Consider the following 72,089-nt stretch of genomic DNA (forward strand, 5'->3'; position numbering starts at 1 on the left):
GAGCGTCGCTGATGAGTCTTATGTAGACGAAACGCGTGTCTTGCGTATTAAATTAGACTCCTGGTACCTTTGATAACTATTTAAGAAGTATATAAAACAGAATATTAAAGAAATACATGTAACTACGGATTAAGCAATAGTTATCAAAAGTACCAGGATTATAATTTAGTACGCCAGACGCGCGTTTCGTCTACATAAGACTCATCAGTGACGCTCATATCAAAATAGCTATAAATCAATTATTGTCCATTGTTAAGATAATCTGCTGAAAACTGTCTTTGACACGTAGATACTAAGTCTATTACCGGATTAGTAGAAACATACATTTTGAACCACAAGATAATTGTGTGGGAATATTTGAGCTAATAATGACAAACTAAAAGGTATAATAATTAAAGTCAGAAAGATGTTAGTCCAAATAATTTTAACATGCTTTTCGTCCGGTCATACTTACCATAACGTTAATAATTAGTAATTAAACTATCTATCTATCATAACTTTAGCAGTTAATTCGTTAATTTGGACAACTTTTGTTGATTACAATTGAAAATGGTGTGATCTCATTAATGTTTGTGTTTAACTTAAGTCCTTTAAAGTTAGCGCATCGCCAAAAATATAGAAATAACCCATACATCTACAGATATTTTCCGATAAAATCCAAGGCTATATTTAATCTAGGTCAACAATTCTGGTTTAGTTGCTACCTTTATCAAATCTGTGTCAAAATATTGACCAAGGTAAACAATGATGTGCCACTAAACAATCAAATTAATCAACAACATGCAGAAAAGCAGGTACACCAAACGACCTTGACCATGCATGGAGGAGAAAATATAAATGATTTACATAATGCATTTAAGGTTGGCCTGATATCTTTTTTCCAAAGCATGATCATCTTAACACCAAATTGTATTTTGAGTACAGACAAAGAACAGTTTTAAAATTTGGTTGTACCTAGATATTTAAACTAAAATTAATGTGATTCAAAATATGAAACATTCCTGGTTGTATTGATATGTGCTTCACGGATTATATTTTTTAATATCATTTAAAAAATAACGCAACATAACACAACAGCTTGTGAAATATTTCCCTTAACAACAAACTAAAGCAATGAATTAAATTTGAAAGAAAATTCGAATTATTGTTCTACTTTCACTGTAACACGGTATTCCAATGTTGTATGTTAATCTTTATCAGGTTTAATATCATGGAATCAATTTGATGCGAGCATTCTTTCACATGTGTCGGCCATCATTGCAATAAATGTTCTCTGAACATTAAAGGAACGCAATAATGTTCATACCCTGAACATAAATATCTTGATTCATTGCGTAATATATCATTTTTTTCCTGTTTCCTGTTTTGTTTTATCTAAGATAATCATCTCCTGTTATCTCTTTTATTATTATATGGCAAGTTATTGTAGGAAAAGAAATATGTGATATGGTACAAAACGAGCTCACAGGCATACATGGCATACTTGCAAATAAATAAATAATACAAAATTTGGTGACTATGTTGAACGAATATACCCCATCGAACTAGAGATAAAGGATACTACAGATACAGTTAAGTCTGCATCATATCTTGACTTAAATCTAGAAATTGATAATGAGGGTCGATTGAAAACAAAACATGTCGACAAAAGAGATGATTTCAGCTTTCCAATTATCAACTTTCCGTTTCTATGTAGCAACATTCCAGCAGCGCCTGCATATATATGGAGTATATATTCCCGGGCTTGTATTTCCTATCATGATTTCCTTGATAGAGGATTGCTGCTCACAAGGCAGCTATTAAACCAAGAGTTCCAAATGGTGAAGTTTAAATCATACCTTCGTAAATTTTACGGACGCCATCACGAGTTGGTTGACCGTTATAGAATAACCGTTTCACAGATGATATCGGACATGTTCCTTGTCAGTCGAAAACCCGGTTGAAATAGAACAAAAGAATCGAAGCTCTTTGTTAGAGAAGGCAATAAATGTGTACTGTAATGTTTACTCTAGTGACAAAAAATTTAAAAGTTGATAGAAACAAACAAAATTACAATTTTCTTCTCAATAACGAAGTGTTATATTTTAAAAACACCATTTGCATAAGCTTTCAATTTATCTAGTACATAGTTAAGCAGAACAATTAGATATCAGGTCGACGACATGGGTATCTTTCAAGTTGGATGTAGAAAATGCATATCCTCCGATTTCTTTTAAAAAATTACCACGGACGGAAAACATATCAATCTATTAGTTCAGTAATTTTCGTGTCTGTCCTTCTATTATGTGACTCAAGAAAAAATTACCAAAAATAGGTAACAACAGTATCGAAAAGAGAAAATCGAGTGCACCTTTTTATGTTAGGGCGTGTTTGAGTTGAATATTTTGTCTTGATATCGTACAAAGCAAGAATATTTCAGACACCGTCTCGCTTCAGATTCAATCATTTTTATATATCAAAGCTACAGGTTGACTTTATAACTTAAAAAAATCACAGTACTAAAAGATGAAATATATGGGTCAAGTGAAATACCTATCTAATGAATCACAAAAACAGAGTAGGTGTGTTCGAATAGCTATTATTTTACTAAAAGCACTTGACGACAGTCTTTCAAGTTGGATGATGAAAATGTATATCTTCGAAAAATTATAATTTTTTGTGTGTGACAACTAGGGTTTATAGTCTTCAACCACTAAAAAAATCTAGTCTGCCCTTCCACGAAATATTAAATTCGAATTTTTTTTAAATGTTTATGAATTTTCGAAAATTCCACCTGACAACCGATCAGACAATAGTTTTAAGTTGAATCAATACAGACAAGAACATTAACTGGTGCGAACAGAGAAATATGCATCTTGAAACGCAATGGTGACAGAAAAGCTTATAAAAGATTAAATTTCCCCAGTTGTACCCTCAACTGCTTCAATTTCCATATTCTGAAAAAGACAGTTTTGGTAGAACAAATGTTCTTGACTCGATTGTTGCTTGCATGATTTTAACTGTATAAGGTGAAATGGTATGTGACATAAATTATCCACAGTCATTAAAACATGAAATGTAAGGTGTGGTCGAACTTTTTTGTTTGCATTGGTACGTGAAGTAGAGCACCCTTGATACAAAAAAAAAATTATCCGTAATGAACAGCTCGATACCAGAGGAGGATTTAGGGGGACAGGGGGTCGCCCCCTTTTTGGGAAAACATTTGGTTACTTTTATATGGAATCACTGGAGCGGGCCCCCTCTTAGGTAGTCATTGGACCCCTACTTATAAAAATTTCTAGATCCGCGAGTGGATACTACCACAGAGGTCAAACAATGCACATTTGGGTAATTGTACACAACATGCATGCTACAATTCATGTTTGATGATCTTAGACCCGTTGGACCTCTATGTGGGCTATTTCGGTAACTTGGTAAAAATCCCCAAACTGGATACAAGGTTAGATTCAGCATGTCAAAGAACCCCAAATATTCATAAGGTCTTTTGTCTATAAAAATAAAAATGCATGCATGGGATACATTTGTTATTGAAGGCATGACTGTAACAATAGGATGAAGATAAAAAAAATATCTTATTCTGGGGTCTCAATGGGGGGGGGGGGGGGTCTGATCCCTGATCCCGCTTACTGCTTTATCAGATTCCCGTATCCCGCTTATACTATGCAGTTCTCATTTTTTTGTAAATTTTCCGTGTCCCGCTATACTTTATTTCTCGTTTTCACGACACAATCATTTGACTATCACGTGTCACGCTTACAAAAAAATCGGCAATTCCGCGTCACGCTTATACCTCAAGGCGACCCACTATTCTACTCTTTTCTGACTCATATTAAGCCCATTATAAATATATTAAAAAAGGGTGTTTTTTATTCCTTTTTATCCCGTCTCGTTTCGGGTTGAGCCACAGATAGATAAGATGTCATATGTGACAATGAGACAACTCTCAAAACGAGTCACAATTTATAAAAGTATACCTTTATACGTCAAAATACGGTCTTCAACATGGAGTCTTGGCTCACACCGAACAGCAAGTTATAAAGGGCCCCAGTGTAAAACCTTTTAAACGTGAAAACCAACGATTCAATCTTTATTAAGATGTACGTAATTAGTGGTGAAGTGTCATGGTTCAAATGGATAAAAAAAAAACAAGGATATGGAAATGGATAAAAAAAACAAGGATAAAGATCCTTATACGATTCATAAGAAATTTTAAAAATGGAATACATTTGAAATAAATGTTATTTCTATTGAATTTATTTAGAGTGTTTTAAAACCAAACTTTCCTCCGTAAGTTAAATTTGATCAAATCCGTCTCTTACTTTATCTATTGTTTGAGCAAGTCGGCTAAATTAAGGCTTTACAGCTAATTTCCTACTGCATGTAAAGCAAAACTTTGGTTGACTTGATTGCTTAGTTTGTATAATTGTTTATACAAACTTTGTAAATAAGATTGACATCTTTAAACAATATGTATCGGCATAGTTTAACTTGCATTTATATAATTATTATATTTGAATTAAAATGGGTGTTATCATAATGATTGTACAAAAAAACAAAGCAAGCACGCTAACTTAAGTCTTGCTTTACATGCTTAAAAAAATACGCTGTAATAGATAAAAAAAAATATATCATATAGTGAAAATGCGCCGCATATACAATACTAATGAATCGCTCTACAGTGAAAATGAAAGAACAGTATCATTATTCGACAGTAAACATGACTCGCATAAAGAAAGCATCATAGTGGAATTCAGTTCAATATGAAGAAACTGAATTACAAAACCTATTCTACGTTATACAACTTTAATAATTGTGTTGAAATGAATATTTTTTTCTGTAACAAAATCTTACCTGTTAGTTATAAAACACCTGCACGATCTGTTCGTATAATGTCCTAAATATTCACCTATTTTGGTATATATTTCACAGCTATTTGGATTTAGGCGCGAAAAAACCACGTTCGCATCTCTTACTTTGTTTTATTAGTATTATGTGTTTCTTAACATATACTTTTTAACTAATTTTCTTCATTTTCTTCAAAAATAAAAAAAAAAGTCGTCTGTTTATTTATCATTCTACATCAAAAATTTCTGGCATATACAGTGAAAATGATATTTTAGGATCCGCACTTTACATACACTGAATAAACTGTAAACAGAACTTTACATTATTTTTTCTAACCTAGAAATAATTCATATCATGCAAAAGATAATTTATTCCATGAAGAGCAAAGTAATTTATGACAATGGTTTATACAATTTACACAATAATGTTGACAAACATATATATATAAATATGAATATAATCATCTCCATTTTAATCTCATGTACGAGATATACTTTATAAGTGCCTGTGCTTTATAATCTGATTCAAACCAGGATTGCACAATGCAATGTTATTTGTCGTTTTATTTCTTGATTCATTGCTTAATTTATCAGTCATTGATCGTCATTCCTGTTTCCTGTTTATTTTTGTTGCTTTTAATAAAATGTTTATAATATCGGATCTATTATTCTATAGTAATCTCTAAATATACCTTGAGGATTATTGATTTAATAGAATGACGTTAAATTTATAAATAGCTCGGACCGGTTACTAATAACAAAAACTTGCTGACGTAGTCAAAATAGAAATAGCTTAGGCCAAAAGAATTGTTTTTTGAAATTAATAACAATTGCATGTGTATACATTGCGTTTGAAAGTGTTAGCTGGTGTTTACAGAATGTATATTACAATCGTTATATACATTGACAGGTTTCTCAACGAAAAGAAATGTATTATATACGAATGTAGACAACTATTTCCCAGATTCAGATTCAATATCACCACGTACAACATGTACAATTACATATATTTACACAATAAAATGATTTATTATATATTTCCCCAACAACGTGTTTTATTACAAGTAATCTACAATGGTTGCAAACATCGTTTGAGTGACAATGTCATTGTACAAATAGTTTTATTCTGAAACCTTTAGAAAAAATCGTTTAATCGAATTTTTTCCATTCAAATGCATACAATGTCATATATAATAAACATGTCTGTTAAAATAAATCAAAAAATCAATTCGATTTGTCGTACTAATGACAAATACAAGTTAAATTTATTTACGTAATGCTCACTTCTCATTAAAATTACAGGTAGACGACTATAGTTAAAAAGCACAAATGTCCGGTTAATTTAATACAGGTGAATCAAAATTAAAAGCGCAAATGTCCATAGTATTTGAAGCGCAAAATTTATATCCTATCGTTTTACAGGTAAAAAAAACGTAAACGTCCTGTGCCCATTTGAAATGTGTGTATTAAATGTATAGACTTTAGCCTACCTAGATAAATATCTATTTCACATTTTCACTTAGAGGCCAGCGGCGGATCCAGAACTTTCATAAGGGGGCCCTGCTGACTGACCTAAAAGGGGGTGTGGGGCTCTCTCGTTATGCTTCAGTGGATCCCTATATAATCAACCAAATTTCCCAACCAAAGGGGGACCCCATCCCCCCTGCCTGGATCCGCCTAACCAAAGAAATTACCTTTAGCTACACACTCAATGAAATCGGTTGTACAAGACATTAATTTCGAAATCAAATTTCTTCACTAGTTCAGATTTTAATTTCAGCAGTTACAGCGGATAATTGTAATTTGGTTAAACTATTTAAAGAATAGTTGTGTCCTATTTGACTCAGCAAATTTTTCGTTACCTTTCTACTTTGTTGCTTAACTTGTATGGTAAGATCTTAATAATCCGAAAGATTATGAGAAGGTATAAAAAAAAATGTCCTGATTATTAACGTCAGTGTTGTTAAATCCTTGAGTACTGGATACTTAGGGTCGGCACTCGTCAGTCGCTTACTTCGAAAACAAACTACGATGACATGTAGTTTGAGATAACCATACTGGCTCGGGACTATTTTTATCTAGTCTCGGGCCGGTCCGATTTCGGCTGATTTCGGACATACTGAAGCAAGCGTACACAAGTTCTATTGGCTAGAGGGGTTGTTTTGTCCTTACAAAGCGGCCGCGCAGCCACACATGGGAATGTATGCTAGCAGAGTAAGGATAGACACCCCGACGGCCCCCAGATGACCAGTTATAGGAGTGATGTTTTATTTAGTATCACTTCATTATTGTGTGTCTGGGGGAAACTATTGACAACATTTCCCGTAGAAATCTAGGAATAATGTTTACGGTAAGTATTGTGAAAGGTAAGATAATTTTATAAACATTAAGCTAATTTAAAAACAACAAATTAATTTCATACCATTGTTGTTTAGTATTGCTCTTTTACCCCTCCTTTTTATTATGAGAGACCTGGAATTATTATAGAACTCATACTATTAGTATAGAACAGACCTATTTGTACTTGAAATAATAACAATAAGCACCTACATATCGTTCCAACAACTTTTTTGCTATTTTTTGGCAATACAAATGCACGTATTATTTATTTCTGTATTATAACCGAGACATGTTTATATATGTCTCCGATTATAATCAATAATATATTGCGTAATTAATAAATCTTGTAATAACTAAGGGTTACTAAGTCTGATTCGATAGGACATGTATGAGTTTGTGTTTACAAACATGTGAACTATAAGGCCAAGTAAGGGTTGCTAAGCCTAACGCGATAGGACATGAGTTTTAGTCTGTGTTTTATACAAACAGCATATGTCCAGGTTATAATTAGGTTGTTTGTTTAATATATACTTAGTACAACTTGTTATTTTTAAGAGCATTTTTTTCTCGCCTAGTATTTAACCGCAAATAGTCCTGTATTACCAATTGATTAAGTAACAAACTTAATTGATTTAACCCAATACATACAAATGGATTTAATTTGTAATCATTGATAATATAATCGATAATCGATGTCAATAACTTTAGTTAAAGTGAATGGATCTTTATGAAATTTGGAAGGTTGGGATTGATTTTGGTGGTTATTGTCTCAACAGTGTAGGAATTGGGGACCAAAAAGGAAAAACAAGCAATTTTCTAGTTTCCAGACAATAACTTGTGTTTTAGTGTATGAACCTCTCTGAATTTGTAATGAAAGGTATCCGTTTTTCCATTGATTTGTATTTCTTATTTTGTATATTATAGGAAAAAATACTGATAAGGCAGGAGATACTCATCAAATATGATGTGTAAATTAGTATGTAAAGTATTGTGCAATAGCAGGAAATCTTCAATTGCATAGTATTGTGCATTAGCAAGAAATCTTCAATTGCACAGTATTGCACTATAGCAAGAAATTTTCAATTTCACACTATTGTGCAATAGCACATGCACAATAGTGCACCTAAACAAAAAATCTTAAATTGGAAATTAATACAAACATTTAAACCCATTGCAAATTTTAAAGATCTTTCACCACATTCATTTTGTGTCAGTAACCTATATTATGTCAAAAATTTGATAACAATCAAAATTCAGACACTATCAAGCTTGAATATTGTGTCCAAACTTGCACCAACTGTTCCTGGTTCGACTAATGCGGTCGTATCAGGCTGCGCTCAGCGAAGCATTTTATTCAGACTTTAAAAAGTAAAATAAATTCAAGAAAACTCAAAACGGAGAGTCAATTAAAAAATCAAATGCCAAAACACACCAAGACCAATGAAGACCAATTAAAAGGATCAGAAATGGCCGTGAATGATTCTCTTTATTAGTGAGCCTCGATTAGTGCCAACAAGGATTTGTAAAGTTAGTCCTACTATACAAATCTTTGGTCTGAACACCATTTGCAAAAAAATCCTTAGACTGTCACCGTAGCATCAATTTATTGCATAAAACTACTGACAACGACAGAAATGCAGTTGATTAGCTCAGTTGTATAAGAAACAAATTGAAACCCTTGCTTACATCTTATACATTGATGGATGTACAATGAAAAAAGAAAAGAAAAGATCTGGGTAAACATCGTAGGGAAGAGCTATCAATAATTTTAAAAATAGAAACGGCGCTTTCATAACTGTACTTCATCTCAACAGACGATGGAAGGACTTTGAAAGAACTGAGGAGCTCATGTTTACACAGGAGTTTAGGAGTTTGGTAGCAGGACTTAGTAATGAACTAATATAAAAAAGAAGTATGATTGCCAATAAGACGACTCTTCACAAGAAACAAAGTGACACAGAAATTAACAAATATGGATCACCCTTTGGCCTTCAACAATGAGCAAAGCTTATAACGCATAGTCAGCAATAAAAGGCCCCATAATGACAAATCTAAAACAGTTCGTACGATAATTCAAACAGCCTTACTTATGTACACACCAAAAAATAAACGAAAAAATATGCAACACATTAACAAACGACAACCACTGAAGTATATGCTCGTAAGTTGGGTCAGACATATACATACAGAATGTAGCTCACATCCTGTAGGCAGTTGGTGGCAAACACAGTTAAATAAGATGCTCACAAATTACAGGTAAATAAAGATAGTTCCCTTTTCCACCAGTAGTACTGTTCTATATTTCATCAAAACCGTTGGTGCATATGCAAGTGAAAAGTAAAATCACAAAAATACTGAACTTAGAGGAAGATCAATTGGGAAAGTCCATAATCACATGGCAAAATCAAATAACAAAACGCATCAAAAACGAATGGACAAAAACTGTCATATTCCTGACTTGGTACAGGCATTTTCAAATGTAGAAAATGGTGAACACTTATGCAGGCTTTCAACAAATTTGCAGTATCAATAATGCTGCTGCACGAATTGAAATATTTCGCTGCCTTCTTTGTAAACCAATGATATTATGTTGATAGTCCTAAATATAAAGCTTCACAACAACTGTCTCATAAACTAAGCAAGAACTAAGAAAATGAGGTTAAGGTCATATAAACCAAATTTGAAATACATGTACACTTCCATACACCGAATATACTAGACTTAACCTTGTTCACTGATCCATGAAATGTGGTCAAGGTCACGTGAAAACTGTCTGACGGGCATGAGGACCTTGCAAGGTATGCACATACCAAATATAGTGATCCTATTACTTATAATAAGAGAGAATTTAACATTACAAAATATCTTAACTCTTTTTTCAAGTAGTCACTGAACCATTAAATTGAGGTCAAGGACATGGTACATGTGACTGACAGAAACTTCGTAACTTGAGGCATCCATATACAAAGTATATAGCATCCAGGTCTTCCACCTTCTAAAATATAAATCTTTTTAGCTATCATCTCCCCGGATCACTATCCCTATGTCAAGTTTTCTGTAACAAAAGTTGCAGGCTTGACAAAAACCCAAATTAACATTGAGCAATTAATCGTAAAAAAATAGGTCAGGGTCAATAAACCATGGCAGACAGGCATCATAAAATATTTTCATACACCAAATATAGTTGAGCTATTGCATACAGTATTATAAAAATACCAAAACACAAAAACTAAATTTTTACCACTGAACCATGAAAATAAGGTCAAGGTCAGATGACAACTGCCAGAAGAACATGTATACATGTTTTCACTTGACCTTGACCACATTTCATGGATCAGTGAACAAGGTTAAGTCTAGTATATTCGGTGCATGTAGTATGGAAGGACTGTAAGTGTACATGTCCAACTGGCAGGTGGAAACTGTCTGACAGGCCAGAGGACCTTTTAATGTACATGTATACCAGCAGGTGGAAACTGTCTGACAGGCCAGAGGACCTTTTAATGTACATGTATACCAGCAGGTGAAAACTGTCTGACAGGCCAGAGGACCTTTTAATGTACATGTATACCAGCAGGTGGAAACTGTCTGACAGGCCAGAGGACCTTTTAATGTACATGTATACCAGCAGGTGAAAACTGTCTGACAGGCCAGAGGACCTTTTAATGTACATGTATACCAGCAGGTGGAAACTGTCTGACAGGCCAGAGGACCTTTTAATGTACATGTATACCAGCAGGTGAAAACTGTCTGACAGGCCAGAGGACCTTTTAATGTACATGTATACCAGCAGGTGGAAACTGTCTGACAGGCCAGAGGACCTTTTAATGTACATGTATACCAGCAGGTGAAAACTGTCTGACAGGCCAGAGGACCTTTTAATGTACATGTATACCAGCAGGTGAAAACTGTCTGACAGGCCAGAGGACCTTTTAATGTTCATGTATACCAGCAGGTGAAAACTGTCTGACAGGCCAGAGGACCTTTTAATGTTCATGTATACCAGCAGGTGGAAACTGTCTGACAGGCCAAAGGACCTTTTAATGTACATGTATACCAGCAGGTGAAAACTGTCTGACAGGCCAGAGGACCTTTTAATGTTCATGTATACCAGCAGGTGAAAACTGTCTGACAGGCCAGAGGACCTTTTAATGTACATGTATACCAGCAGGTGAAAACTGTCTGACAGGCCAGAGGACCTTTTAATGTACATGTATACCAGCAGGTGGAAACTGTCTGACAGGCCAGAGGACCTTTTAATGTACATGTATACCAGCAGGTGGAAACTGTCTGACAGGCCAGAGGACCTTTTAATGTACATGTATACCAGCAGGTGGAAACTGTCTGACAGGCCAGAGGACCTTTTAATGTACATGTATACCAGCAGGTGAAAAAAATTAGCTTCTGCTGAGTGATGATACCCCCACCCAAATATTTTGGTAAACAGGAAGCTGTTGAGTGATGAATCTAAAAACACAACACACGATAAAGCTGACTTAAATAAACCCTGAAACCAAATTTCAGAAATCCCTGTATTGTTGTTCCTAAGAAAAATGTTACAAATATTTTCAACTTAGCTATCATGTGTAAAATGATGCAAGTGTTGGATAAACAGGAAGTTGTTAAGTGATGAATCTGAAAACACCTCAGTGTATAAGTGATTTAAGTAAACCCTGTACCAAACTTCAGAAATTCTTGTGATGTAGTTTCTGAGAAAGATGTGACGAAAACATTCGTGGGACAGATGGATGGACTGAAGGATGGACAGAGGTAAAACAGTATACCCCCACTTTTAAAAGCAGGGGTATAATTAATAAAGTTATCCTATTACTCATATATAGTGAAAGAGAAATCAAGATAACCCAAAACCTTATCTTTTGTTTTCAAGTAGTCACTGTACCATGAAAATGAGGTCAAGGACAATAGACATATGACAGATAGAAACTTCATAACATAACGCATATATATACAAAGTCTGAAGGATCCAAGGTCTTCTACCATCTGAAATATTAAGCTTATAAGAAATTAATTAATGATGATGCTGACATTGGATCACTATCCCTATTTCTTCAACTGAAGTCGCAGGCTCAACAAAAAATAAACATTGCATTGTATGAATCATTGGTTGTAGTAGATTCAACTACAATTATGGACAAAGGAAAATAACTCCTATTTTAGGAAGTACAGATGGACTGACATACAGACCCACAATGGTAAAACTTATGCCAGTGGAATAAAAACACTGAAGAATAACATACATACCACATGTTTGAAAATAATGTACAATTCCGAACTGTTAAGCTAGGTATATACTTCTTAATGGAGGAAAACAAAATCAATGAGCCTAAAAACTGAACTGCTTTGAGTGGAGATATATCTTATTCCCAAAAAGCAGTAAAAGAATATTAACTTTTAAAACATGAAAAAAAGAAATGAAAGGTCAGGATAATTTTAATGCAATATTATATAATAACAATTAAATAAATATATTGAATTAAAATATAACAAAGAAAATAATGCTTATATTAGATGGAAAATAGACAATAGATCTATTTACAGAAAGAATTTATATGAAAAACTTATGTAAAATCAGTCAAGTTGTGTGTGATTGATATAAAATATGCAAAGTAGAATTAAAGCATATTTTGCAGCTTATTTCAAGTAGAAAATATTGAAAGGGGATAGGAGTCCTAATCTTTTTGCCATTTTTAGGGCTAAGAATAAGCACAAAATACACAGCAACATCTGTATCATTTATGTGAAATTTTGTTCTTGAAAATAATATCTACTGTAAGCTATTTTGTATTGAATTTTTTAAAGAATTTTATCCTGTTTTAGCAGAAAATTAACCATATTTGAAAAAGTTTTGTCTATCACAGGGTTTTATCTCTGATGAATTCACAAGTCTGTGACTTCTGATAATCTAGTAAACCTCATTGACTATAACACAATCGGGATTGCAAGAATTGAAATTAAATGTTAATAAAACTTTACTGTTATTTTGCTTTGTTTGGTCATCAGAATTTTTGGTCTTGCCCTTGCCAAAACTTTACACATTACCTATGCCATGGCAAACATTGTATTTATATCATAAAAGTCCTTCTTTTCCTTGTGACAATCAGAATTCTTTGACCCTTCTCAAATCCTATAAATTAGTATTTTATAACTAGTTGTATTTCTGAATCAGCATGATATATTTGCTATTACATAGCTACAAGAAAGCTATGAACTTTGGTGGATTGTTGTCTTATTGGAATTCATACCACATCCCCTTATTGTAATGTAAGGCTACAAATCAAGAATTTACTGAATGATTTTGTAAAGCATTTAACAATATTCATTGAAATTTCAACAGTAAAAGTATCCACATACAACAGATACACTGATTTCAAAAGTATTTAACCAGTCATCTTTATGACAGGGCGTGTTTTTTTTCTCAAGATTTTTTTTCTACATTGATAGAAAAGAAACAATTTTTCAATACCATAGAAGAACAGTGATATTTTGTTGGAAACTCTATGTTGAATTTATTTCTTTTCACTTCCCTGCTATGACAAATTAATGTTATTCTGTTATTCAATAAATTAAAAAACCAACAAATTATCTAAAAATAAAACCATGCCCTATCCAATAAAGATGAATGGTTGGTGCCTACTGCCTTATACAAATATTGCTTGAAACTTTTTTGACAAAAAAACAGACAGTTCAACAAAGTAAACCGCCTTGCAGTCTAGATATATTTGATAATAATCTCTCAATCACAGTTACTGTTCAGTCAATCACAAAACATAATATGATATTAAAACAAGCATTCATAAGAATAAATAAAACTTAACAAATAATAGCACAATATTTAACCTAGCAGATCATCAAGGTCACTTTGACCTAATTTTTTAGTAGGTTGTGTTTGTGTAAATTGCTGTGATCCCATTGGCTGTAAACCAAATGAATTTTGACCATTCATTGAATTGATTGGTTGATTGTTAAACATTGCACTTCCTCCCATATTATGACCAGTATATCCCATAGTTCCTGTTTGCATGTTTGGCATTCCAGGAGATTGAAACTGCCCATAAGTATTTGAACTAGTATTAAAATTACCACCATATGCATTTAAATTTCCACCCATCATTGAATTCTGAGGATTATAATTCATATTGTTTGGATTAATTTGTCTGGCGGGTGATGACATTTGGTTAATTGTAGGTTTCGGTTGTCCTGATGTTGGCAGTAAACTGTCAAATGCTGAAAGATCCATTTTTTGTGTTGTCTGTTGACCTTGGCCTCCAAACTGTCCACCACTTCCACGACCTTGACCTCCTGGAGGAATCATATTACCCATCATTCCACCAGCTGTATAATTTGGTCTATTACCACTTTGTCCCGCTACACTATAATTTGAAGTCACTGAACCTGTTGTATTATAACTAGATGAACTTTGACCCATTTGTTGATAATTTGGAACAGTTTTAGGAGATGTTTGCATTCCCCTTAAGTTAGCATTCATTAATGATGATGTTAGATCTTTAACTTGATTGGTCGGTTTAGTCGTCTGCTGTTTACTTTGGGCAGGTTTATCTGTTGTCATGGTAAGTGGTGTTTGTGCCTTAAAGTTTCTTTGTTGTTCTTGTTCTTTGGCTAATCTTTGCTTTTCTTCCATTGTAAGGACCTGTAAATTATATTTGCGTTCAATTACAAATGTTATTTGTCAATAAATATTCGGCGCAGGTTGTACAAATAAACTGTTGACACAAAGTTTGTCTCATCTGTGTAAAATGTAGAATATAAAAAGGTTCCAATTTGAATGGAATAAGGAGGCCTAGGCAGAGCCTTATTATTTGCATGGAAATGAGATGTACCAATTGAAATACAAGCACCTACCAAAATAATTTACTGGCCTTAAGTGGATCCCTTTAAGTAACCTAATCAATTCCCCCCCCAAAAAAAATCTGCTGCCAAAGCAGAGATAAAACACAGATAGCCTTGGTCTTGCTTAAACGACTTCACAAACTTTTTGAAATAAGGAGCAATGTTTAAGCACCTTGAGGTAAAACAAAAAAAGAAAATAAAACACCCCAAACTAAAAAAAATATGAAAATACACCATTGGGTACATGAGTGAATAGATGAGGGTCTGGATGGGGGGTCTGTTATTCTGTAAACATTTAATTTTCACCCCTTTTTTCTCTTATCTTTAAAAAAAAATAACCCCTTTTTTCTCTAATCTTCAAAAATTAACCCCTTTTTTCTCTAATCTTCATTTTTTTTGCCCGTTATTCTCTAATCTTCATTTTTAAGGGCATTATTCTTTATCATTTAACCCCATCCAAACCCTCATAGATAATAATGAAAAAAATCCAGGATTTATTGAAGCATATAAACAAAGTCTATTGTAAAAAGTTCAATCTTAGCTGGTTTATTTATCTAGGTAGTTTTACCTTTTGCCAGTTGTTTTCTTAATATGTTATTTCTCTTTTTTAGTAAATCTTTATCATATGTGGATATATTGTTTACTACAACTTCAGTTCACAATTACAACACATGTAGAATGTTTTTTTTTTATATATATTTTTCTGCTGTTTCCTTTAAAATAAACCATTTGTTGCAAACTTTGATCTTGTAAAGAACACTACTAATTTGATGAAACATGTGAATATATGAATATATAGTAAAATCGTTTTATATTTTTTACAAGCTGAGTTTGAACCAGTTTTATATTTCTTGAGTTTTTAGTGATAAATAGATAGCAAAAGACATTTAATATTTTAAAACAAAGGGAACAACTTTGTTCTTCATGCAATATGTGCTGTTTACAAAATTAACATTCAGTTACTTAAATAAGCATACAGCATCCAACTGTGTATTGCTATATTATAGAAGCAAATCTTATTTGCAGAAAATATTCATGTCTAAGCATAACATTAGTATATATAGATATTTGGTACCAATCTTTACAAATAACTTAATTTGTAAGACACATCAAGATGAGGTTTGCCTTAGAACCCATATACACAAAGCTTGGTTAAACAGATAAGGCAATATGGGTGAACTGAGTATAATTCAGTAAGCAAAATACCAGTGTAAATATCATAGTTGAGAAAGAAGATTTATATGGGATATTCACATGCTTGAGGTCATCTGTAACAACATTGATCAATCATAAATTAAAAATAAAATTCAAGCACTTCAAAATAAATTAAAATGCATATAGTTATTGCCATCCCCAAAGTAGTCTTCCATTTTTCTAGATCTAATGATTTGTTGACAAAAGTCATGACATGGGGTCATCAGAATATGACTCTGAAGCAGGTATTTTAAGATCTTTGTTAATTAGTCTTGTGGACAAGTAACAAAGAATTAAAACAGTAAATAAAATGCAACAAGAAAGCAGCATAATTGAATACTGAAAAACAAAACAATCACATTTCACCAAACTTTTAGAACAAGAACTATCTCACCCTGCTCCTAATAACTCGGTCCTGATCCTATGATAAAACAACAGAGGGGAAATTAAAAAAAGTCAAGGTGTCAAAGTCTTTCTTTTCCCATTATTTATTGTTTCTATATTACTTCCTCAACTAATAAAGATACATCATTTTTAATCTGGTTAGAATGAATACACCTTATGCACGCCTTATTCTAGATACACATGAAATATATGCTAATAGGCATTTAGTCAACAGCAATTAATAAATTAATCTATGCAAGTTTTATTAGTGGAGCTCTACAGATTATATCTAAAGAGTGAATGCTGAAAACATTTTCTACTATTTTTAAAATTCCAAACCATAGCTGACTGTGGTGATGAAGAAGATGGTGGTTTTGGTGAGTTAGATCTACTATCCACCGGTGAGGCTGTAGAAGAGTTGTCTCCTCCTCCTCCAGCTTTGGCGTTCATTAATCCACTCATACCAAATCCACTCAGGAATTTATCCATCTGAAAAGTAAACATTTCATGTCAGAGTAAATCCTACAACTTCAGAGTTACCAGTAATTCATTTAAAACATTCATTATCTCTTTAGTGATTGGCTGAAGCTAAAGGAAAAACTGGCAACCAGTGTTCAATACATACTGTTTATCAGGTTGTCTGTGTATTGATATTGTAAAATATCAGCTGCAAGTCACAGTATGCAGATTTTTGTTGAGTGAGCCCAGTGAACGAGATCAAAAAGCCTTCATATTGTGTTGAGCTGCTGATATTTTGAAATATCAATTTGCCTATAACCTGATAATCAATTTATCTGGCTGTTTTTGTGTCTTTTGAAAGTGTTTTCTTTGTTTTGATAGGGAAGATGGCTTGATAAGTTTGAGTTCAAATATTTTGACGTTGCTGATATGTCTGGTAATTAAGGCTGGGTCAACATACATGAGTCACAAAGCAGTGAAATGCAAGTTTATTAAAAGCTGAGTAGAGTGATATAGACAGTGGGAGGACCCATTAAGTATGTTTTATACTACCGTAAGCCTTGCATTTATCCTTCTACTGGCAGTAAAAGTCAATGACAGGAAAAACATATAAAAGATGGTGTTAAATACCACAAAACAAATGTGAATTGGAGAAATATAATAGATTGTTTTATTGTCAAATAACATAATGTATGAAATTTCTTCAGTTAACATTTGTATAACCTCTTATATAATTTCATCACAAATTATTGTTATATCTATCTTTTGACTAATGAGTTTTTAGACATCATTGTTAATTCTATCTTTTGACTAATGAGTTTTTAGACATCATTGTTAAGTCTATCTTTTGACTAATGAGTTTTTAGACATAATTGTTAAGTCTATCTTTTGACTAATGAGTTTTTAGACATAATTGTTAAGTCTATCTTTTGACTAATGAGTTTTTAGACATCATTGTTAAGTCTATCTTTTGACTAATGAGTTTTTAGACATTATTGTTATTTCTATCTTTTGACTAATGAGTTTTTAGACATCATTGTTAAGTCTATCTTTTGACTAATGAGTTTTTAGACATCATTGTTAAGTCTATCTTTTGACTAATGAGTTTTTAGACATAATTGTTAAGTCTATCTTTTGACTAATGAGTTTTTAGACATAATTGTTAAGTCTATCTTTTGACTAATGAGTTTTTAGACATAATTGTTAAGTCTATCTTTTGACTAATGAGTTTTTAGACATCATTGTTAAGTCTATCTTTTGACTAATGAGTGTGAATGTCCCTCTGGTATCTTTTGACTGATGAGTGTGAATGTCCCTCTGGTATCTTTTGACTGATGAGTGTGAATGTCCCTCTGGTATCTTTTGACTGATGAGTGTGAATGTCCCTCTGGTATCTTTTGACTGATGAGTGTGAATGTCCCTCTGGTATCTTTTGACTGATGAGTGTGAATGTCCCTCTGGTATCTTTTGACTGATGAGTGTGAATGTCCCTCTGGTATCTTTTGAGCGATGAGTGTGAATGTCCCTCTGGTATCTTTTGACTAATGAGTGTGAATGTCCCTCTGGTATTATAGTTATAGTTACCATAGATTGAGGTCCTTGTCCTACATTACCAACCAGTTGTTGTTGTTCTTTACCAGTTAGCTGTGTGATTTCTACAGTACTGAAACAATAATAGTAATGATTATTTACATCTTAGCTTCTGTTATTTGGAAATTTTTTTATTGGACTATATGCATGGATCAGTATATATGTTGGTGAAAGCAATTGATTAATATACTTCACTTTTTAACCCTTTTCAACATATTTGTTAACAACCAAATATGAACACAGTTTTTATTTCCATGCCTATAATTTAACAAGTTTGTCAATGGAGAGAAACATGAACTTCATTTATGTCTTATATTTTACCCACTAATGCATGGCTATAGAATGAAGGTGCCATCTTACACTGAGACACCAAAAACAAGCTTAATTGTCGAATAAGTATTTTACATCCCAGCTTATTTAAGATGGATTACCATCAGACTTGGGGTAATTGTAATTGTAATCGTTAATCAGCTGTAATTGATTACAATTTTTCAAGTAATCATTGTAATCATTAATCAGCCAAAAATCTGATTACATGTAATTTAATTTAATCAAGTACTTTTCAAAATACCCTGTAATCCTGATTATTTTATGATTACATTCTGATTACAATGAAAAAAAAATCTTAAACTGTGTTTATGGTCAATAAATGAACCTTTTTGTTATTCTTATTTAATTACTAATAATATTTAACATGTTAAGATAGTTTGGTTTACTTTTTTTTTATAAAGCATGATAATTGGTTTGTATACTTCAGTAAAAAATAAACTGTTACAGTATTGAAAAGTCATCAATGGCCTAAGTAAAAGATATTGTACATATATTCACAATTAAAAAATTTACATATATATATTTGATAATAACTGTTATATTCAAGTATATTCAAGTAATACTTTTCTTTAACCCTTAATTATAATCTTTTGTTAATGTTGTGATTTTTGTCAACTTTGAATTGACAGGTAGGAAACCAATTAAGGTTTGTTTTTGTTGCAATTACCAATTGAGTATAGGACAATATATATGGTAAAAGATAAATCAGAAATGTGATCATTTATCTAATTAGCACAAAATTAATTAAAAGTTGGACAAATATCTTGTTTAAAATTAGCAAATTTTTATTTGTATGTATTTGGACTTGACATGTAAAATGATAGGTTGTGCCATCTTTGCGAATCAAGAGACGTAGGTGATGAATATCATTATGTTATGTCATGTAATGCTCTAACTCAAGAAAGAAAGAGGTTGTTACCATACTATTGTACTCTTCATCCAAATATTTATAAATATCAACAATTAATGAGCTCTAATAATTATATTGTTCTTGAAAAACTTTGTAGATTTATAAAAATTATAAATGTGAGGGTCACTCCTCCTGGTTAGTTTGTAATTTAATGTTTATGTTTGTATTGTTCACATGTGCTTCAATATTTAATGTAATTGTTTATATATTCTCTGTAACTATGTAATTTGTAGTTTATGAGAAATAAAATTCATTCATAAAATGCAATGATTTTTAGTACTTGTATTTAATTTGTTTACAATTTGATTAAACTGGTAACTTTATTTTATCCATATTTTAACTTCCATAAACTGCACTTTGAAACAAATATAAATTAAAGTCTAGAATAGGTCAGAAGACAAACAGCAAACTCTTTTTATAAAGCTATATTCAATTAAAGTCAAAATAATTCAGAGATCAATGATGATAAAGTGCAATGGGTCATAACCAGTGACACAATGTTCATGGATGTATGAAGTGAACTTTTGTGGTTTATTAAATAGATGAAGTTTGAAGTTATCATTTTATAATATATCAAACAAAATACTTTCTAAACAATGCTATATATATACATACAATTTTTTTTTTTAAATTCATTGTAATCAGATGTAATCATGATTACTTTGCAAATGTAATCATTAATTTAATCAGACACTTTCAGAAATGATGTAATCTTTAATTTAATTTAATCGTACAAATGACAAAGTAATTGTAATTTAATCAATTACATTGAAAGTAATCGGACCCATCTCTGATTACCATAAGAGCAATCTTATTATATTCTTTCTAATGCAACATGGTTTGTAACATTGATTGCATAATGTCACAAATTTTCACTCCATCAATTTAGGTTCTTAGATGCAGATCCAGGATTTTGAAACAAACAGGGGCCTGTCAAGAAAACATTTAGAGTGGGACTTGTTATAACTGTATGTATTAACCACATATGTATCTCTATGGGAATAATGATTGTGCAAGCCCATACATTATGTGATTAATGCATATGTAGTTTAACCGTTGCAAATATCCATTCTAATATGACGTTCTTCTTAAGCTTTGGGTACAAATTAAAATAGAACATGGGCTGCACGTGATTGACGTCACAATTGAAATTGCAACGTCAGATGAATTTTGATCAAGGCCAGAGATCAAAATGGACATTTTTGGTGGTGTTGCTCACTCGGAAATTAAATAAAAACATTCTTAAAGTAAGTTTAAATGTTTCTGTTCTTTTTTATTGATAAACCGCTGAATTTCTTTAACGTTTTTGGTTCACGAAATCAAAATGGTGACATTCTGAACGTCTACTATAGGTCCGCTTCGAAGTGAAAAAGTTCAAATATTCCTATTAGAATCAAAATAATTCTATCCTGCCATGCTCTATGCTCAATTTAACATGGGTAGGCATTATATTTGTAAACATTTAATACCTCGCTAACGCTCGGTATTAAGATATTAACAAATATAATGCCTACCCATGTTAAAATGAGCATAGAGCATGGCAGGATAGAATTATTTCTTAATTTACTGCCTCCACTGATTTTTAAATGTATGACTTAGCAATGGTTTATTACTGTTGTATTTTTTATTTGACTGTCTCAAATATCCATTTACTGTCTCCACCAACACATTGCAAGAAAACTCTATTTGCAACCATCAAATCACAAGGTGATGCCAACGAATTCATAAATATAATATTGTGATATCCTAAATCACGATACTGTGGATTGATTATTATTCATTGGTACAGTAACATTAACGGTACCAATTTTCCTGCACCAGATGCGCATTTGGACAATACATGTCTCTTCAGTAATGCGTGTGGCCAAAATATTTGAAATCCAAAGCTCTTAATAAAAGAGGAATCTTGAGCTATAATCCAAAAGTTCCAAAAAGTATAGCCAAATCCGTAAAAGGAATCAGAGCTTTGCATGAAGGAGATACATTCCTTAATTTATAATTTCTACTTTTTGAACAGCAAATTTTAATAACACAAGAAATCTGTATTTTTATGCCAGTACCGAAGTACTGGCTACTGGGCTGGTGATACTCTCGGGGACTAACAGTCCACCAGTAAAGGCACACACACATGTGAACCACGAATTCAAATATTCAACGAATAAAATATTTTTTAAAAGGCTTTGTATACAGAGATTAGCAAAACCACGAAATCAAATTATCCACGCATATGCAAATTTTCAGTAATCCACAAAAATTGATATCCACCAAAAAAATAAAATAAAACCAGTGTAAAATGAAATGAATTTCCCAAAATATTTACTGCAATAGGGTTATGATACTAATAATTTTGTGACAGAACCATATACCCTGTCATATATTGCACATTAGAAAATATTTGGCTCCAAAACAATAGATCTAAAATACAAGACTTATTCTTCACTTCACAACTTTTAAACTACATTGTATTTAAAATATATTAGCTTGTGACAAAGCATAATAAAGTTGTTAGTGTAAGTAAGAGTGAATGTTTTAATAAAAAAATAATGTAATGTAATACATATGATACAGTAGTCTTTTGACCAAATAATTGGTGGACCTCACAATTGCAGTTAAGATTTGTCAGCCAGAATTTAATCAGCTTTGTAAGTTATTTCTTTAAACATGTTTTGGACCTTGTAATGTTTCTTACATGTACCTCAGAAACTAGAACTTTCCATTCTATTTTAATACATAAAGGGTTCAATTTCTTTTTCCATTTTACTGCCTGGCTTACAAAAACTGTAATATGGATGGAACTGGATAGTTGCATTCACTCTTACATGTACTTGCCAATAAAATTAAGAAGTCAATGTACAATTCTGGTTATTAATAAATATCTATTATAGTTAGGCGTGAAGAAAAAAGTTGTATGAACCACAGGTACTTGTAGATACATATAAGTCAACCATAAAAAATCTCAAATACTGTTTATCAGTAATTTAGGGTACACCCACTCAGGGGCACCCAAAAGGGTATCCTGTCCACAAGTACCTGTGGTATGCACCAAAAGTGAGCTATGAACACAAAGCATTTACAGATAGGACTATCTACCCTCTAACGGATTACCTTTTCATACTCTGTAGTATTTGTTCCTCATTTTCACTAAACAAGATATAAGTAACACAGATAGTTTCTGGAGTGCAAGTTAGTGAAAGTAGTGCACAATTTGGATTATTTGAAAAACTTCTGTTAATTGATTTTTGTGTAAATAATTCAGGAAATCCATAATTTGTTATTAGGACATCCATAAATCATTAAGGACTCCTGAAATATTTCAGAACCTCAATAAAAGAATAGAGTTTCAATGTCCCCCAGTTTGTACATATTTGGTTTATTCAAGCTACAATGGTTATCACTAAATAAAACACTTTTTATGTTTTTGGTTTTTTTCAAGTATCTCAGAGAAATGAAGGCTCCAAAGCAAATGCAATACAATTTTTGTTATAATTAAATTTACCAAGTGGCATAACCATGATAACTAGTTAGAAATATTAGATCAGCACCGATTTTCAAAGTGTTAATTTTATTTTTTAAATAAAACTATGATATAGTTTTCAATAAATTCTGGCAAGAATTGTACACATATTCACTAATAGCACAATTTTCCATATCATCAATTTATCCAAGGAACGTAACTCTTTTAAAAATAATTGTTCAGCATCAATTTCAAGTTTGTCAGGAACATTGATGATATAAACCTGCAATATTAATTTCATAAAATTCTGACCAGAAATGTACACTATGCAATTTTACATATAATAAAATATTTCCTAGGGGCATAACTCTTTTAAAAATAATAGATGGGCACTGATTTTTGAACTTGTTAAAATCATCGATGATATAAACAAGTGTGCACTTACTGAAATGTCACCCTCTTTACTAATCATTGATTTTTTTGTTGATAGTCCTAAATATCACTATCCCTATGTTGAGGTATCTGTGACAAAAGTCATAGGCTTAACAAAAATATGGCCATAATTGTACACATTAGAGATCTCATTATTCAATCATCAATATGATAAATATTTGTAATAATATGAAGTATAGTGAATACCTATGTTCTTTTTTCATTTGGTCCAACTGTTCAAGTTTACTTCTATGTTCTTGTTCAACTTTTGTCATCATTTCTTTAATTACACCAAAAAATGCATTAAACTGCAAAACATACATGTAAAAATTTTATTATACAGTTTTTCTATGACAACAACTATATATGGTTTTATAGACTATATATTAAAAGGGTCATCAGATTGATTGATTGATTGTTGGTTGTTTGAAGTCCAGTAGAGGGCCATCAGAGTACAACTGTATAATGTCAGATCAAAGTATTGGTGCCAATGACACAATAGTAACATGTTTGAATTTTCTTTGAATGTGGCAGCTTATGGTAATGCTGTTACCCTGTTGCTACTTTATGTTTTATATGAACAGACTAATTCAATCCCATCCAAAATCACAGAGGGGACACAGAAAAACATGTTTTATGGTATCAAGTAACAGAATAATTAACAGAATATTGGACAGTATAGACAGAGATTTTTTGAACTTTCAATGTTTATGAAGCTTTATACCAATTCAATATTACCCTTACCTTTTAATAGCTGCAGAACTGTACCTCTTAGGTTTCTTACGATATCTTTTTACTATTTGCAGACCATTAACATGAATGCATTTTTTTTTCTCTCACTATTTTAATTAATTAATGATATACATACCTGCGACAGATTTATATTATTATCTATACTAAGTGGAATCAGGAACGGCAAGACTTTAGAAGCCATTATGTCTTTTGTTATCCCCAACTTAGCATGAGTCATGGTCACCTGATAAATGCCTGAAATCAGTATTTAATATGGTTAATAAACTTCTTAACAGTGTAAAATATCCTTTCTAATTACGTATTAATATTTATTTGGTGGAAAAGTGTGTGTCTTTTCTATTTGTTAATTCAAATAAAATTGAGAATGGAAATGGGGAATGTGTCAAAGAGACAACCACCCGACCATAGAAAAAACAACAGCAGAAGGTCACCAACAGGTCTTCAATGTAGCGAGAAATTCCCGCACCCGGAGACATCCTTCAGCTGGCCCCTAAACAAATATATATTAGTTCAGTGATAATGAACGCCATACTAATTTCCTAATTGTACACAAGAAACTAAAATTAAAATAATACAAGACTAACAAAGGCCAGAGGCTCCTGACTTGGGACAGGCGCAAAAATGCGGCGGGGTTAAACATGTTTATGAGATCTCAACCCTCCCCCTATACCTCTAGCCAATGTAGAAAAGTAAACGCATAACAATACGCACATTTAAAATTCAGTTCAAGATAAGTCCGAGTCTGATGTCAGAAGATGTAACCAAAGAAAATAAACAAAATGACAATAATACATAAATAACAACAGACCACTAGTCATTAACTGACATGCCAGCTCCAGACTTCAATTAAACTGATTGAAAGATTATGAATTCATCATATGAATATCAGGTACAATCCTTCCCGTTAGCCCACATGGTTTTGTTCAAACTTTAATATTTTATGAATACCAGTTACTATTTTGACACATGTGCCTATCATCAATACATGATAACATTTTATGCATTAAATTCATGTTTTGAAAATTTCTTTTAACCATTTTATCTTAATTTCATAATGATTTATATTTACTGTATATGTAAAGTTTATTTCAGATGTAGTCAGTTTCAAGCAGTACTTATGCAAATAAAGTAGCACATGTTCAAGAAAATAAATGAATTTGTTTGCTTTTGTCAATTATCTTCAAGTAAAACTGGTTTATCATATATGTCTACTACAATTTTTGTTTATCTACATGGTGTCAAAAGGAGATAAATCATATTTCAAATAAATATTTTTTTTGTGTGTTTTTGTTAATTATCTTCAAGTAAAACTAGTTCATCAGATATTTCTGCTACAATTTTTGTTTATCTTCATGGTGTCAAAGGGAGATAATTCAAAATAAAAATAAAATATTTTTCTGTGTGTTTTTGTTAATCATCTTCAAGTAAAACTAGTTCATCAGATATTTCTACTACATTTTTTTTTATCTAAATGATGTCAAAGGGAGATAAATCATAATTTAGAATAAAAAGTTTACCTAATATACTCATTAAAACAGCTGGTTCTTTGGAAGGTACTTGAGGGAGGAATGGTAGTATATCGTCTAACACAGTCCATTTATCCATGTATTCTAACAGTTTACCTACACATAATAGACAATGAACTCTAATCTGTAATGAAAAGGATTGCCATCTGAATATGCATTCATATATCATACCATATAACAGATAACATCGTGTGATAAATGCTGAGCAAAGTAACAAAGTATATAGAAAAATTCTATTCATTTGTAGAAAATAGAAAAAAAAATTCGGCCACACTTTTTAAGAGATGAAGAATTTGTCCATGATACAGTAGCTAAATAATGATTGGTCATCTTTTATATGCAACAATATAAGACTTTTCAACAAAAATTTACAACACAGAGACAAGTTTGCAACTATTCTTTTCAAATGATTTTAAAACAAGTTAGTTAATTTCTATGTCATTTGTTTCTTATGGAGACTTGTCTCATTGCCAATCATTCCAGATCTTCTTATTCTAATATCTGTTATTTATGTTTTACCAATATTCTTAAATCCGAAATCAAGCAGTTTTCCACAGAAATATAAATTATAACTTTTTAATTTAGATAGCTCTTCATAAAATTTGAACTGAATTCACAATGGTTTTATCAAAGTTATCATATAATTTGTTTACTGTAATAAAATGGCCAAAATGCAAATGTTAAAAATAAATCTTTTTGTATATATTGAGTCAAACTTATATGTATTGATATCATTATAATTTACCTTAAGTGTTGATGTTCCTAAACAGATCTTTTTAATCCTTGGCAATATGTGGGACTTCAGTGAAGAGAAGTCTATTAACTCAGCAAATGTTGGAATGATGTTTAAACAAATTTCCTGTAAAATAATGGTGATTTAGAATATTTCTCCATACTTCTGACATCATCTTAAATCAAAGCATAAATGCATAAAAGAGCATAAAACTGGTTATATTCCTATTACCTAGGGACAAGCTAAAAGTATTGTCATGTTTGTTCTTTATAAAAAAAGAATTTAACTGTTGCTTATTTGAAAACCCTGATAATTTATCACTATTATTTTATAATTTCAATATCGCTGATTTGGTGTTTAGTGAACAAATAATTCTTGTAAGTAATAGATTATTCTTTTGTTCCAATTTAATTTCAAATTGTAAGCTTTTGAAAACTCTTTGATATATTACAATGTCAGTGCCACTTTTGAAAAAGAATTTATGTGTCTTTTTATGTTATATTGTTACACAACTGTATCACATTAGGATGAAGACTGACACCTGTTAACATTTCAACCTGCTGCATTTTTATGCATCTATCTTCAGTCAGAAACCTGTTGTTCAATGGTTGTTGTTTGTTGGTTTGTTTCATAAGTGTTTCTCTGATTTTATATAGATTTTCATATTTGGTTTTTCACTAGTCATTTTGGGGTCCCTTTATAGCTTGCGATTCAGTGTGAGCCAAGGCACCATTTTTAAGGTCGTTCTTCAGCCTTAAATTGCTTACTTTTTACACATTGTAAATTGCATGGAGAGTAGACTCATTGGCACTCATACCACATCTTCTTATATATATTCATTTCTAACAGTTTTCAAAGAGAGACAACTGTTATATCTCTCTTAATTTATAATTTTCTGATATAAATTTTTACTTAACAAACTTCTTTTCTTAAGAAAGATAAAACCCTATTACATAATACATACAGGATCAACAACAGTTAATAAAACATTGCCAAATAAGTACATTTAATAATTACAAATCTTTGCAATATTTTGTTAAACTAAGGGTTATCAAACTTTTATGAAGCTACCTGTAACTGTGGACTATTCTGGTCTAATGCCTGATATATCATTGGCAGAACATGATTTCTAATCTCTGATTGAGGAGTTTTCTTTAATAATAGATTCATATTTTGCATAAACAGGAGTAATATCTGCAAAATAGAGTTCAATTATGAATTAAGTACAAATATGCTTTAATAAAAAACATATTTATAATGAAACTTCTAGTAAAATAATTATATAAATTTAAAACATTTGTTTTGCAGTCCCAGATATGTTACTTTCAAGTTTGTGCTGTAATCATGTAAGAACAAAACCAATGTTCTATAATTGTTATTAAAAAGCTTTTAAATCTTGATGGTGCAGTGACAACCACTTCTGTTTTGAAAGGATTAATACTTATCACTTGCTTTTTCCATCTATCATTTAAGGTAGATAGGGTGTCTTCCTCCATTTTGGATTTTGAAATACTAGAAAACAAGGTCTAGATCTTTGATGAAATGTGCAAATTTTTATAGTAGTAGGTAATTCATGTGTAAGAATTTTCATTATAATATAGAAAATGCCATGTTTGATCATATTTATGATTGCATTTTACAACTAGAGGCTCTAAAGAGCCGGTGTCGCTCACCTTGGTCTATGTGTATATTAAAGGAAGCAGATGGATTCATGACAAAATCGTGTTTTGGTGATGGTGATGTGTTTGTACATCTTACTTTACTGAACATTCTTGCTGCTTAAAATTATCTCTATCTATAATGAACTTGGCCCAGTAGTTTCAGTGGAAAATGTAAATAAAAATTTACAAATTTTATGAAAATTGTTAAAAATTGACTATAAAGAACAATAACTCCTAAGGGGGTCAATTGACCATTTCGGTCATGTTGACTTATTTGTAAATCTTACTTTGCTGAACATTATTGTTGTTTACAGTTTATCTCTATCAATAATAATATTCAAGATAATGACCAAAAACAGCAAAATTTCCATAAAACTAACAATTCAGGGTCAGCAACCCAACAACGGGTTGTCCGATTCATCTAAAAATTTCAGAGCAGATAAATGTTGACCTGATAAACAATTTTACCCCATGTCAGATTTGCTCTAAATGCTTTGAATTTTGAGTTATAAGCCAAAAACTGCATTTTACCCCATGTTCTATTTTTAGCCATGGCGGCCATCTTGGTTGGATGGCCGGGTCACAGGACACATTTTTCAAACTACTATCCCAAAAGATGATTGTGGCCAAGTTTGGAATAATTTGGCCAAGTAGTTTCAGAGAAGATTTTTGTAAAAGATTACTAAGATTTACGAAAAATGGTTAAAAATTGACTATAAAGGGCAATAATTCCTAAAGGGGTCAACTGACCATTTCAGTCATGTTGACTTATTTGTACATCTTACTTTGCTGAACATTATTGCTGTTTATAGTTTATCTCTATCTATAATAATATTCAAGATAATAACCAAAAAGAGCAAAATTTCCTTAAAATTACTAATTCAGGGCCAGCAACCCAACAACGGGTTGTCCGATTCATCTGAAAATTTCAGGGCAGATAGATCTTGAACTGATAAACAATTTTACTGCATGTCAGATTTGCTCTAAATGCTTTGGGTTTTGAGTTATAAGCCAAAAACTGCATTTTACCCCATGTTCTATTTTTAGCCATGGCAGCCATCTTGGTTTGACGGCCGGGTCACCGGACACATTTTTCAAACTACTAACCAAAAAGATGATTGTGGCCAAGTTTGGATTAATTTGGCCCAGTAGTTTCAGAGGAGAAGATTTTTGTAAAATATTACTAAGATTTACGAAAAATGGTTAAAAATTGACTATAAAGGGCAATAACTCCTAAAGGGGTCAACTGACCATTTCAGTCATGTTGACTTATTTGTAAATCTTACTTTGCTGAACATTATTGCTGTTTACTGTTTATCTCTATCTATAATAATATTCAAGATAATAACCAAAAAGAGCAAAATTTCCTTAAAATTACTAATTCAGGGGTAGCAACCCAACAACGGGTTATCCGATTCATCTGAAAATTTCAGGGCAGATAGATCTTCACCTGTTTAACAATTCTACCCCATGTCAGATTTGCTCTAAATGCTTTGGGTTTTGAGTTATAAGCCAAAAACTGCATTTTACCCCATGTTCTATTTTTAGCCATGGCAGCCATCTTGGTTTGACGGCCGGGTCACCGGACACATTTTTCAAACTACTAACCAAAAAGATGATTGTGGCCAAGTTTGGATTAATTTGGCCCAGTAGTTTCAGAGGAGAAGATTTTTGTAAAATATTACTAAGATTTACGAAAAATGGTTAAAAATTGACTATAAAGGGCAATAACTCCTAAAGGGGTCAACTGACCATTTCAGTCATGTTGACTTATTTGTAAATCTTACTTTGCTGAACATTATTGCTGTTTACTGTTTATCTCTATCTATAATAATATTCAAGATAATAACCAAAAAGAGCAAAATTTCCTTAAAATTACTAATTCAGGGGCAGCAACCCAACAACGGGTTATCCGATTCATCTGAAAATTTCAGGGCAGATAGATCTTCACCTGCTTAACAATTCTTCCCCTGTCAGATTTGCTCTAAATGCTTTGGTTTTTGAGTTATAAGCCAAAAACTGCATTTTACTCCTATGTTCCATTTTTAGCCATGGCGGCAATCTTGGATGGTTGGCCGGGTCACCGGACACATTTTTTAAACTAGATACCCCAATGATGATTGTGGCCAAGTTTGGTTTAATTTGGCCCAGTAGTTTCAGAGGAGAAGATTTTTGTAAAAGTTAACGACGACGACGCCAGACGCCGGACTCCAAGTGATGAGAAAAGCTCACTTGGCCTTTTAGGCCAGGTGAGCTAAAAATAAGAATTCTTTTGTTTGATTCATTTTTTCCCAACTTTGTCAAATAAGGGGAGGCAACTAAAATGCAAGGGCAGATAATTCAGATAGTGTTACTTTTACAATAGAATGTGTTAGGAATTTACCCATTTTTACAAGTAGCAAGAAAACGAGTCCGGTGACCCCATTTTTCTTTTTCTTATCTGAAAGCATAATATTGGAGTTATCTTCTCAAAATTTATCTCAAAATTCTATGGTGTGGTTTGCGTTTTATGGCGGAAAAATGGGTTTTCCATGCATAATCTATACAGAATCTTGACAATTTTGCACAACCTGTAGTGTGAAAATAAGTCCGGTGACCCATTATTTTTATTAATGTTTTTAAACAAGCAGGATATGAACTACATTTTGGCAAATTATTAAAAGATTCTATGGATTATAATTAGACACCCCATCTACCTTAACTGTTCTTTAGATTCAAATTTAAAAAAGTTGCATTTTATTTATTTTCAAAATGTTTAAAAGTTTACCGTTGCTTCTTAAAATGACAAGAACTATTGACTGAAGGACACTGCTACTTTAAAAGTTGGATTGGATAACATGGGATTAAGTTTGGGACAGTTTTTTGTGATATGGTTTATTTGGTAAATGGATCAATGTCTTTTTTGAGAAGTAGAGGATATTTGATAAATGGAAAAAAAAATCAGGAAGATGTCACAACTTTGTAGTTGTCAACAATGACCTTGAGATGTGTCAAAGCGACATGAATGGCCCGATCCCAAAAAGTTGAAAAACTTTCAATTTCAATAACACATGTGGACATAAACATGATGGTAGTCTCACATTGATATGTTCATAATTATAAATTAACTGTTAACAAAACTCAGCTCAAAATGTGGAGGCCTATAGAAAAAAAGTCTGTATAACTGTGATTTTTAACAATTTTCAAAGTTGTAAACCCTTAATTTTGGCAAAAATTAATGGAGAGGAACAAAACTTAAACTTGATCTGTACCTCATCATGATTAACTCACAAACCAAAAATCAGCCCAATATCTGAAGGCATTTAGAAAAAAACTCTGTATATCTGTGATTTTCAACAATTTATCAAAGTCCAAAGCCTGTAATTTAAGCAAAAATAATCAGAGCGAAAAACATATTAAACTTGATTTGTAACTCATCATGGTGAACTCACAAACCAAAAATCAGCCCAATATCTGAAGGTGTTTAGAAAAAAACTCTGTTTGTTGCGGAATGACGGAATTTCGGACTGATGGAATTTCGGAAAGACGGAATTTCAGAATTTTGGACAAGGGTAAAACTATATGGCACCGACAACTTTGTTGCGGGGCGATAAAAATGCAAATCAGTGGCAGGGTAATTTAAATATAAACAAACCTGTATTGGTTCCTTGATTTTAAACATAGGTTTAAGTTCTGGAAAGATAAACATCATGTATTCTTTTTCTGTCACTTGTTCTGCCATCAGTAATATGCTGGGTAAAACAAAAGGAATCATATCTGCATTCACACATTCTTTGGTTAAAGCTGGTAATATTCGCTGTAAATTTACTCTCTAAAGAAAATAACAAGATAAGTCTCGTTAGTTTGTTTAATTTTGAAATTCTTATAAAAAAATAGTTGGTGACTAATTTCTATCAGTTAACAAGTACCCCTGTCCTCCTGTTAACATTAGAAATTTTTTTTGCCTTGTAAAAAATTTAGATGTTTTTTATGACATTTAGCCATATGAATTCTACATGAAAATAATACCCCATCACTAGATTCAAGAAAGTACTATTTTCATACATAAAAAACTTATAACAATTTATTAAAATCAACGAAAAAATGTGAGTTGATAAATGAAGGGGATAATTGAGAGTTCATGTCGTGAGAAAGTCTATCCTGGTATTAAGACAGTTCACCTGTGCTGTCCTAACATTTCTATCAATTTGAGATGTATTAATATGAAGTGTAAGTTTCAATGACATAAAAAGCAAGATAAAATGAAATTTTTACATTTAACTAAAGAAACATGACATTCTTTTAATTACATGTGGTTTTGAATTATTTAAAAAAAAAAGAGAAAACATGTTATTTGCTGACAAAAAAGGTAAACCACAATGTGTAACTTTGATTACATAATGTATTAGAGGTCAATGATACATGTAGTAAGGAAAACTACTATACTGGCTTTTTTCTACCTAAATTTCCTTTTCAATCATGTGTTTGAACCTACACTGTCTTTTATAATTTACTTTTAGTTTATTAGTGCTTTTAAAAGAGTTATTCCCAAAATTAAATGTGCACAATATTCTTAAAGTAGGGATGTTAATGAGGACTTGAGTATCGCTTGGTAGAATTAAGTCTTGAAAGTCTTGAATACAAAAAAGTTACTTGAATCTGTTTCTTCCTTATCATGTTTTTGTGTACTTTAAATGAAATTTGTTTTTATTGAGAATGTACCTCTGCTAATTATAATATTAATCCTAGACATTGCAAGCAATATTGCTTTGCTACTTTATTTGGTTGAAAAAGACAACATGCTGCAGTATAAAATTAACCTAAGTATCAGAAAGACCCATAATGCATTTGTATTGTGCAAAGGACAAGTTTCACATTTGATTTTGTACCCATTTACAACAAAAATCGCAACTAATAATAAGTACATGTACAATATTAAACAAAATAATACAAAAGCATTACACAAATGACAGACAAATACTTTATAAGTAAACTAATGTCACTTTTCCGGTTTAATTTTATGAAATGTGAGTTTTAAATAAAGTATTAACCTGAAACTTATGAATTTTTGCATTAAAAAAGAAATCACAATGCCATTTTGAATTCTTAGTTATACCTTTGGCAGTTTTTCTATAATTTTAGGTAATCCCTTGAAGAAGTGTGATTTCTGCAGATTGTCTCTTTGGAACAATGTATCCATAAACTGTAATGTCATGGAACCAACATCCTCAAAATAGGGAATCTGAAAGTAATCCAATATATGTAACTAATTATCATGAAAATGATTTAAAGTTATACTACTACAATAAATTTTCACTCTCTAGCAAATCATCCATGTAATGTCATTTATAGCATAAAACTTATATAAATCAATTAAATGAAATACATAATTCTTTAGAGGCATAAATAATAAGTCATAAATAGTATATGTAATATAAATGTGTGAGTTCAGGGTTTAGGTGAAATTTTCCCTACAGAAATCAAGTTGTTTTCCAATCGTTACTTTATTTTAATATTGATTTACAGTATATGATTTTTTTTCATCAAAATTTTACAGTTTTAACATTTCCTTATACAGTGCACATAGACTAATGATTAGAGCTGTTAAAGTAAGTGCAGCTCTAGGTGAATAAGATGACAATATCAACGTGTAGTTCTTAAAACATACAGACTGCTTTCAAACTGAGATTTAGATATAGTGATTTATATTGATTTAGATGATAACACAATGTTGACTGCTGTACCCCTATTTTTTACCTTTTTACCTATTGTGTCTATTTGTTATGTTAACACATCGGTGGCAATATAATGGAATTTGATGCAACTGTCATACAAGTGAGAGGTTTAGCTAGCTATAAAACCAGGTTCAATCCACCATTTTCTACATTTGAAAATGCCTGTACCAAGTCAGGAATATGACAGTTCTTGTCCATTCCTTTTTGATGCGTTTTGTTATTTGATTTTGCCAAGTGATTATAGACTTTCCGAATTGATTTTCCACTGAGTTCAGTATTTTTGTGATTTTACTTTTTACTTTGTGTATAGTTGTGTATTTGTTTAATCTACATTAACTAGAGGTATAGAGGGAGGGTTGAGATCTCACAAAACATTTATAACCCTACCATATTTTTACCCCTGTCCCAAGTCTGGAGCCTTTGGCATTGTTAGTCTTGTATCATTTTAAATCTTAGTTCATTTATACGCTTTGGAGCATGACATAAGTTTTCACTGAACTTGTACACATTTTTGTTAAGGGGCCAGCTAAGGTCCACCTCCCAGCAAGGGATTTTCTCAGTGTGTTGATGACTGATTGGTGGCCTTCAGCTGCTTGATTTTTTACTCTTTGGTCAGGTTGTTGTCTCTTTGACACACTCCCCATTTCCATTCACAAATTTTTTTTGTATATATATTTATGCAATTGTGCTATCTATATGCAATAGTTCATTACCTTGGTCAGTTGGTCAGAATCTGGCCTGACAGATGGCTCTGTATTCAGTAATAATTTAACATACTCATGTAACTCTACAGGAACATTACCCAGCAATGATGACCTAAATTTTCTTAGCTAAATAAAAACCAACATATTATATTTTCAAATCTTTTGTCTAAGAAAAAAAATGTCTCAAAGCTTCGCAATTAATATCATCAAAGTTTTTGCACATTTATTCACTCATCTTAGGCCAATTTGATTAATAATTGCTTTCAGGTTACCTTTAGTCAATCATAATTTTAAACATATTTAGATGTCGTTTGTTGATGTGGTTCATAAGTGTTTCTCGTTTCTCAGATTTTGTAAAGATTGGACCGTTGGTTTTCCTGTTTGAAGGGTTTTACACTAGTAATTTTTTGGGCCCTTTATAGGTTGTTGTTCGGTGTGAGCCAAAGCTCCGAGCTGAAGACTGTACTTTGATCTATAATGGTTTACTTTTATAAACGGTGACTTGGATAAGAGTTGTCTAATTGGCACTCATACCACATCTTCTTATATTTATTATATTATTTATAGTGATATTAATAAGTGAAATCTTTTAATTTGGAATGCGAAACAAAATTGTGATGTTCCATTGTTTATTTGTTAGTCCAACTGCAATGTATAGTATTTCATAATATGTCTATTCCTAATTAAGTATGACAGATAACACACCTCTTCAGAATATTTCTTGAACATGGAGAGCTGATTGTTACATTCATACAGAGGTTTCCCATAGTTAAAGATAGCATGGATTAGTACACCTATAGAAAACATATCTGATCCTCTACAACAGGTCATAGTTAGGGCAAACTCTGGGGCCAGGTAATCTAGGCAGGGCTGGATTATTGAGGGTAAATCTGGATCCCATTCTCTGTAGGGGAAGGTTGGCTCAGCATTGGCAAACTGCAAAGACAAACACTTAATTATTAGAAATATTCTTTAAATTTGCAGAATACTACAATCACGACAATCCATTTTTTTTTTTTTTTTTATATTAAACAAAATAAGTGTTAAGAGCACATGATCCATGTCCAGTTGACATCAAAATCTGCATCTATTTAAAACAAATATTGTACATAATTTTCAATTCCCTGATTACTATTTAATGGTATATTCCCCTTTCTTTCAAGTGATGATGCAATGGTAAAGACTGAACAGAACCTTTTGTGAAAGTCTTTCTTATTCCAATTCACAACTACCTGTATGTATAATAATGGTCATACATGAAACTGCAATATCTGAATTCCTGGAAAAATATAACATAAATATCACACAGAACGTTATATTTGTTGCTCGCATCTAAATGGTCAAATGTCATGAATGCCTACAATTGGTTATATCTGTTGTATTAGATCTTTAGTGTATAGTTATCTCAATGGCAACCCTACCACATCTCCTTATTTTCTTACATGTGACATACTTATGCAGTGATGTGACTCTTTAAAACTACCCTCTGACATTTTTCATATATATGTTTAATGAAAATCAATAGTAAGGAAAAAAAAATCACTATTAATAAATACATATAAGGTGTCCTTGGGACAGAGGCTTGGAGTGCAAAATGGTTCATTCTGCAATATTTCCATTTATAAAGGTACAGTGAGTGCACATAACTCAAGAACTTTGTAAGCAACGCCAACAAAATTAGAACTTTTGTATTTGGTGGTAATATGCATTGTGTATGAATTTCATAACATTTAGTTGAGGCAAACTAAAGTCAGAGAATGCAAAACAATTTTTGGGCTTGTGTACAGACATGGCAGCATGGAAATTATGCAGGTTTTACAAATTTCATCCTATCTATTTCCATGTTAATTTCTAAAGTGGAAAAGATTTGTGAAGAAAAATCAAATTCAATGTTACAAGCTTAAGTAATGGAAAAGAACGAACAATGATAACAAGCACCTGTTATTGTTTTTTTATTATCATAAAATTGCCTTTAATATTTCAATCTGATCATTCCCGTCTAAACAAGAATGATAATCTATAACTTTATGTAGCTTTATATAGCTACTTACAGAGGGATCAGATTGTTGATTGCCATTGGGAATACAGCAATCAAATCCTGCTATCTTCCAGGAACCATTCTTGTTTATAATGATAGATTCTGGACATATATTACAATGAACCATCTTCACATCATTATGTAAAAAAGCCAGTCCTTCTGCAAGCTGTAAAATAAGAACGGCAATTAATTATGAAAGTCTTTTAGTTTGGTTCTTTTTACAATTAAAAAAACAAGGATAGAACTTATAATGGCCCTCCGTTATGACAGGGGCATAAAAAAGGCTAATAGACAGTAATCCTTCCACTTTTTTTTTATAAACAAAAACCTTTTTTTTATGAGAATGATAAGTATTTTTTCAGAGAAATAAATGTTGGATACTCAATGCAAAAATATCAACTTCTTGAAAGAAATTTATTTCTTTGTCTTTTTTCACCAATAACTTGAAAGTCTAAAATGTTTTAACTGCTAACTTATAAACAGGTTGAGTAAGAGAGTATATAGCCATTATTATTTAAAACAGATAAAAAGACTGTTTCTAACAGAATATAAAAGTCACAGATTTAAATACTACAAGGAACCATCTGTCATGGAGTGCAATATATTTTCAAGATAATAACCAGATGCTCCACAGGATGCAGCTTTATACAATCGCAGAGGTCTAACCCTGAACAGTTGGGGCAAGTATGGACACAACATTTAAGCTTGATACAGCTCTGAATTTGGATTGTGATTAAATAGTTGACACAACATAGGTTTCTGACACCAAATGAATGTGGTCTAAGAACTTAAACTTAAAAATTTTAAATTGGACATTTACCTATAACATGTATAATGGTCCAATATCCAAAATCTAAATACATGGTTAGTATCAGCATATCACAGAACCCCAAGAATTCAATTTTTGATGAAATCAAATAATGTTCAATTACATAAAAGCATATCAAAGAATCCCAAGAATTCAATTTTTGTGAAATCCAACTAAGTTTAATTTAGTATGTAGACCAATTTGAAAACAGGACAAAAAATTAAGAATCTAATTACACGGTTAGATTTGGCATATAACCCCAATAATTCATTTTATAATGAAATCAAACAAAGTTTGATTTTGGCCCCTTTTGGCCGCTCATTCCTAAACTGTTGGGACCAAAACTTTCAAAATCAATCCCAACTTTCCTTTTGTGGTCATAAACCTTGTGTTAAAATTTCATAGATTTCTATTTACTTATACTAAAGTTATTGTGCAAAAACCAAGTAAAATGCTTATTTGGGACCTTTTTTGGCCCCTAATTCCTAAACTGTTGGGACCAAAACTCCCAAAATCAATCACAACCTTCCTTTTATGGTCATAAACCTTGCGTTGAAATTTCATAGATTTCTATCAACTTATACTAAAGTTATAGTGCGAAAACCAAATGTCTTCGAAGGACGACGACGGCAACATCATACCAATATACGATCAAAAAATTTTGCGGTCGTATAAAAATATAAAACCTTACACACTAAGAACCATTCTTTCATATTTATATCAATTATCATACAATTTTTAATTAGTTTTTTTTTTAATAACACTTAGCTACATTCTAAAAACCAAAATCTGTATAAAACAAATCCAAATCATTTTAACCTCCTTTCAAGGAAAAATTAGCTCACCTGAAGCAATCCATGTTTGATCTCCACTTCATACAATTTATAGTCTTTGAAGTCTGCAGGTAATGGAGTTGGCATGTTATCATGCTTATTCAAAACATTGGCTAAACAAGAGAACACTGGTTCTGTAGCAAAGGCTAAAGTTTCCCTGAAAGGGTAAAGCAGGAGTTTAAATAATAGATGGGAAAGTTGTTTAGACCTAATAAATTTGACCAAACAAACTACATAGATTTGCATTTTTAGAATTATACATTAACATGAATACAAACATTTCATCTATGACAATACATTCTATTATGGTTAAGGACTTTGTAGCAAACAGCATAAATTAGGACATGTATATTGGTTAACAGAAACAAAATGTAACATTACATTGTTTGTAAAACAAATCTAAATAAAAACAAGTCTATGGAGAATGCCATTTTACCTTGATTCTTCTAATGGATGTAAAACTGACAATATTTTAGGATGTCTCAATCTTGTTAGTTGTGATATGCCTTTTTTAAGTGTCTCAACAATCAGTTCTTTGTCTCTTCGAGAATATTTCTCTAGCAATTTCTTTTCAAAAACAAAAACAGCAGCCTCCTGTTAACAAAAAAAGTTAATAAGTACCAGGAAAACTGAGGTCATATAAGTACCATTTTAGTCTTATTTTGTAAGAGTCACCATTAATTTGCTTGTCTCTGAAACAAGTTTCCCTTTTGCTGAAGATATATCAATAACTCCCAATTTAAAAAGTATTTTGTGTCATGTTCTTTTAGTTATGCATGATTTTTTTATGCTTGAGATTCTCGGGATTTTGAAGCACATACAAGTATTTCGTTTACTGATAGAATTTGAGGACTATTCCAGCATTGATTATATTGAGAAGAAGGGAAAGGGGAAGATTATTTGACAAAGATAGCATTTACAATCATAGAAAATATTAACTAAGTTAAGTTTTATGCATGGCAGAATGATATGAAAAGTTCCTTCTAACTCCCTATTCATTTACATCTGTAATAGGTCTTACTTCGTGTACTTATAAGCACCAAGCAATAAAAAGCCTGAAAAATATTTATAATGATGATGATGAATTGTCTAGTTTCTTGTACTCTAAAGTTGTGACTGAACTTACCGAGTATGTAAAAATGATACACACTAAGTTTTAATGTGCAGACATCGCTATCATTTTCAAGGCAGATGCATCATACATACATGAATTTTGTGGTTAAATCATAAATTTGAAAAAAGGCATTACAAGCTTTGTAACTCTTTGTCAAATAGTTATTATTTTTTTTTAATATTTGATAAGTAATCAGTAGAGTGTGTATTTGAATTTTCCCATTTTTTCATAAATAGTACAGTGCAGCTGTCTTGTTCATAGATGATATAGCTGAAGGCATATCATGAGAACATTTGAAAGAAACACTTTTTTCATAACAACAAACTTGATCAGTGTTAAATTAAATTTAATATCTATGAAGATATATATATATATATGCTAAATACAATAACATGTTAAGATGAAACTGTTTCACATCCTCAAATTACAGTTTATTTGTTTGGGATTTAGAATCATTTTTTTTTGTGTTGGAATTTTTGTAAGAAGTACATCACAAATTAACTTCCAGTCATGTATTGCACGTTTTCTCACCTGTTTGGTAGTTTTCTTGATAGCATTATAAATTTTCCAGACAAGACCCGGACCTCCACTAGCTATATGATTTAACACATCAAAATCTTTAGACAAGGGGTTTCCTGGTAAAGCACTGGTCACAGCACTTCTTAGTTTATTAAACATATCCATTGTTAATTTCTTTTGTATGTTGAAATGAGGATCTTATACAGGTACTTCACTTAGTCCTAAAAATAAAATTATACACATTCATGACATATATATAAATGTATTTAAACAAACATATTCATCAATTTAAAATGTACATGTCAAAGTTGTTGATAAGCATTTTTTTTAAAATCTAAATACCATTGTTATAATTGTAAATGTGTGAAGGCATTTTTAATCTTTCTTGTTTCTTCTTGAAGCCATTTTTTTAATTATATCAAATTCATTTTTCAGTGAATATTACTTTTAAATATACCCTACTTTGACCATCAAAAGTTTTTATTTTGACTTACTTTTAGCAAGAAACATTATGTTATTCATTCAATAGGCTTTTGTTTCAACGTGGAATTATTTTTAATGATTGGATTTGTATAATTTCTTGTGCTTGAAATTTTTAATAAATCCCATGGTTATTCTGATTTATATTGTTTTGAGCAGTTCATAACACTTTTGATACAATGTACTTAGTGTGCGGCAAAGTTCATACTATTGAAAATATGCTTCATTTTGGTCTCTTGTGAAGAGTTGTCTTGTAAGCAATGATTGCTTACGAGACAACTCTTCACAAGAGACCAAAATGACACAGGAATTATGATTGAATCATACCACTTCTTTTTTATGTTGTCCACATCTCGTACAACATCTTCTAATTTTTATATTATCAGAAAAACTATATAAAATATGGCAAGATTGCTATCTTAAAAAGAAGGGTTGGTGAGGTAAATGTAAAATTTTCATTATTTTTTGTCTTTAACCAAGGGGAAAGGGAAATGAACTCCAAAGCATTTTGAACTATCTTACCTATAATTCATAGGTGAATATTGTTCATATGATATTTTCATAGGCTAGTATTGTTCGGACAATATTTCATAATAACATCATGTCCCTGGACACAATTCAATGAGGAAAAATGTTTAGTAGAAATAATTTGATGGCTGACAATATTTCATCTTTTTTATAAATGAAGAAAAGTGAAGTCTATAATTTTTGCCGGTAGTTCTGGGAAAACTTATAGCGACATTCATGACAGTGGTATGTCAGAAGAACTGCCCCGAAATTAGATTACTTTGACGTCCAACGGCTGTTTTGCCAGACAAGCTAAGGCCATGGGATGAGCTCTGACGATGGGGCCAGTCTACAAACCTAACAGAATGAGATCCTGTTGAATTCATTAATTGTCCCTTCTCTCACTTGAAGAGTAACCTACTAATCATAGAGCTACAGCCCAGTAGCAATATCATTTCTCAAGATGAAGTTACTGTTTCATATATATGCATATATATATTATAATGTGGTATCGTAGTGAACCTTTGACATGTCATGCTTGAATATATTCCTATTAATCAGTCTATTATGACAAGGAATATCTAATGGACTTTTATGAAAAGACCTCTCAGTGTCAATCGCAAATTTTTATAATTTGTTATGAATAATTATTAATTTAGCCGACAAGAAACAACTTAAATCATTTAAAATTTCTCAATAAAGAGTCAAGTTTTACATCTGACATTAACGCATTAGATATGTGTAATTACTTTATGTGGTGTGTGTATTTATACATCGAAGATTTATGCAATTAGCACTGAAAGTATTATTCGATTTTTCTTGACGTTGTGGGGTGCGCCATCTTGAAATGTAAAAGATAAACAATTTCGGAAACGACTCCGTCTTTCCGGAAATATAATTATTTTTCTAGTAGTTTGATGTTATATCAGACATTTGTGAATACATTTGGTTGTCCAAAAGCTCTGCAGGTATAATATTTACAACTTTATACATAATTTGTATCTCTTAAAGAATTAAGCCTTAGATTCATGATGTTTTTATTAGTTGGTTTTGGCTTTAAACTGGCTAACAGCTGCAGTGATTGAGTGTGTAAAAATTTGATTTGTCATTTAATAAAAAATATGTACATAAGCATGCACGTGTTTTTCAATAAGATGCTGAGACTTAAAAGCTGTAGTAAGCTATTTTCTATGTTGTGCCTTGTATACTATTATTTATCTGTCCGTCTTATTCTTTTTAGCCATGGCGTTGTCAGTTTATTTTTGATCTATGAGTTTGAATGTCCCTCAGCGCTGGTATCTTTCGCGCCTCTTTTATTGGAACAGGATATTTCTACAATATATTAACAGTGTGACAATCTTGTAGAACATATAGTTTTGACGTTTTCCCATATCACGTAAAAGCCGTGCAGTTGAAAAAGAGGGACGAAAGATACTAGAGGGACAGTCAAACCTCATAAATCGAAAATAAACTGACAACGCAATGGCTAAAAATGAAAAAGACAAACAGACAAACAATAATACACATGACACAACATTTAAAACTAAAGAATAAGAAACACGAACCCCACCAAAAACTGGGGATGATCTCAGGTGCTCCGGAAGGGTAAGCAGATTCTGCTCCACATGTGGCACCCGTCGTGTGTTGCTTATGTCATACAAATCCGGTAAAAAGTATAATTTGGTGGGTCACATTCATGAAAGGGAATGGGACTGTAGTTACGACGTAAGAAACATATCCGATATCATCTGTAAAACGGTTATTCCATAACGATCAACCAACTCGTGATGGCGTCATTAAAATTTACGAAGGGATGATTTCAACTTCACCATTTGGAACTCTTGGTTTAATAGTTTCCATGTGAGCAGCAACCGTATATCAAGAAAATCATGACAGGGAATACCAGCACGGGAATAACGTATCAATTGGGAGATATATACCCCGTATGTAGGTGCTGCTGGAATGTTGCTACTTAGAAAAGGAAAGTTCACAATTGGAAATCTGAAATCATCTCTTTTGTCGTAATGTTTTGTTTTCAACCGACCCTCATTGTCAATTTCTAGATGTAAGTCAAGATATGAACCCGACTTAACTGTATCTGTTGTATCCTTTATCTCTATTTCGATTGGATAGATGCGTTCAACATAGTCACCAAATTTTTAATTATTTAGTGAGAGAACATCGTCTATATAGCGGAAAGTAAAGTTAAAGGATATTGCTAACTTCTGATCCATACAAGATGGATTGACTAATCTGACATTATTCAATATATTTATGACATTTCATAAATCAGTCATTATTGCAGTGACTCAGTGAAGGCAGTCACCCTTCTTTGAATTTTTAATAGTGTATGTATATATAATAAGTAATAAATAGTTATAAGTGAACTCTTGTCGGTTCACTACTTTGAATATATATTTTTTAAATTCGTTAAGACATACATGTTTCAATGCCAACCATATTAAACGTATTGATAAAACCATAAACATTGGTTTAAGCTTGTAACATTTTTTTACGCTGCGTTTGCTTATATATTCAATTACCGAGAGCATGGTCTTCAAATTGTAGGAATGTTGTGTGCTTTACTCTTTCGTTTGAACAGCATTCTCCTTCCACGGTTTCTTTTTATCTCATTTATTTCAAGAAACTCTTGCATATGATTAAAACTCGAGACGATATTGCCATTTGATTCAACTTAGCCCCCTTCTTGCAGGCTTGTACCTCTTTTCGTTTGCAGGAGATTTATAATCTAGGAATTTTTAAGAAAAACGAAAAGATCTAATGATATCCTTTTATTCCACATTCCACTGTATAGATGATGTCCCCTCACTGAATAATTAAAAGTTGGTGAATAAGTTAGTTTCATTTGTCTCATAAACTTGAAACAAAAGATACCACAAACAGTGTTAAATCTGCTTCATATGTTGAAATGAATATAGAGATTGATATTGCAGGTAAAATGAGAACTACACTTTTCCATTGTAGAGACGATTACAATTTCCCCCTTCTGTACTTTTTATTTCTGTGTAGAAAAGTTTCTACAGCGCTTGGAAATTAAAATTCGACTTCTAATTATGAATATCATGACAAGTGCACCTAGTTGAAAAAGAAATGCTTTTCATTCGGAGACGTTTATTTGGTGGGCCAGTTTTATGCATTCTAAAGTTTTGCACGTTTTTTTTTTAATTATGTTTTTTTTTTATCGTATCCTTGGTTGCGTCATGATTCCTGCAGGAACATCTGTAAAGTCCTCTGAAGACAGCAAATACTGAAAGTATATATCTTGATCTAGAGACAACAATGTTATTTACTTTACAAACTTCAATGCGTTCAACTGTTGTATCCTATATTTTTCAGATCAATGGGATGCTTTCCAAATACACGACGTGTTACTTATTGTTGTTGAGACGGGTGATATCATAGTGAAAATATAATGAATAAAGTCGTTGTTGAGACGGGTGATATCATAGTGAAAATATAAAGTATAAAGTCGAGAAAAAAAATCATGCAATACAATAAACAAAAATAAAACGACACAATGATAAACAAACGTCTACACAGGAAAAGGAATCACTAGCAAAGGGAAGCACATTAAATATCGAATGTTTCATCAGATTAAAGGATAAGCAAATCCTGCTCAACTATAAATGGAACTAGTTGTTTTGCTCATCGCAAATGGCAATTCGTATTCGGTGAATTGTTTATCGAGGAAAAGGGGACGATGTAATTGCGACTACGACAATGGAACATATATGTGATCATTTGTGACACAAATATTCCATTACGGTCAACTAAATCAGGATGGTGTGCGTACAACTTTCGAATAGATGACCCCATTTTTACTAATAAGAACCAATGGTTCGTTAGCTGCCTTGTAATCAGTAAACTAGAGACAAAAGATACCAAAAGAATAATAAGACTCATAAATGGAAAAAGAATTGACAAAAGTCGAAAACGACCAAAAGACGAACAATATTCTAAAAAACACAGCACATAAAACTAAATACTGAACAACACAGACCCAACCAACAACTTTTGGTGATCTCACATGAGACAACCGTACATTTTGTTGAGGTACGAACTCGGTGATTAGTCTAATTCGGTAGGTCACAATCGAGGAAAAGAGGACATAATTGTAGTTACGATAATTGAAACAAATTCGTCGTCATCTGTGAAATAGATACCATAAAAATCAAGCAAAACAAAATGTTGATTGTAAAATTTTTGAAGAGACGACTTAAATTTAACCAATAAGAACACATGTTTCAATAACTGGTATCAACATTATTAATAAAGGCAAAAGATATAAAAGCGACATCCAAACTCATATAAGTAAAAAAAGAACTAAAATTGCCATCGCAAAAGTCGAAAACGACCAAAAGTCAAACAACAGTCTACACCACAGAATGCGAATGGAGATTGAAAAACACGAACCCCACCTACAACTGGAACAGATATTCCATACAGGTCAACAAATTTGTTTGCTATTCTAAGCAGCATCTTTTCAAGCTACGCCAGCATAAGGATTGATACGATACGATACGTATCGTATCAATCCTTATGCTGGCGTAGCTGGAAAAGATGCTGCTTAGTATAGCCAATTAAAAACTTAAGCTTAAATCATCTCTTTGTCGTTATGTTAATGAAAGTTAATTTCGTGCATCTCAAGCCCTTGTCAATTTTCTAGCTAGAGGAAGCAACAAACGGTTCAATGATATGACATTCTGTAACTACTTCCTTTTTAACACATGTGCCAGACGAGACTTCCTTTCATATATGTATAAATTGATAACACAGACGACATTTCTCTTAATATATGTATATTCTGAATGCACATTAGTGTATTCAGTGCATGCATATATTAAAAAAACCTCGGCTGGCACCTGTGCACCTTTGGTTGAAAAGAAGATATATATTTGAATAGATGTCCTTTTTAGTGCAAGTGACATGCAAGAGCGTTGTTCATTTTGCGAATGCATGTTTAATTAGGAATTGTAATGAACCAAAGATTTGAAAAATCATGCGAATCATTCTGTTACAAATCTGAAAGGTTGAAGACAATTTGAGTTATGATAACATGATTGGTACGGTTAATAAGTGTGTTTAAGTTTTCCTGAAAAATATTACATGAAATTTGCAGCTGTTCTTTTCCCTACTGGTATCGTGAGTTGTGAAAAAAATCTTCCCCATACAGTTCTATGGAAAAAGTATACCAACAAACATATACATCTACATACTTGTGTTTATTCAGATCTAAATATTTCAAATATTTCCGTCAAGTCACGTAGAGATAGTATGTTAATAAACAAAAATATTATTCATGAAATAAATTTTATTCAAATTTGAGTCACATGCCAGCGGTAATACCTTTGAGCGAGTGACATGCATGAGCAATTGTTCGTTTTGCGATATGTATTTTGGTTAATGAAATTAGAAAAGACATTACTTTTGCAACAACTTGTGATGATTCTAGTATGCGTTTAGATCAACGGACCAATACTACTTGAATCAATCGTGTACTCTTTAATGTAACAAGATCAAAGTACTGAGTAAACCTTCCCCTTTAAAATACAAATAACAAGATAGGTTTGATCAGTATCAATAACATTAAAGAGGTTTTTTTTGACAACATGTGTTCCTTTCTTATTTAACTTGATAATTAACCTTTAGTGTTCATCTGTCATATTCATTGTGGAATCATGTTCTGCTTATGAATTGACAAGAATCCTTCTGATGAAAAACAAAATAGACGTACATGTGTGTACAATATACTGAAGATTTTATTAAATTCCCCAGAATCCAATTCCTGGTTTATGAAGTTTATGCGACCTTTTATTGGTCTCGTAAATCATTCAACACTTCGATTGACGAGATTTTAACACCGGTACTCAACCACCGACATTATTTATGGGAATTGTTGGTGCAAACTTCATTTCTACCAAAAATGTAGAATCTACGTTTTTGTTGAAAAAATTAAACGCAAAATGATTTTTTATTAAGAACAGGAGACACACAACTCTTTTCTATCAGAATATCATGTGCAGCTTAAACTGGCTTGAGCGTTTAAAACACGGAATTGCGATTTAGATATGTTTCATCTTGACAACATATTGAAAACATATGCCTGCTATTAAATCTAAAAACTAGTGTGATCAGGCATTAAAATAAAAGGTACTGCAGTCCAATTAATTTCATTCTTGAAGAATCTGCGTAAGTTTGTTTAGTATTCCACGTTCTGCACATTTTTATGCCATATTTCAAATCTTTGCTCTTCTTTTTGTACCAATCGAAATCAAAGTGTTCAATTATGATCGGCATCATCGCACAGCTTAGAGCCTCAATGTTATGATAATTTCTCTTTATAAAACTTGACCCAGTAATCAGAATACACCATGTTTGCTCGAAACACTAAATCCAGTATCTTGATTGGTAAATTTCCGATTCTGTGTACCATAACTTGTTTAAAAGTTTTATGACCGCAAAGCCTGCCCTCAATCCTCTGAAACAACCCGAAGTTGAATTTCAAGGGCAAAAGGTTGAAGGAATTTTCGGGTCATAGTTATATAATTTGACACAGTTAACAAGTATACTTTCGATTGCCTGCAAAAACTTGAAGAGAATAGTTATCAAAGGTACCAGGATTATAATTTAGTACGTCAGACGCGCGTTTCGTCTACATAAGACTCACCAGTGACGCTCATATCAAAATATCTATAAAGCCAAACAAGTCAATGCTTCGTCATAAAAGATGAATTCATAGAATTCGTTTATATATATAAAATTATATATTGATAACTGAAAAAGTCGATATATCAAATGTATATAATTCATTATATAAAAGACTTCCTTACGCAATACTTTTAGTTTGACAAATTTATTTCATATTTGTGAAAGTAATTTGAAATCGATATGCAAGAATTAACAATAAAAGTCAACTACATTTCGAAACATTATTTGCGTTCATATGAACGTCAAAGTAATGATTAAAAACTTAATTAGGTCAAATGAGTTACATATAGATAAATGTCATGTTACTAACTTTTTTACTATCCCAACGTAATTGATTGATCAGAAATATATTTTTATTATTTCTTCAGCATTATTTGAATTTTAAATTTAAAACCAAAACATATGAATGCGATTTTAAACTAGTTATATCTCAGGTTAGGACGAAAGGCGATTGCTAATTAACATGTGTTGCCCTGCAACATTTCCCATATCAGTAGCCTGTAATTCAATAGTTGTCTTATTTATCTCTCTTTTGTCATTATTGTCTTTTATTTAATGTTATGTGCTCATTGTTATATAATGCAGTTTCCGGGGCTTTTTATAGCTTATTAAACTATATTCATTTTGCCCATACGCGAAGACAGTATTCTGTGGTTGTTCTCTTGGTTCTTGGTTGATAGTGGTGACATTGACATTCATACCACTTATAATACTGGTAGGACACGATATATAATCTTGTGATGGAGTACGAATTATAATTCTATACAATCTCACATTCTTATCATTTACTCATACAAGATAAAGAAATGATGGTTCTTGGTTAATAAGATATCTTGTTGGTTTATCTACCATCTGTTGATAATAAGTCACGCAAACATTCTAAAAAGTTTAACTAACATTATCTTTAGCAGACCAGGTTTCCCAGTTTATTTCAGGAAAATTGAATCTCCTATCCTCGATTAGTATTTATATTCTCGTTATTTTGTCCACACGCCGAAGCCGCGAAAATATATCGTTCTCGAAAATTAGTTGGTGTACAGTATATGTTCGTAAACATTCAGTTTGTTTTGTTCTTAACTCTGTGCGTTAATGGTGAGTTGACGAACACTGTGTTGCTATCAGTGCTGCAATTGGAAAACATATACTAACAAACATGAAACAAATTTATATCTTCATGTTTGTTTTAATCATTGTTCAAATCTAAATGTTTCAATTTTCGACGTCAAACCATTTGTAATTAGATTGTTAATCAACATGAACATTATGCATGATATTAACCTTATGAACATATACTGCTTGTTTGTTTTATTGTTTATTTGTATGAAGTATATCATATTGTATATGTACATTATAAGGGTCTTGAGTAAAGGTAATGATAACTAATTGGGTCACCTTATTTAAATAAAATATATTTTTATAAGTAGTTGATTTTATAATGTATTCTACTATCGCCTTCAAACATTTGATAATTTTCACCTGATTATTTTATTGGTAAATGATTATAAGCGAAAGGACAACATTAAAAATAATATATAATTGGTAGCAATGCAGTAGAAGAAAAAATACCCAGAAGTCTCAAAACTTCTAAGAATCTTATCTAGACGGAAGTTGTGCTTGAAATATGTCACAATAATATCAACAGCTTGCTAATCGACGTCGACACTTTAGAACACGTTCAGAGATTGAGACAAGACAAACAGGAAAATAAACATGTTGATAAAAATTAAATCTATAGGTCCTAAAGCCATTTCAATATTCAAGTGTCAATTTACGGTAACACACATCACGACAGTTAAAAATACTTTCATCATGATTACTTAAAGACTTGAAATCATGAAATTTGGGAGGTTACATTTACAAAACTTAACATATGCTTATGCTTATGCTGTAACGTTAAACACGATATTAATGACGTTTTGCATTTTTATTAAATATTATAAAACTGTTTTACCATAAAAAAAAAATTATTGTTATTATAGTAAACAAATTGTAAACCCCTTAAATTAAATAAACGATAAGGAAGTTAGAAAATTATTGAGGAAGATTGTTTAGATTAATAGGAGTTTTTCAACATTTCTTGCATGCAGACCAGTACATCGTGTTTGTTCGCCATAGTACTGTTTATATACATATATGGTTTTTTTTTCTCGAAAATTATGAAAATTATTAATATAGCGTAATGTTATGTCTATAAAAATAAAATTCAATAAATTTATGACTTGACATATCTTTGTTTACTTGGTCGATACTTTACTTTGATAAACTTGAACGCTATTTAAACAGAAGGAATGTATATAGGTCAGGTGTGCAGCTCTATAAGTAAACAACGTTTAATCACTTCATTCCCTGAAATTTGATAATGGAATAGTATAAAAGGCTGTGCTGTCAATTCCTACACAAAATGAATCATACCTGTAATAAACAAAGTCACATTTAAATTCATTGCAATATAAATAAGATTAATAATTTTCACCTACATTTATCTTGCTACAATTTGCTTTCAATTATCGAAATCTTTAATGGAATTACAAACATTAGCGCGGTAAAAAGTAAAATCACATAAATACTGAACTTAGAGGAAAATCAATTCGGAAAGTCCATAATCACATGGCAAAATCAAATAACAAAACGAATGATTACGGTATTCATTTGAATTCGACAGAAATAATTAATTAGTTTCATAAGAACACATTTAATGATGAGGTTATTTCTTTGGAATTTCAACCAAAGATGAAGAACTGGATCTTCCATCACTGTATTGAATACCAAAACTACATAGGAGTTCTGACAACCAACTGGATCTTGCTAGTGCTCCACATAACCTCTTTCTAAATCATTAATATCAATTTTATCAATAATCAAAGCCGGACTTCAAATCTACTGTGAAACTGATTCTAGAGGGGGCGTGAATCAGATGTGGATACTAAAAAATTCCAAAGATATTTAAGAGTACAAGCAATCTCTTTCATCTTGCAATAAAATTAAAACATTTGACTTTTCCACACTTTACACAAGTATTTCCCATTCTAAACTAAAAAACAAATTGAAAGCATTGTTTGTTTCATAAAAAAAAGATTGGCCAACGTAGATAAAAATACCTTGTCTTAGGGGTGGGTTGGGGTGGGGTAAATCCTACTTACATACCTCCCAATTGATACGATATTCCCGGGCTTGTTTTTCCCATCATGATTTTCTTGATAGAGAATTGCAGCTCACAAGGAATCTTTTAAACTAAAAGTTTTAAATGATGAAGTTGAAATCATCACTTCGAAAATTTTACGGAAGCCATAAGGAGTTGGTCGATCGTTATGGAATATCTGTTTCACAAATAACATCAGATATGTATATGTAGTTACTGGAACCCCTTTCCCTGTTCACGAATGTGACCTCTGTAATAAGACCATTTACCGGGTTTGTAATAACATGAGCAACACGACAGGTGCAACAGAATCTGCATACACTCCCAGAGCACCCGAGAACACCCCAGTTTTTTTGTGGGGTTTGTGTTGCTTAGTCTTTAGTTTTCTATGTTGTGCCTTGTGTAATCTTATTTTTCTGTGTTTTTTTTTCTTTTTTAGCCATGGCGTTATCAGTTTATTTTTTATCTATGAGTTTGAATGTCCCTCTGATATATTTTGCCCCTCTTTAATTATAACAAACCATAAGAGTTGTTTAATCAACAAAGTTAATGATGCAACAATGTCGAGTAAGCTGAGTTGTTTGTCTATGAATTCACATAGATACATTAAAAAAATAAATCATCATTTGGATAAACCTGGGATTAGCAACTCAAAACTGAAATGCTTGCATAACCAAAGATTAGAGCATTTTGCAACCCCATTTGCATGTTTTACATTTGTATGTTTTATATTTGCATGTTTTACAGTTGCAACATAGATGTGCATACGTAAGGCTGGTTTAACCTCATTTTGTCCCTGAACATTAAAAAAGTGCTTTCTTACTATATGTGGTTTGATGTTGTTTTTGTTTTGTGTGGTATTTCTATTTCTATTAGTTATAAGTGATGTCTTTTGCATTGTCAAATATTTTGCAATTCCTGCTAGTTATGATTTGTATGTATTATATAACATTTTTTACGTTCAATGTTAGAAAATTCTCGTAATTCTCGTAACCAGTAGAGGTTCAAGCACTGACAGTAGAAACTACGTATATTTCTCTTCTTTGACATTTATATAATATCAATACATAAATCATATATTTAAAAAAAAATAACCAATAAATCAATTATTTGATAGTATCACCTTTCTATTAATTTACATCATTACAAGTCATTATCATATATTTAATATAAGGAAGAAAAAAATGTATCATAAAACCACAATGACGTATTATAAATTGGAAAAATATTCTGGAAGAAAATAACGAAGTATTGACTTTTGTGATTTCCCGTATGTTTACATTTTTGAATAGCGGAAGCACATGAAACACTTCTACGATACAATAGTTGAATTTTCCAGTTAATGACCTCTAATGACCTCCAAATAACTTGTTTTGCAGTTTAAACCATATGTTTTACACTCGCTCAGATTTAAAACAATGTTTTGGTATAGCAAATAAATTTTACTGACTAATCGTGGCTGTTTAGTTCTAAAAAAAAAAGGATTTGATATTTTGAATTTTTAATGTGGACGTAATAAAAGTCGCTGGACAATAATCAATGAATTAACATTATGCTTTAAATTTGATGTTTTTCCTTTCCAAAGCAATTAAATATAGAAATCCAAGTGTATTTTACTGGACGATTATGAGTTATATATCATATTGACATTGCTTGTTGTTGAGGATAGTATGTTGACCAATACACGTGTTTTGGATATTTTTTAGTGATGTGGGTCACGATGACTGATTGACGTAAATCCATCATCTGTGTATATTTATATTTTTCTACAAGGTGTCTGTTGATACACCAGTCCATGCTGATCACTAGCCATATCACTATCATTATTTATTGCATTTTTGAAGTAATCAAAGTGAAACTTTTGAATTCTTGCAATCATAGAGATTTCGAATCGATTCGTTTAAATTATAATCTTTGAAAAAAAATCCACTTATTTTTACATACACGCTGTGTTTATTTAAAATTATGTATTTTAGTGCTGAAACTTTATTTGATGCATTATTCGGCAATGGAAAATTATATAGATAATACGCAGTTTAATGGACAACCTTGCAGAATGTCACGTTTAATAATTAAAAACAAATGACGTATATATAAGTAGTGTTTACCAAACTTATTATTAATGCATACATAACTTATTCTGTTAGAATTTTTTCTGTAGTTATCTATACAAACAGCAACCGCACACTGTGAAACCAAAAGGTTAAAAAAATAAATTCTATGTAAATAAATTATGTATATTATGAACAGTTTGATAAATAGTTTGACATTAATTCATACTGTCAACTGCAATCATGGTTAGAACATCAATATATTATTTTTACAAACAATGTATATATTCTATTATAAACGTTATCCCCGTAATTTAAACTCTTCATATTCATTAAAACTAATTAAAATTCTAAATTTCAGAATAGTTAATGGTCTTTTCGTGATGAAGCTTCCGTATCTCATACCACAGTTGAAATAGCTTATATACAACATAAATATTTCGAACATATTTGTTGACCAAGCATTTTTCGCGACAATGAGAACATTAGATGATAGTAACTCTCCAAATATCGGTAACGCGTGAACTATTGTTGAATTATGTGTTCATATAACACAATAATCTGAAACACATTGGAATTTTAATACCCTATGATGTACAACTTCGTTATAGATTTGGTTTTCCAATTGTACTGAGATCACCTCCAATGATGAGTCTTGAGTAGACGGAACCGCACGTTTTCTTACCTTACTGACACAGTTATCAAAAAATGATCTTATATAATTGCGTGCAGTTTATGGGAACACATATTCTCAAACAGTATGATATTTTGAAATCTTAGCATAAAAATGAACACCTACAGTGCACAAATTGTCCATAAATTGTGTAATTGTATGCTAAAAAAATCAAGTTGATCAATGGCTTAACATTTTCACCTTCATAAATTATATGCATATCCTTTAATGAGACTACATATGTGTTAACCATGAGGAAGAAGACTATCATTAAAATTTTCTCACCCTTGCAGAGCTCCAGATATCAACTCCAAATGTTGGTGGTGTTTTTGTTGATCAGGCTTAAAAACAATTTTTATGAAACTAGCGTCTCACGTAAATATTAAATTTTATTCCTGGTATCTATGATGAGATTATATATAGATGGTTGTTAGTCTTTTTGTTGTTTTTTGCCATTGTGGGGTTCATTTAGCTTTTTTGATTTTAAATCTACCGTTTATATCTTCCTTTTTTTTTAAAACTTAGTTCCCTATTGTGATTGAAATATATATATTTGTTTTAAAAATATTAGTAACTTAAAGCATGAAATATTTCATGCCATTACTCTTTGATTTAAATAAACTGGGACAAACGTCCTGTAAATGAATAAGCTGAATAGTACCAAACTGATTGATAACAGCAGGTGTCTACGATCGATGTTCAAATATGACGATATCGACCATAATATTATATGAATACTAAAGAAAACTGTAGTTCTGTAAGAAATTTCCGTCATAATTCGAATAGTTGAATAAAAAAAATCCTTAAGTATGCATACATCAGCACATCCTTACTTCACCTCCCAACAAAATTTTGATATACACATCGTTTTTATTTTTGTTTGTAATTATTTCAATTGTTCTTCAAAGTCTGTTTACACCAAACCTTTTTTTTTATCCAAAAGGTAGTATTCACAAAAACCGAACATAACTGTTTCTCTTTTGTATTTTTACTCTTTTTGTAACTCTTAGAACAATTGCTTTTGATGATGCCAGCAATTTACGTAATCGAAAATGCATATAACTGAACAATCGATTATAGGTCACTAGAGTTAATTAGAAAAAGTATCTATACCTCAATTTGATATAATAATAGTTGTAGGTCCTCGTTACAGTAAAGTTGGTGCGGTCAATGCGATAACGATCACTATATATATTTGCTGGTTGGCTGTTAATCAAAGAGATTATCACCAGCAAATTAGACAATATACTTTCTACAGGCATTACACTACGGATACGGATATTTTTTACTCAAATTTACTGTAAGAGCATTTAAAAATCATGATAAATAAGTAATAACCCTCCCGTATACACATATCTGATACATTGTTCGGATTTGGCTTTACTTAGATCCTTTTTAGTTTTATCATCTCTTAAACCTTTTTGTTTAGTTTTGAATTTTATTTGGTCTCGATCATCATTGAATATTCATTGATTGTTGATATGTGCATTATATACAGTAACATTGGTGCTGCCATTATTGTTATTTCGTCATATCAAAGACAAAAATGACCTTATTCAAGACATTTATAGGTCTTAAAAATAGACAGGTGTCAAAGTCTTACAGGAATATTTTTTTAAGGAAAATTACCCGAAGATTTATATTGACAATACGTTATTTAAAATGAGATTTACGAGTAAAAGACAATTCTGATCTATTTCTAACGATAGTTACTAGCGTTTCTGTTGTATATAGGACAAATAAATTGGGCAAATAAATTATAGTTACATTAATGGGGTTTTGTAATTCTACAAGGCACGACAACTGTCGATCATGTGAATTTATAATTATTAAAGCTGTAAAACATATGCAAATGTGTCTTTACCGCATGATTCAATATGCTTGGATAATTAGCATAATCGACTTTCACTTAATTAATATGCACGTATATAAAATTAAAAAGTAAGATTGTAGGAGTTTACAATTATATTTTACTTTTTCTGTGTTGGAGTTGCTCCCTATCAATGCTATCAACATGTCGGGACTAGCCAATATATGCTTTATACTTTCTTTAGTGCAATTTTCGATAAGTGGTAAGTATCTGTTAACACCTAAATACATATTCGAAAATTAAGATTCACATAATATGTTGTACATAGTTTTTCAGTGTAGTCAATATCTTTTAAAATAACTTTTGTAAAAATTATCATTAATCTAAACGTTTTTTTCTTCTTCTCAAAATAGATGAAGTGATTTGTCCAGAGGAACTATCTGTGGTATCTAATATATGTAATGCTCTTTTTGTATGTAAGGTAAACATTGCGTGATACAATTATAATCGACGCATTTTGAACTGATAGTCAGATTTTCATTAAATTTTAAGGATTAAATGGCCCATTCAAATATTATGAAATGAATAAGGTGTATCCAAGTACTACAATAGAAAAATAAATAAACGTCAATTAAAAATATAACCTAAATTTCTAAAGGGTTCTGGACTTTGCATAACTATAACGTATTGAACGACATTTTAGAAAAATTAACAGTCCATGGGCCAAATAAATAGAAAAAAACAGCGGGTTTACTTTCTACATGTTTTCCTGGAAATTTTAAAACGGTTGATTTTCAGCAGAGTAATGTCATCCTATTTTTATTTTATTTGTGATAAAAATGAATTAAACTATCTTGAAGTCAAGTCTATGGTTTGCCGTGTTCCATGAGATGTTGGAATTTGATAACGACTCAAACAAATTACACACATACAAAAAATGAAAAAGAATCATCGACAAACATTTTTTCATTGTTATTTTTTATTTCAATGGTCTATATTACTTAATATCCTTGTGAGGTGGGCTTGTTAGTGAAACGATTACATTTATTCCTATTTTCCGACCATATAAAATAGTAGTACAAAAATATGGTTTCTGTATTGTTTTGTTATCCCTCAAAGACAAAGAATAAGAGAATGGCTGATTACTCCTCCATGACATTATTTTAAACATAACTAGTTTTATTTTTTTAACTGCGTTGTAAGTTTATTTTCAAATAATGTTCCTTTTGGTATATTTCGCCTCTCGCTTATATGGCATAGGCATTAGTGGTTTTCTATATTTGCATTAATCGTGCAGTTAATCAAAAGTCTTGCTGTTTTTAATAAACGGAATCAATATTTCATTTATTGCATTTTTGTCTTTGCTGGACCGTTCTTTTGTTCTATAGTTTGAGTGCTCATTTTGAGTCCTTTATGCTCTTCAATTTCATACCTTATTTGGCCTTCTTAAGTGTTTTGATTCGAATGTCTTTTGAGACAAAACGAGCGTCTGTCGTACAAAATTTAGATCATGGTAGCAATGATGAGTCTATATGTTTCATCAAACAGATTACCAAAGACATGAAAACAAAAAAAGAATTGAAAATAAAAACAACCATCAGAATTTTTGGTCCTTTAACTTTATTTGACCTTTTAATTTTTTTTTTATTTGAGCGTCACAGATTTTTAAAGACAAAACGCGCGTATAGCGCAAATACAGAATTTCAATCCTTGTATCTATGATGAATATATTTATCCATATCGAATATTTAGTTATCAAAGGTACCAGGATTATAATTTATAACGCCAGACGCGCGTTTCGTTTACATAAGGCTCATCATTAACGCTCATATCAAAATATTTATAAAGCCAAACAAGTACAAATTTGAAGAGCATTGAGGACCCAAAATTCCAAGAAAAGTGACATACACATAAATGCTTATACGAATGTAAGTAATAACGCTGATCCAATAAGATATAGTTTAAGTGAATTATATTCAATTATTTGTTATATCCCAAAATAGTTAGATGTTTAAAGAAATCGTCACAATTTCAATTAAAATAGGATCAGATTGTAGAACCTAATATTTCATATATTCATACTGATTTACTTCGATATTATTGACAGCATAGTTTACTTTTAAATATGATATCGATCAGTATATAATTGTAACTGATCTAGGCTAGTGTAATAAGCGTCTATAACATGCGATTAATTGGACAGCTTTGTTGCAGCGGGATCTGTAATTGAAAATTATATAAAACGCAGTAAATTATTTTGGAATTAAAACAAACAAATATACAAAGACAAATATGTGTAATTAAAATTCCAGTATAACGTTATACATGTAGTTTGATTTTTATTTCATTTTTTTACAGTGGTATTTTCTTTGTCGATTACCGGTAAATCAGTTACAAGTGTTTTACATTAAAAATTACACATGCTTGTGAGCTTGCGAACAACATATCTGTGTTATTAACATGTTCCGTGAATGAATGTTTTCCTTACAGCCATTTACCACTAAACAAATGACGTCGATAACACATTATATATTAGCATACTACGAAAACTATACAAAAAGCACGTGTTACAATTTATTGTTATTTCCTGATAAACATGATGTTGACCATTATTTCAACATAAGCAATATTGCCATAGTTTTATAGAGTTTTTTCCGGGTCATTTATGAAAATAATATGACATGAAAACCATTACTACTTTCCCCCTAGTAATGACATAAACACAATTGAATAAAGAGAATAAAATAAAACGAATAATTAACAAACAATGATGTAAAAAAATATTAATGTCTTAAACTAAAAGGTACGCTAATTGTTGAAATAAATACAAATTCTAAGCCAAAAAAGTACAAAATTATGATGAATAAATAAGATTAATTAAAAATAACATCAAATTATAAACTGTTTCCAAAAACGTTTTTTCATATTTTCATTAGAAAAATACTTTAAGTATCTATAGTTTTATAGCGCAAATGTTTCGATAACTGTTTATTCATTTAATTTATTTAACAATATAGTTCAGAGATCAACAATACAGTATATACCGTGAACGCATCTAAAACTATATTGCTTTATTCAGTCCAAAGGTATCAACATGTTTTTGATCACAATGTGATTAGTAATTTTACACAAATTTCAAAATATTCCATAAAGGTCATATCAATTGTAACATTAATCGACTTTAATGACGTTTTGTGAAGGAATGTAATTAATCATCGGAATTAATTAACATATGAAACCTATACATTCCTAGCGTTAAAACAAGTAACCCTATTAAATCAGTAACGACCTAATGACCTTACTAATTAGTTTAAACATGTTTATGTTCATTTTGTTTTATGTTAAAAGGATGTCGTGGGTCTTAAATTTAAATGCAAAAAAAATAAAAAAAATTATAGACATAAGGGCGGTATTTAAAGTAAGATTACCTCACATGACTTTTATACAGGGAAAGATATCAAAATTTATTGCTTTTGATATTCATTTTTTTATCATTATTTTCAACAACAGTAGCTCTTTTGTAGTCTCATATGTCTAACCCATAACAGATAAAGTACCATTCTATGTATAAAACAAATACTGACAATAAAGTGTTATGATTAAATGAGCCTTATATTTTTAAATAAAGAAATCCTGAGTCTTTTTTTTTTACTATTTTTAGCAACTTTTTGTGATAAATTAAAATTGCCAATAAACTCATCATAGATACCAGGATTAAAATTTTGGATTTACGTCAGACGCGCGTTTCGTCTATAAAAGACTCACCAGTGACGCTCGAATCTATTTTTTTTGTAAAAAGCCTAATAGATTATGAAGTTAAAGAGCATTGAAGACCAAGAGTTGCTAAAAGTTTTGCCATAACAGCTAAGGTAATCTATTCCGGAGGTAGAAAAGCCTTAGTTTTTAAAAAAATTCAAAGTTTTGTTAACAGTTAATTTATAATTATGTACATATCAATGATAACTCAATATATTATACTTAAAAACAACACATAAATAAGTAAATGACCACGATCTGTCAACAATATTTACTGGTACAGAATTACATATTTTTTCCTATCTTTACATACCCACCATTTTATCCATAAATTACAATTTAGATTTATGCAATATTTACATTAAATTTCTATTGTTTAGGGGGGATAAATCTATATTGCATTTAATTACTTTTGCCCATAAATGAACATCGGTTAACTATAGTTGCCTATCTATTAAATTTGAATATCGGAAATTACTCTTGTTTTCCTGTGAATTTGAAAATAGGCAAATTTCTGTTGCCTATCTTTGAAATTTGAAAAACAGTAAACTACAGTTGTTTATTCAAATACGACATGTAAACAAAGCCGAGTTTTACATAGCACAAAATTTGTTTTACACATGCGCACATACATAAAGCTTATATTCTTCTTATTTTCATTGTTTTATACCATGGAAGTCATTTTGGTCACTAGGTTCATGATGTTTGAAGACTGGCACCATTATTACAATCAATGTTTTTTTTGTGTGTAAATATTCCTAAAACTGATATTCACAGGCCATTAGAATCAGATATTAAACATTTTAACTAATCTTGGCATTCGATTAAATTTTCGTTTAGCAAATCATATATACAAAGTCTCTTCTACTTCGCTTCAAATTTGATGTAGCACATACCATATTGTTGTTAGTTATACATGTTATAATACACCACCCATTTCCTTATTATAGCGATATCGGGATATAAGTATTTAGTCGGATCATAACATGTACGTAAGAAAGAAATTATTTTTACAGTGGGTTAGCTTTCATCAGTTTTCACTATCCTATAGATTAACAACTTTTGGTTATATTTATAATTTAGAATCTTCATTGAAGGTGGAGCACGAATGCACAGTAAATTAATTATATTGATGTGCCATTTGTATGCAAGAGTGACATTCCTTTGTATTATGTGCCGATTCGAAAAAAGTTATGCAAGTAGTGTCTCCCTTTAACAGGTTCATTATTTAAAATTAAGTACAGGTTTCTGATATAATTTTGAATAATTACAAAATGTTTCAATTCAATATATTTCAGTTTTTGTTATTGGTGTATCAAACACATTGATGTACGAATATAATTTCATAAATTTGAAACGCTTAGAATGGTTACATACCAATATAAAGAACCGTTCATCATTTTTGAAAAAGACTATAAATAAAAGTCGAATTATTCATCTCCCCTTCATGATACATTGATTGGAAAATTAACCAGATTACTAATATTAATCACAGAGAGGGCCTAGCAAGCAATTTTTAATTGTAGCTTATTCAATATTAAAACAATTGTCTACTATTAACGAATGTTACTTTATACAAATATAAGGACTTTGTTAGCTAAATCTACAAATTTTATTAGATATTATGAATTTCTCTTACAATAGATTAATATGCTACCTTATAGACGAGTATGTAAACATTGCTTGTATGACGATTTCGTGAACTTTCCTTTGATATGAGTTCATACGATATATGTTTAAAACGGTCATTGTCGTACGTTTGGTTTAATTTTCTGCCGTTATGAAGAATTATCTGTAAAATATACAAAAAAAAAAGATTGTGTATAAACATTCATTTCCCACTATAGTTATGAAATATAAATATTTTAAATATAATTGTAAAGATTTGATTTATTTTTTGTACATGAAATATGTAGAGAGATTATATAGGATGTGCATGTTGCTGAATTCTTTTCATATTTCAATGAATAAAATAAATATCTAAATTCAAACTTCTTAAATATTTACGTGTTGTCTTTTATAATTTCAATTCAATTATAAATGAGAATATTAACAAACTACGTTAACTTCATTGGCACAATCATGATCTTTCCATTTTAAGTTTGTCGTTTAGTTCCAAAATATAGTTTTGAACCTTCATCAATCTTTCTCACGTTCACAAGCTAAAGTTTGTTTGAATTCAAAGTCTAACTAGAGGTCAGAATACTGACTAAATCGGATATAAGACATTTGTCAATGAATGTTGTCTTTTTTTTTGTTAAAAAAATAAAGTCATGTCACAGCTAATAAAAACAATGATAGTTTAAACAGTATTTTATTCAAATAAATTGAATTAGATTAAGCAGCATGAATAGCCTATATAAACCCTCTCTACAAAACAAGGTACATTCAAACAAAGCAACACATACACAAACATAATCGCAACAGAGAATGAAATTTTCAAAGATACCACTTAGCTGACTGGAATGATGCTTCAAGTGGATAAAAGTATGAATATTTAAGGAATGCTTAAATAGTCAATAAAAAATGAAAAAAATATTAAAAAAAAAGGGTTAATATTCTAGGTAATAAACTCCAACATGGATTTATATGCCTTACATTACATTAAACATTCTCCAGTCAGCTGTTCAATATTATAAATTTAATGACTCATTTTTCAAAACAACCTGTTTTAATAACAATGATAGCTATGTATTCAAAAGCAATTCAGAATATATAACTTTCATCACAAAATCATATTTACAATACCAGCTGTGAGTAAGAGCATTTATAAAAAGTAAAATCACAAAAATACTGAACTTAGAGGAAGATCAATTGGGAAAGTCCATAATCACATGGCAAAATCAAACAACAAAACGCATCAAAAACGAATGGACAAGAACTGTCATATTCCTGACTTGGTACAGGCATTTTCAAATGCAGAAAATGGTGGATTAAACCTGGTTCTATAGCGCTAACCCTCTCACTTTAATGACAGTCTCATCAATTTCCGATATTTTTACATTGATTCGTTTAATAAACAGACACAATAAATAAAATAGTCAAAATATGGGTACATCAGTCATCATCGTTTAACAATTTTAAAAGGAACAATTTAACAGAACACAAAAACATCTACTATCTACGAACACATTTATTGATTTGAGTGTCTGACGTCAGAAAATTTTATACGTCACATAAATTTATATGTTTATATCAAACAAATGTTATTAAAAAACCCAAATAGAGTTGAAATAGCATAGAAGGGTGTAAATAAATAAAGATATGTTAATAACATTTAGAATAACGAATCATCTTTGTTTAACAGGGTTGTGAAGCTCTTAGTAGTTAAGAAAAACAATAAGTTTACTTAATTTATAATAATTGTAAGGTTAGACGGTAATTTTATATTTAAAACAAAGTAATGTATACAATTCTTTCTAATATTATAGTATGTATCATATTCTCAACAAAATTATATTCATCACAAATAAGGTGTTTATATCAAAACATGTTAATAAATCTATGTACTATTTCAATTTTAATATATCTACCGGTTTCAATATTACTGCGGTCCTCCTCAAAATTAAATAGTAGTTTTGTCAAATTTAAACCCCCAAAATAATTCACTGCATAACATTTATGAATTGTTTCTGGTTTTTATCAAGAATAATCCACCTTTGTATACATTATGAAATACTTCTCAGATTTTGTTTTAAAAATCCTTCTGAATCAGTTACTAAATCCTTCCTGATGCTACATTTCGACTGAATAATTCCGTCATAATTTTATGATGAAATCAATACATGTGCCATCCTCAAGTCTATTATTCTGAGGCTCTTCTACGGTCGTGTACTTTTCATCTCAATGATCACTGTTAATATTTACTCCTCATGTTTTACTGGAAGTAGTAATTTTTTAATAGAATTTTAAACCAGATTTGAAGGTATGTCAATACGCACCGAACGTTCTCCTTATACATATATACATGAAGTTAATAAAAAAAAAATACCATCTTTTCTTTAAAATAACAAATAAATTGAAAACAATAGTACGACAACCTATTTGTTTTTGGTTCACTGAATAAACATGAAAAAAATAACGAATCTGATGAATGGGACAACAACTCTATATCGCTTATCGACTCAAGTCATCCCCTTTGTTGATATTGTATTTTCCACTTTACACGATTATGCTACGGTCATCTATTTAACGGTTTTGCGTATTGACTTCGCCAATTGTACCACAAATTCTTATTTTCACAACCACATAATTCTTTTCATGCATGCTTTACGGAATTGTCTTAACAATTATCATACAAAAAATATGACATGATTTCTGTGTGTTTCTAAATGGATCGATCGATTTATCTTTTTACCCATCCTTATTACTGAGTCGTCACTTTTTGAGCGACGATCTCCGTGGCCGAATGTCTAAGTAGCCCATCTAGTGTATTACTAGCCTGTCAACGCTAACCATAACACGATATAGCTAAGAGCGGTGTCAAACACAAGGACCAATCAATCAATTAATCACAACTTTTTCGTCAGAAGTGTCCCACAGTTTAATGTTACTAATAAAATACTAAATATTTATTTTACCTTAAAGGGTTCTAAAAATTAATAATCGAATAAAGAAACAAATATAAATCATACACTTAGAAATAACTTACAATAATGACACAATTGAAAATACAGAGCACTTTATCATCTATCTCATTTTAGTAGAAAACTATCATTTGATTTCCTTCAATTTGAATTAATTTATTTTTTCTTGGGGGTTGGGTGGTTAGATTGTTTTTGATTGCCACACGGATTTGTTGATGGTAGACGGTTTAGTCCCATTTGTCCTGTTGATAGACCATCCTCTAATTGGTCATCTGTATAACCAAACACACACCTACAAATATTCAAACAATATCAATATCATTAGATAATCTTAAATGCACTGCTTTAAATATATTTTACACTTATTTTGATTAGAGTGACATTATTGTTTAAAAGTCATCTTGCTTACTAATGATAATTTCTCTTTGCAGCACCAGTAGATACAGTTCAACAAAAGGGCTCTCTAGTGCAGAAATATGGTAATAAAGGATCATCAGTAGCTAGTTACGGAGTTATATCAGGAGTAGACGACAAATCAGAAGGCGGTTCCGGTACAGGATGTACAGTTAATTGTGGCTCCGCAGTCGCCGATTCTATAGCAGTTGTTAATTCATTATCAGCCACTGGTGGATCACGTGGAAGTTCTGCAAGTGCTGCGACAGTTGCTGCGTCTTCTGCTGCTGGTAACTCATGGTCAAGTTCATCAAGTGGTTCAGCAGCTGCTGCGTCTTCTGCTGCTGGTAGCTCAGGGTCAAGGTCATCAAGTGGTTCAGCAGCTGCTGGGTCTTCTGCTGTTGGTAACTCCGGATCAAGGTCATCAAGTGGTTCCGCAGCTGCTGGGTCTTCTGCTGCTGGTAGCTCAGGATCCAGGTCATCAAGTGGTTCCGCAGCTGCTGGCTCTTCTGCTGCTGGTAGCTCCGGATCAAGGTCATCAAGTGGTTCCGCAGCTGCTGGTAGCTCAGGATCAAGGTCATCAAGTGGTTCCGCAGCTGCTGGTAGCTCAGGATCAAGGTCATCAAGTGGTTCCGCAGCTGCTGGTAGCTCAGGTTCAAGGTCATCAAGTGGTTCCGCAGCTGCTAGGTCTTCTGCTGCTGGTACCTCCGGATCAAAGTCATCAAGTGGTTCCGCAGCTGCTGGGTCTTCTGCTGCTGGTAGCTCAGGATCAAGGTCATCAAGAGGTTCAGCAACTGTTGGGGCCTCTGTTGCTGGTAGCTCAGGATCAAGGTCATCAAATGCTGCAGCAGATGAGTCCTCTGCTGTGGGAAGTTCAAGTTCAGGTTCAACCTCCTCAGATGATTCATCGAATTCTGGAAGTTCAGATTCAAGTAATTCTGGTGCTTCATCCAACTCTGCAAGTTCAGGTTCAAGCAACACAGGTGCCTCATCAGTTGCTGCAGTCGTTGGAGCTCAGACAGCTGTTATTTTGACTGGAGCTACATCATCAGCCGCTTCACAATCATCTGTGGCATCTAGTGCATCTGGATGTTCCTCAAACCAATGTTCTGGTGGTAACGCAGTATCAACTGGAAGCCAAACAGTAGTTGACGTAGCTCCACAATCAACTAATGCTGAATCGTTTCAAACGGTAGCAGTGATTTCAAGCAACAGTGACAGTAGTGACAGCGGCAGCGACGGTAGAGATGATAGTAATAGCAGTGACGACTCTAGCAATGGTGGTGATGATAGCGATAGTAGTGACGACAGTGACAAAAGTAATGGAAGCAGTTCTAGCAATGGTAGCGACGACAGTAATAGCAGTGACGACAGCAATAGTAGCGACGACAGTGATAGTAGTGACAGCAGTAGCAGTGACAGTAATAGCAGTGACAGCAGTAATAGTAGCGACGACAGCGATAGTAGTGACAGCAATAGCAGTGACAGCAGCAGTAGTAGCAACTCTTCCGATGACAGCAGTGATGATAACGGAAGTGGAAGCTCATCAAGTAACTCTGGATCATCTTCCGTAGCATCATCTGGATCTGAACCAAGTCCATGTCAAGGAAAAGGAAATTGTCATAGCAAGGGCAGTCAAAGCAACAAAAGTGATGGTAGTAGCAGCGATAGTAATGGTAGCGATGACAGTAATAATGACGACAGCGATAGTAGTGATAGCAGCAGTGGAAGCAGCTCTAGCAGTGGTAGCGACGACAGCGACAGTAGTGACGACAGCAATAGTAGTGACGACTCTTCCAATAGCAATGATGACGATGACAGCAGTGACGATAAGGGAAACACAGCAAGTAACTCTGGATCATCTGCTGTAGCATCATCTGCAGTCGAACCAAGCCCATGTCAAGGAAATGGCAACTGCCATAGCAAGAGCAAACAAAGCCAGAAGAGTGGTGGTAGTAGCAGCGATAGTAATGGCAGCGATGACAGTAACAGCAATGACGATAGCGAAAGCAGTGATAACAGTAACAATGACGACAGCGAAAGCAGTGATAACAGTAACAGTGACGATAGCGATAGTAGTGATAGCAGCAGTGGAAGCAGCTCTAGCAGTAGTAGCAATGACAGCAATAGTAGTGATAGCAGTAACAGTGACAGCAGCGATAGTAGCGATAGTAGCGATAGTAGCAATAGTAACTCCAGCAATGGTAGTGACGACAGCGATAGCAGTGATGACGATTCTTCCGACAACAGTGATAATATCGGAAAATCATCAAGTAATCATAAATCATCTTCTGTGACCGTTGTAACATCAGAAGTGTTACCTGTTGATGTGGCACCACATGATTCATCTCCTGTTGTTAAATCATCACCTGTGGCTGAAGAAACACATGAAATTTTAGTTGGATTTGAAGCAGCACCTGAATCATCACATGTAGTAGAAGCATCACCTGAAATGTCACCTGTTGTTGAATCATCACCGAAACTGTCACCTGTAATTGAAGCAGCACCAGAATCAACTGTTGTTGAGGTATCATCGCAGGCCGAGGCAACATCATCAGGAACTCAAGGAAAGAGCAATAGCGATAGCAGCAGCGACGACAGCGATAGTGGCAGTAGTAGCAGTGATAACAGCGATAGTAGTGATAGCAGTAGTGGCAGCAGCTCCAGCAGCTCCAGCAATGACGACAGCAACAGCAGTGACGACAATAGCAGTGATGACAGCGATAGCAGTGACAACAGTAGCAGTGACGACCGCGATAGCAGTAATGGAAGCAGCTCTAGCAGTGGTAGCGACGACAGCTCTAGCAGTGACAACAGCGATAGTAGTGATAGCAGTAGTGAAAGCAGTAGTGGAAGCAGCTCTAGCAGTGGTAGTGACGACAGCAATAGTAGTGACGACTCTTCCAACAGCAGTGATGACGATGACAGCAGCGATGATAATGGAAGTGGCAACTCAGCAAGTAACTCTGGATCAACTTCTTTTGCATCACCTTGGGCCGAATCAAGCCCATGTGAAAAAGCTAAAGGCAATTGTAATAGTGAGGGAAGCAGTGGTCCTAGTAGCGGCAACGGTGATGGTAGCGGCAACAGTAATGGTAGCGGCGACAGTAATGGTAGCGACGAAAGTAATAGCAGTGACAATAGCGATAGCAGTGATAGCAGTAATGGAAGCAGCTCTAGCAGTAGTAGCGACGACAGCTCTAGCAGTGACAGCAGTAACAGTGATGACAGCAATAGTAGTGATAACAGTAGTGGAAGCAGGTCTAGCAGTGGTAGTGACGACAGCTCTAGCAGTGACAGCATTAACAGTGATGACAGCAATAGTAGTGATAACAGTAGTGGAAGCAGGTCTAGCAGTGGTAGCGACGACAGCGACAGTAGTGACGACTCTTCCAGCAACAGTAACGACGATGACAACAGTGATGATAACGGCAATGATAGCTCATCAAGTGAACCTGGATCATCTTCCGTAACATCACATAAGGCCAGACCTAGCTCATGTGGAGGACATGGACAATCTGGTTGTAATAGTAAGAGTGGCAGCAAAAGTACTCGTAGTGGCAGCAGCAGTAATGGTGGCAACGACAATAATCGCAGTGATGACAGGGATAGTAGTGACAGCGACAGTAGTGATAGCGATAACAGAGATAGTAGTGACGACAGCAACGGTAGTGACGACAGTAATGGAAGTGACGACAATAACGGTAGTGACAGCAGCAATGGTAATGGTGATGGCAATGGTAATAGCGAAAGTAATGGCGACGACGATAGTAATGGCGACAACGATAGTGATGGCAGTAACGGAAGTGATGGTAGCGATGACACAAAGAACAGTGGCAGTAATAGAAGTTCTAATAGAAACAGTAACAGAAAATCTAAGTCATCAAGGAAACATGAAGTGTCTCCTATGGTAGCAGCTGGATCAGTAGCGACAGCAGCACCTGCAGCACCCGCAGCACATACAGCACCTGCAGCACCAGCAGCGGAAGTAGCACCAGCACCGGCAAAAGCAGAAGCAGCTCCTCAAGTATCGGGTTCAGAAAGTTATTTCGTGTCGGAATCTAAATCATCCAATGGCGACCAAAATGAAAATCTATATGTTATAGAAATAGTGCCAAAGCCTACGGAACAGTCATCGGATTAGTAGTTTGAAAATTATTTATAAACTGTTTATCATCATAAATGCAAGATTAACGTTCTGATTCACGTGACCTGATACGTTAATTTTTTCTCAAGCTTCTCACACTTGTACATTCTAGTATGCTAAAGACAATTATAAACAATCAGAATAGACTATTCATGTTCATTTGCTTTTTGTTACGTTACATTGTTTTCTTTTATACTAGTAAGTGATCAGGAGCAAACTGGTTTATAGTTAACTGATAAGTTATAAATATATATATATTTGAATTGTTTAAAGTACTTTGTATATCTTTATATACTGTGTATATGAACTGTTGTTGTATCTACATAAATTCACATCAATAATGAAAATCCAACCTTTTAAAAATCAACGAAATAAGGCATATGAATAGTTAAGACCGGGTTCTAGAAATAAATTTTTGGTTCAATTTAACAAAAGTAAGTTACAAATTATACAGGGTGAAACAAAAATACCTCAGCCAAGACACAGGAAAACCTAGTTAGGATGGGTTGATTGTTTGTGAAGTAATGCATGCTTCGTCAGATGGTATACCGTTTAGGATGTTAGTGATCTAAACGGGTGTTGGAGAAACCGAGATGACATTATAATTCCCTATTTTTCGAAATTAAATAGAACCTAATTATTCTTTATATACACACAAAAATTAAACCAGATTACAATTGTTTGTCAAATTTTCTCAGATTGACTTTTGTATAACTTTGGATGATGTAATGTACACATACTTCTATATTATCATCAGTGGGTCGATGATTGTCGGTCAGTTGTTGACAGTTTTTTGTCATTTAGGTTTACTCGTTTTTGTACATGTTGTATATTGACATTGAATAAAACAATCCAACAGATATATATGCTATTAAAATTTTAACGTGTTCCATGGTTGAACTATTTATATAAAGACAACAGTAGTATACCGCTGTTCAAAATTCACAAATCGATTGAGAAAAAACAGATCCGGGTTACAAACTAAAACTGAAGAAAACACATCAAATATAAGAGGAGAACTACGACACAACAGAAACACAACTAAAATGTAACACACACAGAAACGAACTGTAAAATAACAATGGACATTTTCCTGACCTAGTACAGGCCATTTGAACAAAAAAGTGGAAAAAGGGGGGGGGGGATATGGTTATGGTTATGTGGCTAGCCAAACCTTCCGCTTTTATGACAAATGTTAAATATAACATTAAAATAACAACATTACATGACAGGACTACAACACAAATAAATAAGAGAGCATATAGGACAGAGAAACACAATAGCTATCAAAAGGTACCAGGTTTATAATTAAATACGACAGACGCGTAAACGTTTGAAATAATATCACAACTTCACTATTGACTGATAAATTACAAATGATTTAATGAAAGTATACTCTAATCAGCATTTTCATATAAAGTGTTTTCGAGAATATCTTGAAAAGCAATTCCAACGGTGTATGTATGGTCTTAGAAAATATGCAATAAATCAACCTCAATAAACAATAACATAATGAACGGTTACTCAATGCATAATGTCATTTTGTATCATGTTACCTTGAACAAAAGCAAAAAGTTTTGAAAGCCGAAAAACAAATATTGGGATCACTAATAACAAAGAAATGATTGGACAGAAATACAAGTATTCTATGACAAATAGGAAAAGAATGTCTGCTTCTAAATATGAATCAAATGCTACGCAAGAGACGACAGATTAAAGAAAAAAAAATCTTCAAAGATACCAGTCATAACTTTGTACGATAAATGCGCGAAACGTCTACAATAGATTAAGCACAACACTAAAATTTCAGGAAGACACAATGATAATAAGAAAAAGAAATAACACACATGCTGAGAATTAAAAATTAGACAATGTGATTAAAAAGAAAACAAATACACGATGAAACAATACAAACTAAAATGGTTTAAAATTAAAAAAAAAAACACGCACTTAGAAATAAAATTTCTCACTGAGACTTATATGCACATTAAAAATGAATTATTATGAACTATTAAAGTATATGTCCAACTTGAACGAACTGGCAGACACAGAATTTAAAAACAAATCCAAAATAAACAATTCTTCAACAATTTATATAAATCAAATAGGTTTTTATCCTCTTTTTGTTCCTTCTACAAAACAGAATGGTTATAAATACGTGTTATAAAACCAATTTTTGCTCTGAAGTTAACGAAAACAGTCATGATTCGCAAATCAAAGGAAACCGTCATGATACACAAATCAAATGAAACAGTCATGATACACAAATCATTTGAAACAGTCATGATACGCAAATCAGAGGAAACCTCATGATAAGAAATAAACACAAACCAAAAGCATGACCCTTAAATAAAAGAAAACTGTCCTTACACGAACACAAAAGAAAATTGGAATGACACAAAAATCATAGAAAACCGTTATGACACGGAAACGGAAATCAATGCAAACCGTCATGACACGGATACAAAGAAAACCGTCAGGACACAGAAATCAAAGAAATAGTCATGACACGGAAATCAAAGTGTTAACACAACATAACAATATCATAGCTACAAAATAATTTGCAGTCGTGTGTGAAAAGGATACTACATCTTTGGGTTTCCAATCTTATTTTTTATGTCGATGAAATACCGTCCACCATGAATGTCTTCGGTCACACATACCTATTCAGTCTTAAAAACATCAAAATATCCTTCAATCTGTTGAAGTAAATACGTAGTGTTTTGGACACTCTTATCTGATAAACTGGAAAAGAAATATGTAAGTTAGTATCAAAGCGAATAGATACAGAAACAAAAACAACCCAAAACTATAGAAATAAAAATTAAGAATGGAAATGAGGTATTTGTCAAAGAGACAACAACCTGATCAAAGAGAGGAAAACAGCACAAGACAATCAATTTGTCTTGAACACAGCGCAAAATTCTGAACTGCAGGCGGACTACAGATGGCCCCTAAACAATAGCATTAAGTAGTCCAGATGGACTCACGTGGTACAGAAAAACAGTGCACATAATAGGTAAAAAAGAAAATGTTATCACACTAGATTTAACATGATAAAAAGTGTTTATTTAAAAACAATTGAGGTACATCTTACAGATTTCTGCCCTCACAATAGTATTATTTAGTACTGTCAGAAAACTATACGTACAGTGTACGATGATATTAGTAGAGAGTATATTCAGATTGAACTTATTTGTTTTGACATTCCGAAAACTACGAAAAGCGGAGATAAACTTCCCAAGTAGTATCTTTTCAGCAATGTATCTGATGTTTGAATATCTTAATTTAAAAACTGGATTTAATTAAAAGTTTAGACATTAAAAAAATGTAATGCTTTAATTCAGTTGACCAGGAAAAACTACGTTTGTTTTACCAATACAATAGTTCAAACGAACTTCGTTATTCATACAACTTGTTTTTTAAACGATGTTTTTTCGTTGAAGATCTTCGGAGAAAATTATATCTTTCTTCATTGACGTTTTTATGAACATGTCCTGTGCAATATCAATCATGTTCATGGAATTTCTTCAACTAGAAAAATGAAATTTATAAAAATCGTAAGCCCTGTGACAGATAAAATCACGAAAGTGTACATAATAAATAACAATA

The 72,089-nt window shown here is 32.0% G+C and overlaps 2 protein-coding genes across 3 annotated transcripts; one reads left to right on the top strand and one right to left on the bottom strand.

Annotated features, from left to right (window-relative positions):
- Positions 1 to 12,614: 12,614 nt before the first annotated feature.
- On the bottom strand, positions 12,615 to 42,061 carry LOC139480947 (SCY1-like protein 2). Of its 2 annotated transcripts, XM_071263937.1 has the most exons (18): positions 41,943 to 42,061; positions 40,219 to 40,427; positions 39,010 to 39,167; positions 38,586 to 38,730; positions 36,946 to 37,098; positions 35,600 to 35,830; positions 34,904 to 35,020; positions 33,572 to 33,697; positions 32,111 to 32,287; positions 27,887 to 28,009; positions 26,828 to 26,941; positions 26,074 to 26,206; positions 24,672 to 24,790; positions 24,011 to 24,111; positions 18,672 to 18,750; positions 16,968 to 17,117; positions 16,639 to 16,665; positions 12,615 to 14,850 (listed from the first exon to the last, which is right to left on the bottom strand). In XM_071263937.1, the coding sequence occupies exons 2-18, from the start codon at positions 40,369 to 40,371 to the stop codon at positions 14,035 to 14,037; spliced, it is 2,922 nt and encodes a 973-aa protein (XP_071120038.1). In that variant the 5' UTR covers positions 40,372 to 40,427; positions 41,943 to 42,061; the 3' UTR covers positions 12,615 to 14,034. The 2 variants fall into 2 exon arrangements, with proteins under 2 accessions (XP_071120038.1, XP_071120039.1); XM_071263938.1 differs by lacking the exon at positions 16,639 to 16,665.
- A 13,664-nt stretch (positions 42,062 to 55,725) lies between these two features.
- Positions 55,726 to 69,337, top strand: LOC139480948 (dentin sialophosphoprotein-like). Its single transcript, XM_071263939.1, has 2 exons — positions 55,726 to 55,857; positions 64,369 to 69,337. The coding sequence occupies exons 1-2, from the start codon at positions 55,800 to 55,802 to the stop codon at positions 68,472 to 68,474; spliced, it is 4,164 nt and encodes a 1,387-aa protein (XP_071120040.1). The 5' UTR covers positions 55,726 to 55,799; the 3' UTR covers positions 68,475 to 69,337.
- The last annotated feature ends 2,752 nt before the right edge of the window (positions 69,338 to 72,089 follow it).

Source organism: Mytilus edulis, chromosome 7, assembly GCF_963676685.1.
Source record: "Mytilus edulis chromosome 7, xbMytEdul2.2, whole genome shotgun sequence".
Classification (NCBI taxonomy): domain Eukaryota; kingdom Metazoa; phylum Mollusca; class Bivalvia; order Mytilida; family Mytilidae; genus Mytilus; species Mytilus edulis.

Bases quoted from the DNA above. Each gene is read 5' to 3' on its own strand.
- LOC139480947 (XM_071263937.1), bottom strand. From the start codon at position 40,371: ATGGATATGTTTAATAAACTAAGAAGTGCTGTGACCAGTGCTTTACCA. The intron at 38,731-39,009 runs GTAAAATGGCAT...TTACCCTTTCAG, and splicing joins CATCCATTAGAAGAATCAAG to GGAAACTTTAGCCTTTGCTA. The intron at 35,831-36,945 runs GTAAGTAGCTAT...TTGTCTTTGCAG, and splicing joins ATCAACAATCTGATCCCTCT to TTTGCCAATGCTGAGCCAAC.
- LOC139480948 (XM_071263939.1), top strand. From the start codon at position 55,800: ATGTCGGGACTAGCCAATATATGCTTTATACTTTCTTTAGTGCAATTT. The intron at 55,858-64,368 runs GTAAGTATCTGT...TTCTCTTTGCAG, and splicing joins AGTGCAATTTTCGATAAGTG to CACCAGTAGATACAGTTCAA.